The sequence below is a fragment of the Carassius carassius genome, chromosome 2 (genome assembly GCF_963082965.1).
Source record: "Carassius carassius chromosome 2, fCarCar2.1, whole genome shotgun sequence".
Lineage (NCBI taxonomy): Eukaryota > Metazoa > Chordata > Actinopteri > Cypriniformes > Cyprinidae > Carassius > Carassius carassius.
Window position 1 is genome coordinate 10,607,240 of NC_081756.1, and position 72,089 is coordinate 10,679,328.

General features: G+C 35.4%; 6 protein-coding genes and 1 pseudogene across 8 annotated transcripts; 3 read left to right on the top strand and 4 right to left on the bottom strand.

The window, feature by feature from the left end:
* The first annotated feature begins 1,173 nt into the window (after positions 1–1,173).
* On the top strand, positions 1,174–3,396 carry LOC132096662 (uncharacterized). Its single transcript, XM_059502165.1, has 6 exons — positions 1,174–1,228; positions 1,799–2,155; positions 2,273–2,314; positions 2,474–2,611; positions 2,769–2,818; positions 2,997–3,396. The coding sequence occupies exons 1-6, from the start codon at positions 1,186–1,188 to the stop codon at positions 3,111–3,113; spliced, it is 747 nt and encodes a 248-aa protein (XP_059358148.1). The 5' UTR covers positions 1,174–1,185; the 3' UTR covers positions 3,114–3,396.
* Positions 3,397–8,847: 5,451 nt separating this feature from the next.
* LOC132098447 (Ig kappa chain V region K29-213-like) lies at positions 8,848–10,495 on the bottom strand (annotated as a pseudogene).
* Positions 10,496–20,205: 9,710 nt separating this feature from the next.
* Positions 20,206–23,017, bottom strand: LOC132098457 (uncharacterized). Its single transcript, XM_059504571.1, has 6 exons — positions 23,008–23,017; positions 22,795–22,929; positions 22,573–22,698; positions 22,109–22,462; positions 21,920–21,999; positions 20,206–20,226 (listed from the first exon to the last, which is right to left on the bottom strand). Exons 1-6 carry the CDS (start codon positions 23,015–23,017, stop codon positions 20,206–20,208), a joined length of 726 nt encoding a protein of 241 aa, XP_059360554.1.
* Positions 23,018–30,742: 7,725 nt separating this feature from the next.
* On the bottom strand, positions 30,743–39,896 carry LOC132098468 (immunoglobulin kappa light chain-like). The gene is made up of 6 exons (XM_059504581.1): positions 39,839–39,896; positions 33,479–33,835; positions 33,030–33,383; positions 32,795–32,911; positions 32,638–32,672; positions 30,743–30,992 (listed from the first exon to the last, which is right to left on the bottom strand). Exons 1-6 carry the CDS (start codon positions 39,894–39,896, stop codon positions 30,786–30,788), a joined length of 1,128 nt encoding a protein of 375 aa, XP_059360564.1. The 3' UTR covers positions 30,743–30,785.
* A 2,387-nt stretch (positions 39,897–42,283) lies between these two features.
* Positions 42,284–45,980, bottom strand: LOC132098478 (immunoglobulin kappa light chain-like). Its single transcript, XM_059504587.1, has 6 exons — positions 45,977–45,980; positions 43,634–43,990; positions 43,185–43,538; positions 42,953–43,063; positions 42,799–42,833; positions 42,284–42,537 (listed from the first exon to the last, which is right to left on the bottom strand). Exons 1-6 carry the CDS (start codon positions 45,978–45,980, stop codon positions 42,469–42,471), a joined length of 930 nt encoding a protein of 309 aa, XP_059360570.1. The 3' UTR covers positions 42,284–42,468.
* Positions 45,981–49,522: 3,542 nt separating this feature from the next.
* LOC132102110 (uncharacterized) lies at positions 49,523–58,648 on the top strand. 3 transcript variants are annotated; one of them, XM_059507236.1, is made up of 7 exons: positions 49,523–49,574; positions 49,900–49,972; positions 50,102–50,449; positions 50,541–50,894; positions 57,472–57,579; positions 58,107–58,135; positions 58,233–58,648. In XM_059507236.1, exons 1-7 carry the CDS (start codon positions 49,566–49,568, stop codon positions 58,323–58,325), a joined length of 1,014 nt encoding a protein of 337 aa, XP_059363219.1. In that variant the 5' UTR covers positions 49,523–49,565; the 3' UTR covers positions 58,326–58,648. The 3 variants fall into 3 exon arrangements, with proteins under 3 accessions (XP_059363219.1, XP_059363217.1, XP_059363218.1); XM_059507234.1 differs by lacking the exons at positions 57,472–57,579; positions 58,107–58,135; positions 58,233–58,648 and adding exons at positions 50,983–51,090; positions 51,191–51,225; positions 51,387–51,548; XM_059507235.1 differs by lacking the exons at positions 58,107–58,135; positions 58,233–58,648 and having other exon boundaries at positions 57,472–57,766.
* A 7,826-nt stretch (positions 58,649–66,474) lies between these two features.
* LOC132098490 (uncharacterized) lies at positions 66,475–68,047 on the top strand. The gene is made up of 5 exons (XM_059504590.1): positions 66,475–66,536; positions 66,648–66,998; positions 67,093–67,434; positions 67,562–67,843; positions 68,043–68,047. Exons 1-5 carry the CDS (start codon positions 66,494–66,496, stop codon positions 68,045–68,047), a joined length of 1,023 nt encoding a protein of 340 aa, XP_059360573.1. The 5' UTR covers positions 66,475–66,493.
* The last annotated feature ends 4,042 nt before the right edge of the window (positions 68,048–72,089 follow it).

The following is a 72,089-nucleotide window of genomic DNA, read 5'->3' on the forward strand; positions in this document are numbered from 1 at the left end:
AAAACTAATGAAAACCTAAAACTGAACTAAAGCTCAATCTTTGTGTGTTGGTCTGCTGAAGTTCACCTCACCAGGACTCGTTCTGCACTGAAATGTTATTTCCTGTCACTCCCTACAGGAAATGAGGATTCTTTGTTTGCCACTTTATTAGATGAGAGGCTGCTTTTGTTTAAACACAGCCACGCGGTTTGTGGTGTGGTTGGTCTACAATCTAAATGCTCTCTCTAAAAAAAAAAAAAAAAAAAAAAAAAAAACAACCTATACATGCAACTTATCTAATGATGTATGTACATGCAGCTTCGCAATGTTGTTATTTAGCTACATATATATTTTACTTACAGCTATTGCACTACTCATTATGGCCTTCATAATTTATGTTGAATAAATATTATATTAATAATAATAATAATAAAACCTTTTTTATCTTTTTGATCTTTTTGTGCTGTTTATATAGAACTACCAGCTTGCCAAATCTGATGGCCCACAACATTTCAAACATACAAAAAAAAAAAAAAAGATTCTATGACAGCAATGTCTCCACCTATTGGTTGACCTTTACCTTTAGTTTTGTGAATGTTGTAAGACTTTCACAAGATTTGGCAATGTAACCGATGCATCAGAGTCTGCCATTAAGTTTCTACATCTGGATGTAATGTGATATTTTAAACTGAATGCCAACTAACTAGTGTTTTGTTTGTTTGTTTGTATGTTTACAAGTAAATTATGTTATTTTGACATTTTAACTGATTTTAGAAGATAATACATAATGTACTGTAATGTAATAATAACTAGGTCTATATACATACATCAGAAGTTTTATATATGTACTGTATATATACATATATATATATATATATATATATAGAGAGAGAGAGAGAGAGAGAGAGAGAGAGAGAAAGAGAAATAATCTATGACAAAGGAATAAATAGAGAATTCAAGATCTATATGATCTGAACTTATTAGCATTATTATTATTATTATTATTATTATTATTATTATTATTATTATTATTATTATTACTAAATTTACTAAAATTTTAGATGACCCTCTTGTTCTATACAATGCATATTATAGTCTGCTTTAATACAGATGGGCACATGTACAGTGTAAAAGCCACACCCCCTTCAAATAAATAAAGCTGATATTGGTTCTTCTCAGTTGAGCTGATTTGACTGGAATGTAAACATGAATTTGTCTGCAACACATCCTCTGATGCTCTTTTTGATAGGTAAATAAACTTTTGTGATGTTTGCTATAGAATGCGGGATAGTGACAGAATGACAATGTTTGCCATGAATTGAATAAATATGAATAAATATGCAGTAATATATATAACAATGTATAGCTACTGTACTATACTGTTCCATGTGTTACATACAATATAATATAGTAAATTCTCTACAAAATATGTTCTTATCATTTAATTTGCCATTGCTTTGTCATTTAATTTTTAATCTTATGATTATCCATCACTTTCATGTAGTTCCTTCTCAGTTTTAATGGGACAGTTCATTCAAATATATGATTATGTGAGTTTTTTTTTCTCCATAAAATCTTTCAAAGATCTCTAATGTTGTTTGGACACCAACAGTCTTCATAATATATTGTTTTGAGTTCCACAGAAGATGGTGTAATAAATCATAGAAATTACTTTGTAACAATATGCCGTGCACAGTTATTTCGGACATGGTGCAACACAATGCATTTTATACAATTAAAATGCAAAGTGCAGCTTACTTCTGAATCTGAATTGATGTGTTTCACTTTTTTTCCTCATAACATTATTTATTTTTTTCAGGTGTCATCTTTGTAAAACAAGCATCTTTAACTTTTGTGAAAACTGTCAACATTGGGACGACTGTCACTCTTTTGTGTTCAAACATCTTGAAAGAGCCCAGCTACATAGCCTGGTTCAAGAAGACAAATGATTCTCTCCCGCTTTGCCTTGCTACTCAATATGTGAGTGAAAAACCAGCAGACTCCATATATTTGAATGGCTTTAAGAAGAATCACGTAGAGATGTCAGTGAACAGAACATTTTCTTCCTTGAAGATTGTAAATGTGGACATCTCTGACTCTGGAATATTTTACTGTGGAAGCTTTTTGACAAACCACATGATGTTTCACAACGAAACACAGTTAGTGGTAGTAAATGGTAATTTTTAAAACTTCATTCCCTCAGTATCTTTTATAATTCCAAATTTTATACATATTCAGTGTAATTACTATTCAGTTACTATTAATTACTTTGTATTCTCTTTTATCTTTAAAGAGACTAATCATTCTGAAGAGTATATTGCAACCGTGGATTGTGGTATGTGTCACATTTTAAACTATTTGCCACTCATTCATTGCATTTTTTATTTCTAGCTTACAATGATCTTGTTCTCTTTGTTTTTCCCCTGTGTTGTTTTCTTCTTCTTCTTCTTCTTCTTCTTCTTCTTCTTCTTCTTCTTTTGAATGGTTTTAACAGGGGTGGCTGAAGAAAGTTTGAGATCCTGCCATGTCTATTATACCCTGACACTGATCTTAAGTGGCTTGGTTTTGCTTTCCACTGTTTTAGCGATTGTAATTTTCATCAGGTTGAAGAAAAGAAACAAGCAGAAAGGAGGCATGTGAACAATCCACTAGCACCTTTAACTATTAGATTAATTTATTAAATTTTTCTGTAATTCTGGTATTAATAATGATATTACAATATTTCTATAAACTGATAACTTCTGCCTTAGGAGAGCAAATAATAATGATGACTGTCTTGTTTTGTTTAGATGCCCAGCGCCATGAAAACAGTGTCGAGATGAACCAACAGTTGGAGCAGGTACAGTATATTATATCAAAATATTTTTTAACTTACAGGTTATAAATTTGATCTGTTCTGAGATTCACAAATGGTAAATGACGGGCCCATATAAATATAAATATATAAAAAATGCCTGAGCAGAGCACATAGAATGTTTGCATTTTTTTTATTGGTATATATACTGTATTATATACAGGCACAAGATGCAGACGTGAACTATGCAGCTCTAAGTTTAAACAAAAAGAAGAACAGAAGACCAGTAAGAAGATTGCAAGATGTGGAGCCTAATGTAGTTTATGCTGCCACACGGTGATCCACAGATCATCAGACCCTATGTAACAAAACACAAGTGAAACACTGCTTATGCTAAACCACACATCACTGTTAATTGCATTGTATTGCGCTGGTGTTAGATCCAGTCTTACTAGACTTTTCTCCGTCCTGATAAATTCAGTTGATTTTTGAAATGGATACATTTTTATTCATGAATTCGTGTTTTCATAATTCTAACATATTTAAAACATTAATTTAATCAAGTATTTCAACAATTGTAAATCCTGTTTAAATGCATTTATGGCACCTCTACAACATTAAACAGTCTGTGTAAATGTAGCTATTGCTGCTTCAGATGCATCCTCTGTGTCACCTTTCCAGTATTAAGTTGGCATTAGGTACTCATTGCAGAATGATCTGAACTGTCTGTGTGGAAAAACTTCAGATCTGTAGATGGTGATATGGTGTAATGCCATGAAGGTTACAAATACTGATAACAAAGATAGATAACACGGAGCCATGGTATACATGAAATAGTCTTTATTATATCCGAGACACAGGGTAAATCCAACTCAGGAATAAGGAGCGAAACACGAACACAACTTAGTAGACCCGACAAAGAAACATGAGGCAGACTATTCATTATACACTAGACTTGACGAAGGATATACAGGTGCGGGAATCAACTAATAATCAAACTAAACGAGGAAAGGAACATGACCAAATAAGGACAAACAGGAAAAGAAATGGGGCAAAACACCAAACAGTATCTCGTGTTACCATGACTGACAGGCATGCTGGATTCAGATACATTTTGTGGTTTATAATAGCAGGATCTAAACTGCTGTTTCGGTTGTGAGAGCTGACAAGGTAAGTTATATATATAATTATTTTATTATTATTATCATTATTATTATTATTATTATTATATACAGTCAATTAAGCTATTTTAATAATAATAATAATAATAATAATAATAAAAGCTGATCTTTATTTTACCTGATTTACTCAAACACAGAGAAAGAAAGCTATTGCCTTCCATAAGCAATCACAACTAATGCAATAAGTCGACCCACTAACTATGTTCCATAAACCACATATCATTCATAGGCTATTATACTCACTCTAGGCTCTTCATAGGCTATTATACAAACTCTAGACTTAAATGACACTTTGGTTTAACACAGTTAAGCGCAAAGCATTAGGGTCATTCTTACTATTCTTTTCTATTTCAGCTTGGCAACTTTCTATCAAAAAAGTTTACATTTCCACGATTGAAACATTATATCTGAAGGAGAGCTAGTTAAACTACAAGAGAAATATATTCATCCAGCTCAGATTATTAATTAATCCAGTCAATAATTTATTTACTTTATTTACAAAATTCTTCACACATGCAAGGGTCAAATTCCCACCCTGTTACAGGACATCTCAATTCATAAGTGTTTTGAGTGCACAGTTATTGTAATATTTAAATGTTCTAGCTAACCCAGTTGTTGATGAGAAGCATAGCAGATTGTCATCACTCAATGGCTGGATGTCTAAGTGGTGCCCACAGAATAACGTAGTTTTCATAGACAATCAAGCTTTTGGGGCAGACCTGACCTGTTGAAAAGAGATGGTCTTCATCCCTCCTGGGGTGGCGCCGCTCTTCTCTCTAGAAATATGGCACATAGTCTTAGAGTTTGTACTTGACTAACTGGGGCCCAGGTCAGGAAGCAGACAGACTGGCTAAACCGACCATCTACTAGCTGCCTCACGTCACAGAGGTCAGTTAGTTATCAGCACACAGAGACTCTTTCACCTAGATATCACACCATATAGACTGTGTCTGTTCCTCAAACTAGAAAATACAAAAATCGTCCAATTTAAGAGTAACAATTTAGATGCAATACGGATAAACAAACGATAAAGCTTGGCTTACTGAATATCAGGTTCCTTTCCACGAAAGCACTTTTTGTAAATAATATGATCAATGATCATAATCTAGATTTGCTCTGTTTGACAGAAACCTGGCTAAAACCTGATGATTACATTATTTTAAATGAGTCTACCCCCTAACAGAATTACTGGTATAAACATGAGCCGCATACAAAAGGTAAAGGGGGGAGGTGTAGCTTCAATTTATAACAATGTTTTCAGGATTTCTAAAAGGGCAGGCTTCAAGTATAAGCATTTATAGACATTCTGAACTCTATTGGGCTTAGACAACACGTCTCAGGACCTACTCATTGTCGAAATCATGCTCTAGATTTAATACTGTCACTTGGAATTGATGTTGATGGTGTTGAAATTATGCAGCCAAGTGATGATATTTCAGATCATTATTTAGTTTTCTGCAAACTTCATATAGCTAAGACTGTAAATTCTACTTCTTGTTACAAGTATGGTAGAACCATCACTTCTCACTTCAATCTTCCTGATGTATCCCAATTCCTTAGCATATCCAAAACCTCAGAACAACTTGATGATGTAACAGAAACTATGGACTTTCATTTTTCTAGCATTTTAAATACTGTTGCTTCTTTACACTTAAGGAATGTTAAGGAAAACAGTCTGACACCGTGGTATACTGAGCATACTCGCACCCTAAAGAGAGCAGCCCGGAAAATGGAGCGCAACTGGAGGAAAACAAAACTAAAGGCATTCCGTATTGCTTGGCAGGAAAGTAACCTATCCTACAGAAAAGCATTAAAAACTGCTAGATCTGATTACTTTTTGTCTCTTTTAGAAGAAAACAAACATTAACCCAGGTATTTATTCAATACTGTGGCTAAATTAACGAAAAAATTGCATAAACAAGTGTTGACATTTCCCAACATCACAACAGTAATGACTTTAACAACTACTTTACTTCTAAGATCAATACTATTAGAGATAAAATTGTAACCATTCAGCCGTCAGCTACAGTATCGCATCAGACAGTGCACTATAGACCCCCTGAGGAACAGTTCCACTCATTCTCTACCATAGGAGAGGAAGAATTGTATAAACTTGTTAAATCAACTAAACCAACAACACATACTGTGTGTTAGACCCTATTCCATCTAAGCTCCTAAAAGAGGTGCTTCCAGAAGTCATAGATCCCCTTCTGACTATTATCAATTACAAACTGTCATTTGGATATGTCTCCAAAACCTTCCAACTGGCTGTTATTAAGCCTCTCATAAAAAAAAACACAACTTGACCCCAAAGAACTAGTTAATTATAGACCGATCTTGAATCTTCCTTTTTTGTCCAAGATACTAGAAAAGGCATTATCCTCACAATTATGTTTCTTCTTAGAGAAAACTAGTATCTGTGAGGATTTCCAGTCAGGATTTATACCATATCATACCATATACTGAGACTGCTCTCCTTAGAGATACAAATGATCTGCTCTTATCATCTGATCGTGGTTGTATCTTTCTATTAGTGCTATTGGATCTTAGTGCTGCATTCGACCACACCATTCTTTTGCATAGACTAGAAAACTTTGTTGGCATTAATGGAAGTGCATTAGCATGGTTAAAATCTACTTATATGACGGCCATAAATTCGTAGCAGAATAAACGTCCCAAGGTCAAAATGTAATAGTATTACTATACTTGTGGGGACATTTGGATAACGTGGGGAAAACCAGTACACACACACCACACACATTGCAATGGTGCATTGTGTGTAGACCAACCGTCTCATGTGTTCTTGGCTTCGTTTGGTGCATCAGTTTATCACAGATGAGGAGCTCTGGTGAACACAACACTTGTTTACTGAACATTCAGAGGTGAATATAATATAATATTGCCATGGCAGATTAAAGTGCGTGCATCTCCTCTCCCCCCTCTGCTACCACATACATTCTCTCATATGACCTCAATCACGGGGCACTGTTCTCGATATTATAAGCACTATACAATGTAATTAGAACATTATTTATTTTTCTTTAAAATTTCAATCCCTACATAATACTCCCTTACCCATCAAGAAAATCATATCTACAACAAAATCCTTGAAATGAGGCACAATACAAAAAATATGTATCATGAACAAGACAAAACACATCTTTAAGAACAGGGGGCTAAAAAAAAACATTTTCTTTTAGCAATATTGAAACCTATACATCAGCAGATCCTTAAGGCATGAATATGTCAGCAAAACAATTCCAAATGTTACATATCAACCTTACTTAAACCAAAGAAACTGGGAAGCACATCCCGAAAGGACAATGTAGAGGTAGGTAACTCAGAAGTTACTCAGACTGCTACCACACCACGTGTGTTCTCTCGCACAATCACAGGGCAATGTTCTTACGATATTATAACCACAGTTCTATACAATGTATTAGAACATTATTTATACTTTTACATTTAAATCCCTACAAATGGCAAACTCAAAACAATTTAAATACATTTTCTAATCAACAGAGCATTCAATAATAAACTATCTTTGAACCTTGTGGGCCCTGGTTATGGCTCATTTCTCTGCTCTGGGTAAAGATTTGATAATGCTTATCTTATCGATAATTTGTGCTAAGAAACTAAAACTAAAATGTAAGCACTCAGAGTCTCCTTTTAACACCTCACACATATTTGCGGAAGCTAGTAAGTTTAACAAATACTCTGCAACAAAATCAACCACAAACACACACATTAAGTTTCCAAGTTTTATGGTGATATTCCATAGACATTGGGATATGTTTGTTTATATTTGTACAAACAGATTGTTTAATTGTTTATACTGTACAAACAGTATTTTCTATCCCCCTCACATAAATCTTGCACAAAAATTAATTTAGCATGATTTACAAGCTGATTTCCTCATGAAAACCAAAAAATGTACAAGGATTTTGGATCTTTGTCTGAACATTTTGTCTCCATTATGTAGGACAGGGGTGTCCAATCCTTCTCCTGGAGGGCCACATTCCTGCAGAGTTTACCTACAGTACAACCAGAAATAAATGCAGCTGAACCAGCTAATAAAGGTCTAATACTAGGCATACTACTTCCAGGAAGGTGTGTTGAGGCAAGTTGCAGCTTAACTCTGCAGGACAGTGGCCCACAGGAGCAGGATTGGACACCCCTGATGCAGGGTATACCTGAACCACACACACACACACACACACACACACAACAGCAAAGACAGAAATAATGCAACTTAACTTGTTAAATAATGCAATTTTATATGCCACAAAAATAACATATCATAATTGCAAATGTTAACAAATACTTAAAAAGCAGGAGAATAATAACAGAATTTAACCAGTGAAACTGCATTTTCATTAATTTATTTAGCAAAGGCTGTTATCCAAAGCGACGTAAGAATGTGAACTGGCATTTTAGCACATTATTTCTGAATGTAGCGTAATAATAAAATGAGACGTGAGCCTATAGCGACTTTTTCTCTCACAAAATGCAATTTCATATGAATAGCATTTTTTTTAACAATGCAGCAAGCATTTTTAAGATAGATTTAACAGATCTCTTCCTTTCCTCTCTCTCTCTCTCTGTTTTGAGAAGAAAGTGCTGTACTTTGTTATTAGTATAAGGCTTTGGTTATTATTATTATTATTATTATTACTACAGGCAAAGAAAAAGTTGTAAAGTTAAAATAACATTATTTTAACCAGTATTTTTCTAGGCAAACTGGTGATGATTATACAGGGGAATGCAGAAACGTTAAAATATGGATTCTGCTCGGAATTTTTTTCTTTCTTTTTTTTTTTTTTAAGCCCTGCTATCAACTAGTACTTGATGAACTGGTTATAAATTATTCTTGTCTCTTCTTGGTTTAAGGCATCAGTATCCACAATCTGCCAAGAGAAAAATAGAAAATAAAATCATAATTTAGTTTTTTACTACAAATTTGCTGTATAATCTACTATAAAAAGTCACAGTTTTGTGTAAAGTTAATTCAGTCACTACAAGCAATATAACTGACAGTAACAAAACTGAATTTTATATTTGAATGTTTTACTTTGGTACTTTGTTCAATACATCACCAACCTGGAAGCTGAAGTAATTTAGTATTGCATAGTTCAAAATTTAAACCTAACCTCATTTACAGTAGATGCAGTTTTATCATTTTTGTATTTTAATCACATTCTGTTTTTAAATTCTGAGAATAGAAAAGACAGTTACCTGCTTCCATTGATTACTGGGATGATTCAAAGTATCTTAATAAATACAAATCAAAATTTATGGTTAAAAATATGATGATGTATGTGGCTCTGTGAAAAGATGAAGCTAGTTATAAGATATAAAGATATTATATTATACTAGATATAAAGTATACATAGAGACAAAGAAGTACAACTACTGTATACCTCCAATGTGGATATTTTGAATCACTATCAGCAGAATTGTAATCACAACCATGGTCATGATGTTCAGTGTTGCCAGAATTACAGTAATTGGGTTCCACGTGAACTGTAATAATACATCTGAAATAGTCACATAGATGTGAGATTTAATGTGCTACAATAAATACATAAAATATGTCACATTCAACTTATGACCAAAGACATTGCAGTACTAAATTTTTTTTCTAGCAAATCAAAAATTACCTTCAACAATTAAATTAGTTCCATTTCCAAAGTGTATCTTCCCACATGTGGCAACAGCGCAGTAATAAATCCCAGCATCAGATGATCTGAGTTCAGTCTGAGACAGACTGTAGACACAGCTCCAGGTAGAAGAGCCGTTCTCTGATCTCTCCGTACACTGATCACTCCTGTTATCACGGGTGTAAATGAGTCCTGTATGAGAATGTTCTGATGAATGTCTGAACCAGTAGACGCTGTATTCTCCTGCACAGATCTGACTCATGACTGAACACTGCAGAGTCACTGAATCTCCTGGATGAAGTCTGTCAGATACAGGCTGCTAGAAAACTGTGGCCCCACTGGCAGAATCCTTACCTTTGAAAGAAATCCATCAAGATGATGTAATTTTTTTACTAATACAATTTTAGTTTATTAATACAGGAGTGACATGAAAGTTCTCACAAAACAGCTAGTTTAAAAGAAGTCTCACCTTTGTGTAGCAAAATCGTCCCTTCTCCAAACTCAATTGTGCTGATGAAGGTCACAGCACAATAGTAGTTTATATTGAAAAAGTTATTTCCAACTTCAAAAGAATACCGTTCTACCTTGTCAAAGCCATTTTGATATATAAAACCTCCTGAGAGATGATTTGAATATGCAATAAGAAGAGGTTTTTTGCCAACAGTCTGTTTAAACCATGAAACAGTGTGTATCATGTCAAATGAATAAGAGCAAGGTAAAATCACACCGCTCCCAAGTTCAGCAACTACAAAAGGATACTGGTGAATGACACCCTTTATCTGACATGTGCCACCTAAAAATAAAAGTAATATGATAAGGAAATCTTATATGAAAATAAATGTTCAACAATCAAGATACTAGTCAAACTTACATGCAAACATGGAGAGAGAAACGAAAAACAATACTCTAAACTTCATTCTGCAGAACTTGCCAATTTAATCTAAAAGAGAAATATAAACAGCAGTCTTGAAATTTTTTGGAATGATTAAGAGAACGTCTCGGTTACGTACATAACCCTCGTTCCCTGATGGAGGGAACGGAGACGTTATGTCGAACCACATATGGGGTCTCACTTGGGAGGCCAATCATCTCTGAATTTAAGAGAAAACGCCAATGAAAATTGGCTAGTGGATTAACATACCTGAGCCACTCCCCGTGCCAACGGGTATAAATAGGGCAACAGGTGCATCCACTCATTAGGTTTTACGCTGAGGAGCCGAGAACGTGTCCCGGCAACAGCGAACGGTTCAAGGTTGTGGCATGGGGACATAACGTCTCCGTTCCCTCCATCAGGGAACGAGGGTTACGTACGTAACCGAGACGTTCCCTATCTGTCGGTCACTACGAGTTATGTCGAACGACATATGGGGTCCTATGGAAAACGCCACAACCTGAACATCGTCACAACCCTGTGGCGCTGCAATTGTTGACAAGCCCTGGCGTGTCACAAAAGCTACGCTTAAGGTCATAACCTTCCCAAATCCCCAGCGCAAATACACTGACCTTGGTACCGAAGGGGCCAAAGGGTGAGTACATCGCTGCTGGAGAAGGCCACGCTGCTGTTCCGCCCACATAAAGTTAATGGAAGGGATTTCAACCTTCAGAGAAAGATTGCTTCAAATCTTCCCTATTAGTTCTTTCAGCTGGCAAGACAATGGGGAAGCGAGCCTAGGAAAAGGTCGCTACGGAGACCACATCCTACCCGTAGGGAGGTGACATGTGGATATACCGATATGGACTGACCCAGGGGGCAGTACTACATATGGAAGGGGTCTCTGAGGCAGGTCCTACCTTGGAGTAGGGATGGAACTGCTGCCAGAAGAGACTGACAGAACGGGTCTGTCAAGGGAAGACACGGGTTTGCCAAGAGGGAAACCTTACCATGGAAGAATACACATATGGGATTACCCGTAGGGAACCAAGCCATATGAACACCTAGCCCAGAACAGGGGCTGACCGGAACTCCGGGCATGCTAACGCCAGTACTGGGCCTGGCGACAGACTGCTCCGCCAAGTCTGACTGCCGAGAGTGCTGAAGGATGCTCGACCAGGGTACGCCAACCGGGGAACTCTACTGGGAGAAGAAAGGCGCTCACATCCCCGTGTTAGGGGGAATGGCGCAGCAAGCGTGACACCCAGCCAGCCCTTCCCGCCAATTACCTGTTACCCAACACACGGGAAGAAACTGGCTCCACACGGAGGTTGTAAAACCTCGCAAAGGTGTTAGGTGTCGCCCAGCCCGCAGCTCGACAGATGTCTGCCAGAGAGGCGCCGTGCACCAGAGCATAGGAGGAGGCCACACTCCGTGTGGAGTGGGCCCTCACCCCCAGGGGGCACGGCTCGCCTTGGGAATGTTAAGCCAAGGCGATGGCATCCACTATCCAGTGGCCCAACCTCTGCTTAGAGACAGCCTTCCCCTTCTGCGGACCTCCAAAGCAGACCAGGAGCTGCTCAGAGCTTCTAAAGCTCTGGGTGCGGTCCACGTATATGCGAAGCGCTCTTACGGGACACAGCGACGCCAAGGCTGGATCTGACTCCTCCAGGGGCAGCGCTTGCAGGTTCACCACCTGGTCTCGGAAGGTAGTGGTGGGAACCTTGGGCACGTATCCAGGCCGGGGTCTCAGGACAACGTGAGAGTAGGCCGGCCCGAACACAAGGCACTCTTCACTTACCGAAAATGCTGGGAAGGTCCCCGACCCTCTTGATGGAAGTGAGCGCGATCAGGAGCGCTGTCTTAAGAGACAGGAACTCAAGCTCGACTGAATCCAGCAGCTCAAAGGGACCCCTCTGAAGTCCCGCCAGGACAATAGAGAGGTCCCAGGAGGGAATCAGGGGTGTCCTAGGAGGATGTAACCTTCTGGCACCCCTCAGGAACCTAACGATCAGGTCATGCCTCCCCAGGGACCGGCCGTCCACTGCATCGTGATGGGCTGCAATGGCTGCAAATGCAACGGCCGACAGCTTACAGGCCTTGGGTGAGAGGCGCGGACTATTCCTCCCAGTGGCGGCGTTTTGCGGACACAAGTGCACCGCAATCGCACTCTCCTGCTGGGGAATGTCAACGCACCCCTAGCTGCCCCGCCATCGAGGGTAGTGAGGACGGAGGAACGAAATGAGCTGCTTCCGGCCGTAAAAAGGAGCCATCCACGACTACATCACTTCCCCATGCACATCCGGGAAGAAAGGAACCAGAGCAAAACGCGGTTGTGAGCCGCGCTCTACAACGAGAACCAATCAAACAGCCGTGAGCACTCAGGGCTGGGTGGCCACCTCCATCCTGATGCTCACAGCTGCCCGGGCAAGCACGGCTGTCAACTCTGGGTCCAATTCGGCAGTGGCGACAACACCCGAGGGGGGCAGCCCCGCCGAATCTTCATCCACAGAGGTCAACAGCCCATCCCCGATGCTGCAATCGACATCTGATCCCCAGCGGCAAACTGAATGACCCGTTGGGACTGCCATAAGACAGCCCAGCAAAATCACCCAGCAGCCGCACAGGACAAACACTGCGGAAGGGGTAAGAGGTCCGTGGGGCGTGGCCCGGCGGAGAAGCTCTCACTGTCTCCTTCAAATCTCCCAGAGCACTAGCCGGCGGTCCTCTGCTCGTGACAGAGAAACCCGAACGGGTAGTGACAGAGGGGTCTGCTCCTTTCCCTTTAAGAAAGGAGAGACGCGATCGCAGCGTTGCCATGGTCACACACGCAGTGCGTGCATGAACCATCCACGAACGCGCCTTCAGCGTGCTGAATGCCCAGACACGGAAGACAACGAACGTGGCCGTTGTCAGAGAACAGGAAATGACCGCATCCAGAAGGACGCGGACGAAACGGCGTCTTTAAAAAGACGCGAATCGTCCGCGATTTGCTCTTTTAGGAAATCTGCTCTCTTAGTTGAAGCGCCCAGGGGAATCGCTGAAAGGGACACCGCTGTTTGCGCCGTACCGCCAACCAGAACAGCTTCCCGACACAACAGATGAATGGCTTTGTGGAGTATAACAGCTTTCATACAACCACTCGGCTCCGAAGCAAAAATCTAATGAGTGGATGCACCTGTCGCCCTATTTATACCCGTTGGCACGGGGAGTGGATCAGGTATGTTAATCCACTAGCCAATTTTCATTGGCGTTTTCTCTTAAATTCAGAGATGATTGGCCTCCCAAGTGAGACCCCATATGTCGTTCGACATAACTCGTAGTGACCGACAGATAGGGAACTTAAAATTATTAATATAAATTGACGAAGCTCATACTTACTTTCCAAGAAAGATAATTAGCTAATATAATCCTCTAAAAAGAAATTTGGCTCATGGAAGTAAAAAAGAGAGATCAGATTACAACTGCACAATAAGTTCTAAATATTTTCATTTCACAGTTTAAAATAAACTGGTTATGTGATGGACAATGTCCGTTGTGTTCAGAATGCTTCCTCTTTTATACACCACTGTGTTCAGAGATCAAACACTTTGACACTTTGATTTTTGACTGGTTGTTTTAGAGAAAGGGGCAGAACTATATTATACTGCCATGAGTCATTTTCATGATTGTGTCTTCACACACACCAGTATGGGGATGGTAGTAAGAATTGGCAAAAAAATTAAAATAAATAACAACAACAAAAGAAACACACTCAATAAAATTCCATTTAGCTGTATGAGTGACTCAATACAGCATAATTTATGTTGGCTTATTGATAAAAAAAAATTATATACACAGATGCAAACTGTCAAATGCAAACAATGAAACATATTTTTCATAAATAATTATTAAAAAATATCCCAACAGAAGGGAAACCCCATGCTTCCTTGGAGTTGGTTGTACTTGTTTACTGTACCTGACCACAGTAGTCAGTCAGCCATACGTTGAAAACATATGCACAGTATGCGAGATGATAAAATGTTTTTATATGAATATTTTGTTCCTAAACATGATAATTATCTGTAAAAGAGAGAGTAAGTCCAATAAGTTAAGGTGAGGATGTCATGGTCAATTGTACAGGTTGATTAAAGTTAAAATAGTGTATCATTTAGATCTGCCTTCAGTTAGCATGAAAGAATGAAAGCACTGACAAGGGGAAAAATAACATTACCCAATCGGTTTTAAGAGTTATTAGTTTGTCAAATGTGTTTAAAGCATTACTGTATGTAAGGCTTGGGTTTTATGGCAATATATATTGTGGCGATGACGTAAAGTGTGAATCAAACTTTTTTCTAAATCATTTATATAGACAGGCCTGATGGAGTAAGCAAATACAGGTGAATCTCAATAAATTAGAATGTTGTGGAAAAGTTAATTTATTTCAGTATTTAAACTCAAATTGTGAAACTCGTGTATTTAATAAATTCAATGCACACAGACTGATGTTGTTTAATTCTTTGGTCCTTTTAATTGTGAGGATTTTGGCTCACATTTAATACAAAATCACTATCACAACAAATTAGAATATGGTGACATGCCAATCAGCTAATCAACTCAAAACACCTGCAAAAGTTTTTGGAGCCTTCAAAATGTTCTCTCAGTTTGGTTCACTAGGCTACACAATCATGGGGAAGACTGCTGATCAGACAGTTGTCCAGAAGAAAATCACTGACACCCTTCACAAGGAGGGTAAGCCACAAACGTTAATTGCCAAAGAAGCTGGCTGATCACAGAGTGCTGTATCCAAGCGTGTTAACAGAAAGTTGAGTGGAAGGAAAAAGTGTGGAAGAAAAAGATGCACAATCTACCGAGAGAACCCTTATGAGGATTGTCAAGTGAAATTGATTAAAGAATTTGAGTTAACTTCACAAGGAATGGAATGAGGCTGGGGTCAAGAAGTCCTAGAGTCTGGAGGAAGGGTGGATAATCTATGGGGTATTGTCAAGAGGAAAATGAGAAACAAAAGAGACCAAAAAATGCAGATGAGCTGAAGGCCACTGTCAAAGAAACCTGGGCAGTAATTAAAGCAAAAGAAGCCCCTACCAAGTACAACCCGAATTCCGGAAAAGTTGGGACGTTTTTTAAATTTTAATAAAATGAAAACTAAAGGAATTTCAAATCACATGAGCCAATATTTTATTCACAATAGAACATAGATAACGTAGCAAATGTTTAAACTGAGAAATTTTACACTTTTATCCACTTAATTAGCTCATTTAAAATTTAATGCCTGCTACAGGTCTCAAAAAAGTTGGCACGGGGGCAACAAATGGCTAAAAAAGCAACCAGTTTTGAAAAGATTCAGCTGGGAGAACATCTAGTGATTAATTAAGTTAATTGATATCAGGTCTGTAACATGATTAGCTATAAAAGCTTTGTCTTAGCGAAGCAGAGTCTCTCAGAAGTAAAGATGGGCAGAGGCTCTCCAATCTGTGAAAGACTGCGTAAAAAAATTGTGGAAAACTTTAAAAACAATGTTCCTCAATGTCAAATTGCAAAGGCTTTGCAAATCTCATCATCTACAGTGCATAACATCATCAAAAGATTCAGAGAAACTGGAGAAATCTCTGTGCATAAGGGACAAGGCCGGAGACCTTTATTGGATGCCTGTGGTCTTCGGGCTCTCAGACGACACTGCATCACTCATCGGCATGATTGTGTCAATGACATTAATAAATGGGCCCAGGAATACTTTCAGAAACCACTGTCGGTAAACACAATCCGCCGTGCCATCAGCAGATGCCAACTAAAGCTCTATCATGCAAAAAGGAAGCCATATGTGAACATGGTCCAGAAGCGCCGTCGTGTCCTGTGGGCCAAGGCTCATTTAAAATGGACTATTTCAAAGTGGAATAGTGTTTTATGGTCAGACGAGTCCAAATTTGACATTCTTGTTGGAAATCACGGACGCCGTGTCCTCCGGGCTAAAGAGGAGGGAGACCTTCCAGCATGTTATCAGCGTTCAGTTCAAAAGCCAGCATCTCTGATGGTATGGGGGTGCATAAGTGCATACGGTATGGGCAGCTTGCATGTTTTGGAAGGCTCTGTGAATGCTGAAAGGTATATAAAGGTTTTAGAGCAACATATGCTTCCCTCCAAACAACGTCTATTTCAGGGAAGGCCTTGTTTATTTCAGAAGGACAATGCAAAACCACATACTGCAGCTATAACAACAGCATGGCTTTGTCGTAGAAGAGTCCGGGTGCTAACCTGGCCTGCCTGCAGTCCAGATCTTTCACCTATAGAGAACATTTGGCGCATCATTAAACGAAAAATACGTCAAAGATGACCACGAACTCTTTAGCAGCTGGAAATCTATATAAGGCAAGAATGGGACCAAATTCCAACAGCAAAACTCCAGCAACTCATAGCCTCAATGCCCAGACGTCTTCAAACTGTTTTGAAAAGAAAAGGAGATGCTACACCATGGTAAACATGCCCCGTCCCAACTATTTTGAGACCTGTAGCAGAAATCAAAATTGAAATGAGCTCATTTTGTGCATAAAATTGTAAACTTTCTCAGTTTAAACATTTGCTATGTTATCTATGTTCTATTGTGAATAAAATATTGGCTCATGTGATTTGAAAGTCTTTTAGTTTTCATTTTATTAATATTTTAAAAACGTCCCAACTTTTCCGGAATTCGGGTTGTATTGAGTGCATGTACAGTAAATGAACATACTTTCCAAAAGGCCAGCAATTCACTAAAACTCATTTTTATTGGTCTTATGAAGTATTCAAATTTGTTGAGAGAGTGAATTGGTGTTTTTGTTTTTATGTAAAATAATTAAAAGAACAAAGGCGTAAACTACCTCAGTCTGTGTGCATTGAATTTATTTAGTACACAAGTTTCACAGTTTGAGTTGAATTACTGAAATAATTGAAGTTTTTCACGACATTACAATGTATTGAGATGCACCTGTATATCCATGCAGCTTTTAGTGGGCAGGAACTATTAAAATGGTGGAGTGGAAAAGGAAGCATGGCTGAATGAGTATTAGAATTTGATGCGCTTGGCACAATTGCACTTATTATAAGTATATATGTGTCCTCTATACTTCTAAGGCTTTCAATATATTCAGTGGTTGGAATTGGGTTAATAATCTTTGACAAGTTCTGTTGCTACTGTCTGATTACGTTTCTGGCTACATTTAAAATCAAAATATATTGATCATTTAATATTGGTTGTAATGCTAAAATGTTTGTTTTCAACTTCCAAATGCTGTAGGTGTCCAATGACTGAGAAATAAATATTTAATTGCTGAAAATTGAACCTTATTTAAAGAAGCTGTTTAGTAGGATCATGATTTTGCATACAATTGCATAAATGACTGCCTGACACATAATATATTATTATATTATATTATATATATTATATATTGCTGATGCAAAGTAGTTACCAAACACTAAGTAACTAAATTAGGATACAATAATGAGTCATTCTCAAACTGTTAAACATTAAACTGTTGATTACTTTAAAACTTACCTTCATCTGGGAGATGACGGCAATGTTTGAATATGTCATCTCTTAACTGGTTGCATATGTCAGATTTATTGCATGACTCAGGCAGAGAAAGCTGCTGCTATTAAACACTGTTTACTTAACTGAATTAGTTTAATGGTGAAGGGATAGATCAAACAGGCCAACTGATGGAAGGTTTGCAAAGAAATTCGATGTGCCCTTGTAAAAGTACTTTTTAGTTTTTTTAAAATACAAAAATACATTGGTTTAACTCTTAGTAAAGCAGATTATAACATTTATAAGATCAACCCACAAGCTCAGTGACAGAATTCAGTAAAGTGGGAGAAGGATTTTTTTCATGTACATCTTTTCTTGCACTCCTGGATACTCTTTCTTACAGTAGGTGTGACCTGTTTCTTACATAATCTGCTTTAATACAAATGGGCTCATGTATAGTGTAAAAGCCAGACCCCTTTCAAATAAATAAATCTGAATTTGATTCTTCTCAGTTAGGCTGAACTGATTGGAACATAACATTAACTTTTCTGCAACCCACCCACCTTTGCTCTTTTCAGGTAAATAAACTTCTGTGATATTTGCTATAGAATGTAGGACAATAACAGAATGACAATGTTTGCCATGAACTGAATAAATAAATAACAGCAACAGTAATATATAACAATGTATAGCTACTACAGTATACTATACTGTACCACATGTTATATACAATATAGCATGATATAGTAAATATTCTACAAAATCAGTTTATATCAATTAATTTGCCATTGCTTTGTCATTAAATTTTTTTAATCTTATGATTATACATGACATTTATTTAGTTCCTTCTCAGTTTTAATGTGAAAGTTCATCCAAAAAGTAATTCTATAATTCTGTTTTAGAAGAAGAAGAAGAAGAAGAACAGAAGACCAGTAAGACGACTGAAGGAGGTGGAGCCTAATGTAGTTTATGCTGCCACATGGTGATCCACTGATCAAAACCTCTGTAACAAAACACAAGTGAAACTCTGCTTATGCTAAGCCACACATCACTGTTAATTGCATTGTAGTTAACTAGTGTTAGATCCAGTCTTACTGGACTTTTCTCCGTCCTGATAAATAATCTATTTTCATTCATGAATTCATATTTTCATAGATATAACATCATATTTAAAACATTAATTTCATCAAATATTTCAACAATTGTTTAAAAAAGTTTACATTTCCATGATTTAAACATTTTATCTGAAGAAGGGCTTTTTAAAATACAAGAAGCACATATTGGTCCAGCTGAGGTTAATATTCTTTAATAATTTTTCATGAAATTCTTAACACATCCCAGAGTCAAATGTCTTCTGTGTTACAGGACATTCTCAACTCAATAAATGTTTTGAATGCACAGTTATTGTAAAATGTACATTTTATAAGAGCTAAATGTACCTTCCTTTTACCTTGGAAATGTATTTTAACAGAGTGTTTATTATCTTGAAAAAAAGTTGTCAAATTTTGAAGCACAATGTAATTTCAACATTAACTAAAATTTTAATGGAATTTTAAATGTGAGGCACATTTATTATGAGCGGCTTCCGTGTATGACAGATAACGGAAGTTAGAGAAAAGACTTTATTGCATTTGAAAATTAATATTTTTTCTTGCAAAAACGCATGGATTCACTACAGGAGGCCTTTATTCAAAGCCACCCCTGACCCCCAGAACTGTGTGAGGCACATTTAATATGAATGCGCGCACTTTATTTGATGACTTCTGGACTGTTCGACTGCAACACCCCAAACACAAGCTAATTTTCATTTTTGGGTGAACTAACCCTTTAAACACAGTTTCTAATCAACAGAGCATTCAATCATAAACTTTCTTTGAACCTTGAGGGCACTGAGGGACATTTATTTGCTCTTTATAACATTTATGCAACTCTTTCTTTTAAATGCATTCTAAATTAATTATAAGCACCAATACATGCTGTAAACACTTATTTATCTAGCTTTTACATCCACTGTTACAATATGTCCACCCTACTGTGCAAAACAGTAACAGGAGGGACATTTTATGCTAAAGTCAGACAATTCTACTCACGTGATGAGCAACAAGCTAGTGTGTAATGATCACTCAGAAAGACTGTCGACCTGTTTATTAACCTTATTTTCAGAATTACAAAAGAATATCAGTTTCCTCTATAAACAAGCATAACAGAATAGACATGCTTTAGCACATCACTGAATCATTCTAAAACACAGAAAAATGGGTGAAAATTAAGAAGTGATACTTACTCTCTTTCTTGTAGATAGTTTGCAACCAGAAATTATTCTACGTCCTGAGAATCATGTGATTAGGGAAAATTCAAGGGGTGGGTTCAGAGGGGCTTTCTATCAGAGTAACGGGGGGACATTCAATTCAGGCACACAACATGTTCCGAAGACTTGAAGCATAAAAAATGTATAAATAACAAAAAAATATATGTTGAATAAGAATATTGTAAATAAGAATACACAACAATATTGAAAAAAATTTGAATACTTGAATTTGTTTGTTTATTACTTACATTTGTGGCTGAAGTTATGCAAGCTTCCTTGGGGACATGGTAGTTTAGACTACTTGCACTAAAATCATAGTTATTATTTTTAATTAATTAATTTTGGCTACATATTTATTGTGTTCTATGGTAGAGGGGCAGTAACTGTGTAAGATGAGCATTTAAAAAAAACTAATATTGGCCCATTTTTACACAAAATATAACACCTCATCTGGACTCAAATGGCACTGAATGACCATTGTGTCATCGCGTTCATGATAGTTCATACTGTTGTATCAATGCTATTTGCATCAATATTTTTAATTTGGATAATAAATCAATCAATAAATAAATGAATACAAAAATAAAAAATAAAAATAAACAATCAATCAATCAAGCAAGCAAGCAAGCATGCGTTTTGGAACTGTTGGCAGTTACAGGATTTCATGTTTCATCTAGCACAGCAATTGAAATCAACCGCAAGGCATTTCCTCTCATCTTTAATGTGAACACTCGGTTAGCGCAACAGATTTTCCTCCAAATTATGGAAGGGAAGGAAAGTGCACGAACAGCCACAGACAAAAAGGACAGGTGGTGAAAAAAAAGAAAGAAAGTTGTGGACAGTATTTTTATTTGTATAAATCCTGTTCATATACTGTACATAAATGTTAGATGTATCTCTGAGGATAAGCACTAAATGTTGTTGCTCAATGACAATGAAGTAGTATTCTATTCTATTCTATTCTATAATTTTTTTTCTACAAAATCTATGCAAACAACAACAATTTCTTTGCATTAGCAATCAACTGAACTATTGATTTGTGATCTGTGAATAAACACTTTGTTCTTGGCTGGTTTTCCCTGAAGATCTTTTTGAGGTTGTAAGCCTTTTGGAAAAACTCAGGGATACATAATTTAAGGCATCGGTTTCTGTCTGCAAAGGAAAAAATACAAAAAGAAGAAAAAACATCAAACTACATCACTGAAAAAACAGACATTTTATGAACTGGTATAAATGTACTGTAGCCTACAGAAACCACACATGTACATTGGAAATAGTTTAGGACAAAATGTTGAGAAAAAAGCTTTAATCTAGTTGCTACATTTTGACATTGATACAAATATACTTATTTTCCTCAAGTCAAAATGTATCATGCTATAATAGCATTTATGTAATGTGCTATTATAAAACATCTGAATAGCTTTTTCTATATACAGGGCAAATAAAAACAGATTACCTGATTCCTTTGATTTCTGGGTTGTTTTGAAGCTTCTTAGGATAATAATAAAAAATACTTCAAAAATAGCAATTTACTGTTTAATATTAGTAAATTATAGAATTTTACCATAATCCTACAGTATATTATTATATTTACCTTTTCTGTGATTCTTGTGAATTAGTCTCACCAGAAATATGTTCCCAATAATGGAAATGATGCTTATTGTGAACAAGGTTAAAACAACAGGATTCCAAAAAGTCAAAGATGCTGAAATAGTAACAGTTTTCATGTACCACCATATATACAAATAAATATGTCAAATTGTCAACTGAAGGTATTGTGGTATTTTCTGTATCAAAGTAAAATATATCTGTACCTTCAACAATTAAATTAGTTCCATTTCCAAAGTGTATCTTCCCACATGTGGCAACAGCACAGTAATAAATCCCAGCATCAGATGATCTGAGTTCAGTCTGAGAGAGACTATAGACACAGCTCTGGGTAGAAAAGCCGTTCTCTGATCTCTCCGTACACTGATCACTCCTGTTATCACGGGTGTAAATGAGTCCTGTATGAGAATGTTCTGATGAATGTCTGAACCAGTAGACGCTGTATTCTCCTGCACAGATCTGACTGATGACCGAACACTGCAGAGTCACTGAATCTCCTGGATGAAGTCTGTCAGATACTGGCTGCTGGAGAACTGTGGCCCCACTGGCAGAATCTTTACCTTTGAAAGAAATCCATCAAGATGATGCCATTTTTACTAATACAATTTTAGTTTATTAATACAGGAGTGACATGAAAGTTCTTACAAAACAGCTCATTTTAAAGTCTCACCTTTGTGTAGCAAAATCGTCCCTTCTCCAAACTCAATTGTGCTCATGAAGGTCACAGCACAATAGTAGTTTACAAAATCAATTTCCTTTAGGCTAATGATGCTCATATTGAAAAAGTTAGTTCCAACTTCAAAAGAATACCGTTCTACCTTGTCAAAGCCATTTTGATATATAAAACCTCCTGAGAGATGATTTGAATATGCAATAAGAAGAGGTTTTTTGCCAACAGTCTGTTTAAACCATGAAACAGTGTGTATCATGTCAAATGAATAAGAGCAAGGTAAAATCACACCGCTCCCAAGTTCAGCAACTACAAAAGGATACTGGTGAATGACACCCTTTATCTGACATGTGCCACCTAAAAATAAAAGTAATATGATAAGGAAATCTTATATGAAATTAAGTGTTCAACAATCAAGATATTAGTCAAACTTACAGGCAAACATGGAGAGAGAAACGCAAAACAATACTCTGAACTTCATTCTGCAGAACTTGTCAATTTAATCTAAAAGAGAAATATAAAGAGCTGTCTTGAGAATTTTTGGAATGATTAAGAGAACTTAAAATTATGAATATAAATTGACGAAGCTCAGAGGAAATACTTACTGTACTTTCCAAGAAAGATGATTTGCTAATATAATCCTCTAAAAATAAATTGGGCTCATTGAAGTAAAAAAATAAATAAATAAAAAATAAAAACAAAAACAGTATATTCGGGTCAGATTACAATTGCACAAAAAAATTTTATATTTTAATTTCACAGTTTAAAATAAACTGGTTATGTGGTGGACAATGTCTGTTGTGTTCAGAATGCTTCCTCTTTTATACACCACAGTTTTCAAAGATCAAACACTTTGACACTTTGATGTTTGACTGGTTGTTTCAGAGAAAGGGGCAGAACTATATTATTATGCCATGAGTCATTTTCATGATTGTGTCTTTACACACACCAGTATGGGGATAGCAGTAAAAATTGGCACAAGCAAAAAAACAACAACAAAAGCAACAACAACAAAAGAAACACACTAAATCATTTCCAGTTTAGCTGTATGAGTGACTCAATACAGCATAATTTATGTTGGTTTCATTTGATTAATATTTTTTAATATAGCTACACAGATGCAAACTGTCAAATCAAACAATGAAACATATTTTTGATAAATAATTATTTAAAAATATCCCAACAGAAGGGACACCACTATGCTTTCTTGGAGTTGGTTGTACTTGTTTACTGTACCTGACCACAGTAGTCAGTCAGCTATACGTTGAAAACATATAGAAGATAAAATGTTTTATATGAATATGTTGTTCCTAAATATGCTTATTATCTGTAAGAAAAAAAAAATATAGAGTAAGGCAAGGTATGGGCAGTATTTCAGATACATATGTTTAAAATAGGTATCTGAAATAAAAAAAAACACTAATTTGTATTTAAAGCATTTGGAAAAAAAATAATATAATAATATTAATAATAATGAATGCAATATGCATTTAAAAACATTTAAGATTATTATTTTGTTTTTTTTTAAATACTGGGGTGTTGATTTAGTTCAGACACACCCCTTCCCCCAACCCCAACATTCATCACATGAGTGAGACTTTTCTGGAATAAGTTAAGCTGAGGATGTCATGGTCAATTCTACCTGTTGATTAAAGTTAAAATAGTGCATCATTTAGATTTGCCTTCAGTGAACATGAAAGAGTAAAAGAGCACTGACAAGGGGAAATATAAAATTAGCCAATCAGTTTTAAGAGTTATTTGTTGTTTTTTTTATCATCTAGCTTTTCAAAAGTGTTTAAAGAATTACTGCATGTTGGGCCTGGGTTATATGACAATACATAATGTGAGGATGATATAAAGTGAGAATCGACTGAAATTTTTCAAAATCTTTTATATAGATAGACCTGATGGTGTAAGCAAATATATCCGTGCAGCTTTTAGGAATAATTAGAACAGTAGAGTGGAAAAGGAAGCATGGATGAATGAGTAATAGAATGTGATGTGCTTGGTGTAATTGCACTTATTATAAGTATATACATTTAGACCTGGGCAGAGAAATGCTGTTGCTATCAAACATTGTTTAACTTAATCAACTGAGTCAGTGTAATGGTGAAGGGGTAGATCAAACATGCCAGTTGATGGAAGGTTTGCGATGAAATTTCATGCACCCTTATACAAAAATATAGTTTATTTTGATACTGGGTGTGTATTTTGTAGTTTATTTTGATACACTTAAATTTAAGGTATTGTATATTTTATCTTAAAATACATTTTGGTGCATCTTTACCCAACCCTGAGTTAAGCATTCGTATAGGTCCCTCAGTATTATCAGCCGTTTTCTCATTGCTTAATAGCTCATTAAAAGGTGAATTTAGCAGGCAAAACACGTCATCACTTGGAATTTAGCAAGTGGAATTTGTTTACCTAATGGACTCACCTCCGATTAATTCAAGTTCGTTAACTTGAACACTTAAATTCATGGCATTGATCATAAGCTGCCTGATCAAACATTACTTCATGCATCTCTACATTATTGAAATGGACTCAGCGAGTTATGTGACTGACTCAAGAACAAGTTCAGATCGAAATTCATCCCCAAGAAGGATCAAGAGATCTCTCTACAATGTCTTCACAAGATAAGTTCCTTTTTATGCTCTCAGGTTTGCCAACATGTGTGTTGCTAAGGCTATCTGTGTTGCTTGGGCTCATTTAGTTGTTTTCAGTTAAATGCTTGTGTTGTGCTAGTTTAGGCAACCTGTTAGCAGTGCCATTTCTAGACAGGCGAGCCAGGCAGTCTCCTAGGGCACCACCAGCTGAAGGGGCGCCAATGAGTGCATGTACTGGCACTACATTTTAGCAGGGTTGTTATAAAGAGTGGCACGATCACCCTGAAATATGATTGCCACATTGGACTGGATCCCCCAACTGGATTTTTTTGGCCATTCAATAAAGCTTACGTCAAAGGCCAATTAAAAATATTTGTACAAAAAATAAATTGCAAAAAAATCTGTATTTTATTTAGGTAGTATTTGTGGCAGTTGATAAATCATGTTTCGAGATTTGTCCAAAAGGTGTGCATTTTTGCAGCAATGCATTATTAAAGGATCAACATGTCATGTAATAAAAAATTTTAACATTTAAACTTTAACAGCCAATTAAAAAATATTGGTATAGTAAAATTTGCTAATTCACGAAATCAGTACATCCTTTATTAAACTCTTTGTCAAGTTTTATGCATCCTTATGGAGGAGTTGAAATGCTGAATCAATTCATTCACTTCTAACAGCACTTAATGGGAGCAGCATCATACACATAGTTATTTAAAGGGGAAGTTCATGTGTTAATGAGTAGCAAAGTATTAAGTAGCTACATACATTGATTACTTTTATGCCACTGATCAGGCTTTTAAATGTAGTTTGGGGTAACAAAGGTTTTTATAGGTTTGACTGAAATAATAATGCACTAATATAATAATAACTGACACTTAAAATCAATGTTTCAAACAACAACAACAACACAATTGAAAAAAAAAAGATAAAGACAAAAAGTAGCCATTGATAATATCTAAACAAGTATCCAAATCCAAATGTAATAAAATTTATTTATGTGTGATTTATATGTAAATTATGTGCAATGTCTTAGCTTCTAGGGGTTGTTAAATAGGGCTATACAGGCATCTAGTGGCAACACAATATTACAGACAATATATTGTGTCTTAACAGTTTTAACAGTCAATTTACAAAAAAATGCATTCAGATTTGTGGAACTCAAATTGTGCTTAATCTCCACAAATTAATGTCTTTACTACGACAACCAATTTGAATGTGACAAGAAACTGGTGTCTGAAAATAATATATATATATAAAGTTTGGACACACCTTCTCATTCAAAGAGTTTTCTTTATTTTCATGACTATGAAAATTGTAGAGTCACACTGAAGGCATCAAGGGCTATTTGACCAAGAAGGAGAGTGATGGGGTGCTGCGCCAGATGACCTGGCCTCCACAGTCACCGGACCTGAACCCAATCGAGATGGTTTAGGGGTGAGCTGGACCGCAGACAGAAGGCAAAAGGGCCAACAAGTGCTAAGCATCTCTTGGGGAACTCCTTCAAGACTGTTGGAAGACCATTTCAGGTGACTACCTCTTGAAGCTCATCAAGAGAATGCCAAGAGTGTGCAAAGCAGTAATCAAAGCAAAAGGTGGCTACTTTGAAGAACCTAGAATATGACATATTTTCAGTTGTTTCACACTTTTTTGTTATGTATATAATTCCATATATAATTCCACATGTGTTAATTCATAGTTTTGATGCCTTCAGTGTGAATCTACAATTTTCATAGTCATGAAAATAAAGAAAACTCTTTGAATGAGAAGGTGTGTCCAAACTTTTGGTCTGTACTGTATATATAGGGATTTTGCCTAAGGAGTCAAATTGGCTAGAAACGGCCCTGCTTGTTGGCAATGTGTGGTACTTATCTTTTGTTACTGGCAACATGCTTTTCGCTGCAATATGCTGTGTTTAAAGGGGGGTCTAATTCCGTTTCATGTATTCTGAGTTGTTTACAGTGTTAAGAGTTGGATTCTTATGCGACCCGAGAAACAGCACGCCACTAAACACTTTTTGTTCATGGTTATGGAGTCATTGGCAGTGCTGAGAAGACTGTCTATAAAGATGAGAGTTTTTGGATGTGAGGAAAATATAACTTTATTCAGTGTTATGTGAACACTGAATCACTTAGAACAAGGGATGCAATTAGTTTTTCTGGGGCAGCAACAGAGTTTCATAAGCATGTTTGGTGTTCCCATCATTTTGGTGATGAATGTTTTATAACAAGGTACATTCTGATAATGGATTTGCACATCGTTTGATACTGAAAGACTGAGCAGTCCCAGTGATAAAAAATCCTGGTCATGACTAGGAACTGCTGTAAAACTGCATCAAATGTCTGTGTTTTGTTGCCAATCAGCCCATAAGTGATCACGACTCTTAAGTTCCAACCACGGCTTGACTCCAGGAGCTCGGCTATTTTGGGAGAGAATCATCAGCTGTATCTTTCTTTGATAAATCTAATAAAACTGAAGACTCTTCAGAGATGTGAATGATGTAATACTATGCTATAGGTACTCAAGATTAACATGAAATTCGCCGAAACTGTGTTTTTTATGTTCCCTCTAATCTCAAATCGCCTTAATTTTTATAACACTACATCACAGATTTAAACAGAATATAACGACCATGGTGCAAACGGAATCATTTCTGCTGTGGTGCAGCTCCAAATAGAAAATCGTTTCAGTATTTGTTAATGAATATAACTCATGAAACTGATATCAGTCATGCTTCTGAGGCAACTTAGCTGTTCAGTGAACTACAACAAAATAGAACGAGCTTTGGTGATAACTAAGCAAATATTTAATTACTTAATACTGATTTCTCACTAGAAATAACTTATCACGCCATCTTCATCTTGCTCAACCATCACTGGATATGACACACAGGATTGTGAGTATCTTGGCAGTGAAGGATGCATCTATTCTGCCTTTAAATATCGACCAGATGAAGGTATCTCAGGAGGAGGAAGACATGACTTGATGACATCCAACCTTGAAATGTGTCATCCAAAGGCAGCATTTTCCAGTTTCAGATGCAGTCGTCAGTTCAGCATTGATTCTGCTTTGGTATCAGACATGCTGTTTTGCTTAGTCATATTGGAAACATGCTTGCTCTTAAAAATCTTGGTGGTTATTGGGGATATGTTTGTTCTTAAGCTACCTGGTCATTATTGGGAACATGCTTGTTCCAGAGCAATCTCGACATTATTCGAAACCTGCTTGTTCTTAAAGCTGTAGCTGAATTGGAAACATGTTTTTCTTAAGTCTATCTGGTCTTATTGAGACAAGTTGCTTAAACGTTTAAGGTTTTGGCAACACATTTATTAGGTCATCTTTTAAAACCAACAAAATTGTTGCTACAGTTTATGCAGGGTTTGGCAACATATTTGTTTTGGTCATTGGTTAAGGGCAACATGCTTGTTGCTCAAGGCTTTGAGATTTTTCTATCAGTTTGTGTTGGGAGATATCAGCAAATAGTTTTGTTTTGGGGGGTTATCGCTGCTCTCCCTGCTCTTATTCATGCTACGCAATCCAAACTGTACACTACTTGTCATTCATGTTTGACCATAGTGGTCCTGACACAAATAAAAAAATTCTTTCATCAATTTCTCACCCTCATGTCGTTCCAAACCAGTAAGACTTCCATTCATCTTCGGAACACAAATTAAGATATTTTTGATTAAATCCGAGAGATTTCTGACCCTGTATAGACAGCAATGCAACTGGCACGTTCAAGGTCCAGAAAGGTTGTGCGACATCGTGTTAGTAATTAATGACCAAATTTTTGTTTTGGGGTAAACTATCACTTTAACTAGCCTACATTTAGCACTTTGTGTGTGTTTGTGTATGTGTTTTGCCAGTTAGAAAATAAAAGCCCAATAATAAACTCACAGTTGACCACCACAAAACACTCAAAAAATCTAGGAGTGAAAGATGCATACATTACCTGTCCACATGTAGTGTGTATATTGTGTGAGTCTCCTGGCTATAAAACTCCAGAGAGAAACACAGAACTGTGTGGGGTTTGCTCTTGTTAAATAATCCCAATAACTTTTTGACCCAGCTTCTCTTAAAGTGCCTCTGTTATCCTATTTGAATTTTTTTTTTTTTTTTTGATTTTGGGAGTCCCTAACAACAGGTTCACATGCATGCAAATTCAAACAAACACTTTCATTTTCTTATAATATGCATTTAATTTCATGTTATTTCTCAATGACTCTCAAACAATTAGTTTGAAGATTCATCTTTCCAAACCCCTCCTTTGCATAATGCTACTAAGCTCTGATTTGTCTGATGTTCCAGTCTGTTGTGGCTGGTCTACTGCATAACAGTGCATGTCTGGAAAGGGAATGTCCATCACAAGTACTGGAATACGGCTTATCAATTATATATATTTTTGTAATAATAATAGTGCACTACCCTGATCTAAAAAGAAAGAATCAGAGGGGAAAATGTTGTTTTACACTAATGTTAGAGAACCAGACCCACAGCTTGGTAGTAAAGACCCAAAAATAATGATATGTGTGTTAGCCGAACACAGACAAAGAGTACTAATAAAGCACTGCAGTTTGTAAATCAATGCATTGCTCCATCCTTTATCATGACTCCAAGTACAATAGGCATTCTACAACCCCAATTTCAGAAGAGAACTTTATTTATGATGCACTTTCAGCTTTACAACTTTGCAGACTGTTTACATTCACACTAAGCTGCATTACACACTTCATGAAATGCAACTTCAAAAATCAATAATGGGGCACTTTAAGTACCCAGACAAAGAGAACAATTAAAGGAATAGTTCAAGACGTTAATGGATGGACTGGAGTCAAGTGAATTACTAATTGTGTAGATTACTGTAATATATTTATCAGCTGTTTGAACTCTCATTCTGTCAGCACCTATTCAACGCACAGGATCAATTGGTGATCAAGTGATGCAATGCTAAATTTCTCCAAATCTGTATAGATGAGATCTACATCTTGTATGCAGATGTAAATATTAAGCCAATTTTCACTTTGATTTATAAATTCTTGATTCAATTTGATTTATTTCAAATCGAGTAATTTCAGTTAATGTTTAATATCACATTTGTTTACATATAAAATAAATTGCCTCTGATAAATCATACAAGCAATGTTACAGACAGTACTATATTTATTTATTTATCCATGGATTAAAAATAGGCTCAAAAGAGTAATTTGTTCATGAACCTAACTACACAGATCCTACTGAAAGTTTGCTTTTCCAAGTGGATATCATTCAGTGGGCCTTCTGTCTCTTGATCAATGTAAAGAATCGAATGACCCAAGAATCTTCTCCGTTACTCTTTATACCATCACAATTCAGATTCTACATTAAGGGAATAACAAAATAGCTCACCAAAAAATAATTATGCCTTAGTATTATTATTATTATTATTTCTTTTAATGTTTTTAATGATATACAACAAATGCATATCCTCACAAATGCAGTGTTGAGTTTGATGACCTTTTAAGAAAAGGCCCTTGACTGAAGGTTCATAATGAAAAAGGTGTCAGTTCAAAATATTTACATTAAACAGAAGTTATAAAATTATATTAAAAACAGTACAACAGCATTATATTATATTAACAGTATACAGATACAGATAATACCCAGTTCAGTGGAGAAATAAATCAACAATTTCTCAGCATTAACAATTTTCTCATTGCTTTGTAACTGTGAATAAAACGTTTCTTCTTGGTTGGTTATCTTTGAAGATCTTTTTGAGCTGGTAGGCTTTTTGGAAAAACTCAGGGCTACATAATTTAAGGCATCTGTTTCCGCAATCTGCAGAAGAAAAATATAACAACCATCAAACTATGTAACTGAAAAAACAATCATTTTATAGATTACCATTCATATATAGAAAACACACATAAAACAGGAAAATAAATAAATACCTACAAACAATCAGGTTATCTTAGCCTCAGGGCTCTGAAACGGTTCAAAGAACGAAAACGAAAATGGAAATAAACTAAATTTTGAAAGTAAGAGAACCAGAAACAGAAACAAAATCAAATTTTATAGTTCCAAACAGAATCGAAATTTTGAAATGGCCATTAACCGGTTAATAACGTGATTTATCATTCCATTTAATATTGGAAATTTGCTGTCAACCAATCACGAATTCCAGTGGCCTATGCAAATGAAGCCTACAAGTGAAATGTCAGTTCAGCTGTGAACTCAGATAGGTAAGTCGCAATAGCAATGCCTTAGCGTTTATCTGAGGATATGTAAGATGAATTCAACAGATCACACGCACCTGCAGCGCTTCTGTGAATGGAGAAAACGAAAAACTATAGGCTTACATAAAAAGGAATATATACACTATATCACTTAAATCATATTGACAGATTAACAAAACGAAAGAAAATATGTGCTGAATTACGTTTCGTTGTGACACAAGTGTTCCAAAGTTTTTGAAAAGGAAAGCTTTACAGTTTTAATTATTTAGCAAAACTGTCAGCATTGGTATGACCATCGCACCAATGCCTTACGCCTGAGACACAAAATAATTTTGCTATATTGAATCCTGTTCATTATCAAAATAAAATACAGTTAAATAAATAATAAATAAAAAAGAAACAAATAAAAGGTTACATTGCTCCGTTGTACAAAATTTGTTGAGTTCAGCTGACCGCACCTCACTGTGTCGATGAAAGTACAAACACTATATAATAAATAATATTGTAGCATCCAGATATATATATATATATATATATATTTAAAACAGTGTTATTAAATGGTATTTCTCCCACCCGAACCGGTTTTGGAACGGAAATAATATCAGAAGAGCGCAGGAAACGTAAAAAAATCTATATCGGTTTCAACCCCTGCTAGCCTACCCACTCATTTCCCTCGAGCATTAAATTAAAGATTCATCTCTTCGACAGTAGTGTGATGCATGTTGCTTTTAATAAAAATAATCTGCACTACAAATTACCATTTTGAGAAAAGATGTAGGCCTATCACTTTAAACTTTTACCACTTTATTTATCATACACACCACTATTAAATAGTGTGGGTTCATTAAGATTTTTTTTAGAAAATAATTTTATCCAGCAATAATGCAATAAATTGATCAAAATGAAAATAAATAATTTTACATTGTTATAAATAAATAAATAAAAAATTCTTAAACTTAAATGATTTCTGAAGGATCTTATGACACTGAAGACTGGAGAGAATTATGCTGAAAATTCAGTTTTGCCATCACAGTAATTTTTTTTTTAAACATAATATACTTCTTTTTAAAAACATTACAATTCCTCCTGACTTCAAACTTTTGAACTGTAGTGTAGGGCAGATTGTTTGTTGATTGATATAAAGAAAAAATGTGTGTAAAATAGTTTTGCAGACTAAAACATTTAATAAAAAAAAACATCTGAAATGTTTTGCATTCTCTATAACTTAAAGAGAAAAAATTGATTACCTGATTCCTTTGATTTCTAGGTTGTTTTGAAGCTTCTTTGGATAATAATAAAATATACTTTGTTAATTTCAATCATATGCATTTCATAAATAGCAATTTACTGTTGAATATTAGTATCTTATTTCATTTTGCCATATTCTTATTTTAATATATTTACCTTTATTTTGATTCTTGTGAATCAGTCTCATCAGAAATATGTTCACAATAATGGATATTATACTGATTGTGAACAGGGTTAAAACAACTGGATTCAAAAAGGTCAAAGCAGAAGAAGCTGAAATGATTAAATAGATTTAAGAGTTCCTGTAGCAACATAATTATAAAGAAATATTCCATCAACTGGCAGACTGAATATAGTGTGGTACTACAGTATAATATAAATATATATGTACCTTCAATAATCAACTTAGTTCCATTTCCAAAGTGTATCTTCCCACATGTAGCAACAGCGCAGTAATAAATCCCAGCATCAGATGATCGGAGTTCAGTCTGAGAGAGACTATAGACACAGCTCTGGGTAGAAAAGCCGTTCTCTGATCTCTCTGTACACTGATCACTCCTGTTATCACGGGTGTAAATGAGTCCTGTATGAGAATGTTCTGATGAATGTCTGAACCAGTAGACGCTGTATTCTCCTGCACAGATCTGACTGATGACCGAACACTGCAGAGTCACTGAATCTCCTGGATGAAGTCTGTCAGATACTGGCTGCTGGAGAACTGTGGTACTTCTTATTCCATCACTCTCTGAAAGAAATGTAACATATTGTAAATACATTAAAACAACACACATATGTGAAGTCAGATTGTGGGTGAAGCTCAGAATATTGTCATAAACTCACCTTTATGTAGAAGAATCGTCCCTTCTCCAAATTTAACAATGTTTAAAAATCTCACAGCACAATAGTAGGTTGCAAAATCATATTCTTCCAAGTGTCTGATGGTCAAATTAAAAGAGCCATTTCCAGTTCTGATACGATATTTATTTGAATTGTCAAAGTCATTTTGATATTTAACACTTCCAGAGCCGTGTTCTGAATATGCTACGAGAAGTGGTTTCTTGCCAAAAGAATGTTTATACCATGAAACAGAGTTTATAAAGTCATCTGAGTGAGAGCAGGGTAAAATCACACTGCTTCCAAATTCAGCAACTAGCAACGGGTGTTGATGAATAAAATCATCACTTTCACATGTAACATCTAAAAACAAAAAGTGGAAATGGTAACAAATGGTAACATACTTACAAACATAAATATGAAATAAAATGCACAATTAAAATACAATTTTAAACATACTTGCAAGTGTGAGGAGAAAAAGGGTAGACAAAACTCTAAACTTCATTTTGCAGCACCTGTACTTAATCTAAAAGACAAATAAGCACACATGAATAGAGATGTCTGGGACATACAACTATGTTTAAATAGACAAAATTAATAACCTTTAGATCACTAACAATTTAACATATATGCATTTGCAAGACGCTTTTATCCAAAGCAACTCACAGTGCATTCAGATTATACATTTTTATTTTATTATTATTTATGTTTCTCTGGGAAATGAACCCACAACCTTTTGCGCTGCTCTACCACTGAGCCACAGGAACATTTAAACCTTTAAAAAAACTGACTGTGTTAACATCCAAATCTAAGAACTTTACCGAGAAAAAAGAACTGATTAGCAAAATTTTGTTAATCAAATAATACAATACAGTAGGCTAAGACGTTTTGCTATTATTAACGTTTTGCTATTATTAATTTGGTAAAGTTCTTAAATTTTTAAAGGAATTACTTACAATCGCACGAGAAAGATGTTAATATGATATTACAGTCCTTTAATAACGATTGAAGTAAAACAGATCCAGTATATAGGTTTAGCTTAGGTTGCCATCATGGAATAAAATAAAAACGTATTTAAAAGAACTAAAGGGCCCTGTTATGAGGATGAAAGTGTCAATCGGGTAGCATGTCTTATTTCAGGCTGTTTCCTCTTTATATATAGGGCAGTGTTCAAAGATCAAACAGTGACACTTTGAAATTTGATTGGTTGTTTCTGAAAAAGGGGCAGAACGAAATTTCCTTTAGAGATGTGGATATTCACAAGCAGAGCTGGTGACCAAACACAATCATATTATCAACAACATAATAATTTCATTTACAATAAAATGTTTCTGTAGCTTACAGACATTGAACAAAAGTGAAAATCTAATGAATAGGTTTACCTAAAACAAAACAAAAAAAGCCAACTTAAAGTAACTGTGAGTGTTTTAACTTGATATCAGTTTTTAAATTCATATCACTGACTTCAAGATACACTGACTTCTAATATGGAGAATGGCTTCTGTTTCTTTCCCACACTCCCCTCATACATCTGTTCTGTATAGGCTAAGCATACACTGTGCGATTACAGCAACATCTTGTTACCAACTCTCACTGTTTAAGTAAATCATATGCAATTTCAAGCCAAAGCTCAGGATTTATGTGTGGTCCATTTATCGAGCTGCAATTGACTGAGTGAAATAAACTCGTGGGACCCTCCCGAACCTGGAACTGTGTAGCCTCCATCACTTCTGTCTGTAGCACACACCATGTCACCATGGTTTAATCTGCACGATGTGGCCACACATCAGGGAGTGGTAACATACATGCACATACACACACACAAGCAGGCAAGCATTATTTAAATATTTTCTGTCAATCGTTTGATTAATTTATTTTATGAATTTTGTATATTTTTCATATATTTATTAATAAGACAGACTTGGTTTGCTTTTCTTTCATAATACTTAATACATAATACATAAAACTCAGTTCAGTTTGTTTGTCATGGCTTTAGTTATCTGAGTTCAGTTTTGTTCTGTTGACCTCTTTTATTAGGCCTAAGTTAGTTTATTTTGATTTCCTTTGTGCATTATGATTTTTCTCTAATTTGGCAAATGCTTTCTTTGATTTATGAAAATTTTTTGGGGGGAAACTTGTTTTTTTTAATGCGCTATTATTTTTGACTGCTGGGTCCCTGACATTGAGGGAAAAAACACAGAGTTTAGGGCAGTAGGTCCGTAGTTCTGCTTCAACTATACCCTCACGAAGGGCGGCAAAAATTTCAGACATATCAGAAATTAATTCGAACATCTGACTGCCAGTCAGGAGAGGCTAGTCACCTCTCGTTACCCCCTGTACACTGCACGTCAAAAGACGCATGACAAACCTGAAATTCGGCCCAACTCAAAAGAGTCACACAATCAGAATTTGGCTCAAAATCTGACAAAAATTGCAGAGTGTATATCTGGCCTTACGGGAGTAAGTTTCATGGGCAAGTACAAAATCCTGTGAAAAAGGCCAATTAGTTAATGGCAGTAACATGCAGGCATACAACAACATTTTATTTATGACAATTACGATAGGGATATATTTATGACAATAAATTCCACTCCCTTAACTGTAGGAGTTTCTAAGCTAATGAACACAAAACTACATACAGTTGCTTTAATGACCATTTTACAATGGAACTTACATTTAATCATTTACCCGGAAATAGTAAAAAAATTAATAAATAAATAAAATATATATTTATATTTTTTAACATTTTATTTGTATTTATTTTTAGTGGGGGAGGGTGTAATGACCTAAAATAAATATTTAATTGGTTTCATTTCTTTGTTTTTTGTAGATCATTTGCATTAATTATATGTCAGAAAAAAGATGTATACTGTTGGGGGCGCTGGGTGAAGAAAGACATGTAGGTAAAAAGGTTAGAGAATAAGGGCAGTATAGACATTGTTCGTGCAACTCAAATCTGTTGCAGAAAACACAAAGAAAAAAACAACCGGGCAAATAAATCTACAGAAAAGCAAATGATGTCGTCGTTATTGTCCAAGGGAGCAACACATATAATATATATTAATAATCAAATTGGTCAATTAATAATCAAGACGTAGTCATAGGCCATTTATTTGCTTTTCAGTAAAGATAAGCTCCAGGGTTACTTTTTTCTGTAAATCAGCTTTGCTATTACTATTTCTTTTATTTCTTTGGGGTGTAAGAACCCTGCATTGAAGCATGTAATGTCTTTTAGGAGACAGGTTTACATGTTTTTGGAATAACCAGATCGTACACTTAATGTTTCTTTTCATATAAAACATGAAGGGGGATCATATATGATTTATGCAACTACCGGAAGTTTACGCTGCTTTGTATGCGGCGATGTTGACCACAAACGGCAGATGTGTTCGCATAAAGATTGCGAACAGGAAAACGTTGGCCCAGTGAATGTGATAGAGACTGATGATCAGGTTTCATCTATACAAACGGGTCAGGAGGACCTTAATAGACCTTTTAGATATGTGGTGGATCAAACACCCACAAGTGAGACAATATACTTGGATTAAAATGACAGATAATATACCCAGCAAACACGTGACGTAACCGCGACCAAAAGTGACGTCAGTATTGGTCGTGGGTTCGTCACGTCACCAAAAGACTATGCCACGACGTTGGCAACATCATCAGAAGGTAGTCTCGTGACCACAGCTCTTGGTCGCTTCCTTACCTCCCCACAACGTTGTCTAAAGACCAGCTGACGACCTATTATTTTGGTCATTTTCTAACCTCCTCACCACGTCTTAGCCACGTCATTTCTTGACTTTAAGCAGATGTAGAAGAATTTACTCAAGTCAGTGCTGTTCCATTGGATAGGATATATATGTCTAATCATCTTAGTAGTCAGAGTATTGATTGTTTTATTACTTCAGTAGGGTACACAGATCATCATTTGGTTTCTCTAATTATAAATATGTCCAAGTGTATAAAGTGTATCGTCTTATTGGCATTTTAACACTAAATTACTTAAGGATCTTAAATTTTGTAAACATTTTGAGATTTTTTGGCAACAGTGGAGATCGTGTAAAGGCACTTTTGGAAATTTAAAACAGTGGTGGGAAATAGGGGAAACAAACATTAAAATGTTTTGTTTGCAACATACTGCTAATTCCACTATTAAATTAAGAGAAATTATTCAGTCAATTGAAAAGGACATAGCAAATATGGAGGTGGATCTAATTAATAGATGTGATTCTAATCTGTTTAACCATCTGCAAGAAAAAAAGAGAGAACTATGTTTGTTTTTGAATGAAAGGGTGGAGGGAGCTCTTGTGAGGTCTCGGTTTGTCTCTGTTAATGACATGGATGCTCCTAGTGCTTATTTTTTTTTAATTTGGAGCACAAAGTGGCACAACAGAAACAGATGTCATGTCTTTGCCTTCCTGATGGGAGGGTGACCAGTAATATTACAGAGATGAGGCATCATGCAGTGGATTTTTATTCTAGTCTCTATGCTGCTGAACAATGTGATACTGACTGTTCCAAACAGCTAATTCAAGACTTGCCTAAAAAGTAGACTCAGACTCTAAGACTGATTTGGACACTGAACTTTCTCTTCAAGAGCTCACTACTGCAGTTGGTCAGCGTGGCATTGGACGATCTCCCGGTATTGATGGGTTACCCTCCAAATTTTACAAGCATTTTTGGAACTTTATTGGATAAGACTTATATGAGGTTTTCTGTGAATGTAGAAAAAATGGTTGTTTGCCTATATCTTGTCAATGTGCTGTGTTATCTTTATTACCAAAAAAGGGAGATTTATCTCTTTTAAAAAATTGGAGACCCATTGCATTACTGACCACTGATTACACAATTATGTCTAAGTGTCTTGCTAATAGTTTAAAAAAAGATCTAAACTTGGTTGTACAAAAAGATCAAACTTATTATATCCCAGAGAGAACAATAATGGATAATTTGTTTTTAATTTGGGATATTTAAGATATTTGTAAAAGTTTTGATTTGAAAGTTGGTTTATTTTCTTTAGATCAAGAGAAAGCCTTTGATCGGGTTGATCATGGCTGTCTTTTTAAAGTTTTAGAAGCTTTCGGTATTGGTGATTCTTTCCTAAATATGGTCAAATTGCTGTATTCTGGTGCTGCTTACATTGTTAAAATGGGAGGTGGGCTAAGCCGGCCAATCCCAGTTTCAAGGGGTATCAGACAAGGTTGTCCTGTATCAGGGCAACTTTATAGCATTGCCATTGAGTCTCTTGTTTTATTTTTCCTGGTTTATCTCAGAGTTCAAGTATTGCTGTAAGTGTGTATGCTAATAATGTGACTGTGTTTGTTAATCATGATGAGAATCAACATGAAGGCCCTGGTTAGTGCACTTAATGTAATGTGTATGAAAAGGCCTCATCGGCGAAAGTAAACTGGGATAAAAGTGAGGCCTTTTGGGCAGGGCAGTTTTCTAATGAGAATCTTCCACAGTTGCCAGGGGGTCTTGCATAGAAAAAAGAGGGGTTAAAGATTTTAGGTATTTATTTGGTGACCTTTTTCTGGTCAGGATAATACTGGATTCGAGCAGCCGCTTTGTATCTTCCAGTGCAAGAAGGCAGGCAGGGCTTGGTGGATATCAAGTCCAGGATAATTACTTTTCGGCTCCAAACAGCCAAAAGACTCTTGTTCAATAAAAACTCTGCCTGGATGGACACTGCAACAGCTCTTTTAAGGAGGGCAGGTGGAATGGGGTTTGATAAACATTTGTTTTTAATGCAATTGCAAGAGAAAGAAATGGTGGATCTTCCTCTCCTTTACAGATCTGTGCTAGAGGCCTGGAAGGTTTTTATAGTATCAAGATCACCTAATACACCTGCTGGTGACTGATTGTTAGAGAAACCATTTTTTTCAACTCCTTTTTATATTCTAGACAGTTATCATCTGAAAATGTGCAAGCACGACTGTTAGCGGCTGGGTGCAGTAAGCTGGGACATATCCTGAAAAGTGATTTGAAAGACTTGAGCCAAAGAAGCGATGTGAAGTCGATCCGGGTTTAACAACAGTGCACTGCAAAGATTTTCAAGGACTTGAGCACAGATCATCAAGTTTTCTTGAAAGACCCAGATGTCCCAAATGAATGTGTTAAGGGGTATTGTCATCTTTTTCCCTTAATCAATGTAAGCACGGCTGTGGACGACTGGGTAGAAGATGAAAGCTGTTTACTGACTTTGAAAACACCAGTTCTGGAAAGCTTTGATTCTGCTGGAAAGAAATCGCTCTATTTGATATGTGTTAAAGTCTCCAACATGCAATCTTTGAATGGAGTTTCTTCAACAAGATGGACACAGTTCTTAGGATCTGATTTTTCTCCTAAAGGCAGCTGGTGTACCCTGTACAAATGTCCGACTGACAAGCGGAGAGGTGACCTCCACTGGAGGATTGTACATGGGGCAATAGCTACAAACAGACATGTGGTACGCCTCAATCCTAGTGTTGGGGTGGGTTGCCAATTTTGTTCTGAGACTGAGTCAATTCTTCATCTTTTTGTGCATTGTTCACGATTGGTTAATCTTTTTTAATTTTTTTGCATTTGTTTTTTATCCCTGTTTCTAGATTTTTCTTTTCAATTGTTCATTTTTGGGCCAAAGTATTAAGTTCAAAAGAAAAATGTGACTGTTTTAATAAATTTTTTATCTGGCACTGCAAAATTGGCTATTTGGAAGACAAGAAAAACAGACTGCTGGGGCAAAGGTCAATAAACGTTGTGCCTATGTTTTTAGGTTTGGTAGCTTCTCGAATTAGGGTGGAGTGTGCATATTACAAGATGGTGGAATCTCTACCAACGTTTTGAGAAATATGGGGAATAAATGAAGTATTATGTACACTGCATGATAATGAATTGATCTTAAGGTTTTTTTAACCCAACACATGAACAAAATAACTGAGCAGTGAGTGGATTCTAATTAAAAAGCCTCTTGACTGTCTGTGTTCAAGAAATCAAAAGATATGTCTGTGATTGACTACAACGCTGTACAAACACATTAAATACAAACCGGTCTCCAGAGCACAAACCATAACACACTGGATAATTTGCCAAATTAGCATTAAAAAAAGTTATTATTACAGCTTTAACTAAGGGTACTATTGATTTTGTGTGAACACTCTCAAGTGCCCCCATTGAACTGGGCATGTACACTAGTGTTACATTTGTTAAAAAGACAGAATTTATCTTATACTAAACATCTTTCACTTATATAAGTCTTGAAATATGTGCTGTATATACAATGCTGCCTGGGCATTGAATATAAATATAAACTAGTTACCCTTGATATTCTATAAATGTTAAAGGTGCAATAGATCATTATATTCAAACATTTTTTGTTATACTGGTTGAAAATCTCTTCACATCCCGATAACAATCATTAAGTTAAGTGGTTAAAATGTATTTATCTCTATTTATATGTTCTGTGGAATGCTCAGGTCCAATCAAAATGCTCATTCAGAGCGTTTTAAATAGCTTTCCTACCTGTCTATCAATGTATGTATCTGCATAAATCTGCCCACCCTGTTCGCGCAGTCAGAATACGTCATCAGCGCATTCACGCAAGCTGTGCAGACAGAGCTAGAATGGCAGACAAACATCAACAACCTGGTCTTCCTTCCTGGTATTGTAGTACTTTTAAAGTTTTCTCGCTTGTTAATGACACATGATGTAGACCAGCGGTTCCTAATTCCAGTGCTACTGCACATATTTTGCATGTCTTGCATAGTTAACACACCAGATTCAGATGACCAACTCAAGCTATGTGAATGAACTGTGTTCCGATCGAAATGATCCCTACACCGTGTTCATTGCTCCCTACTCTCTGATCAGGGGTTTACTTTACTTCAGAAGATGGACTGGAATTGGGAACCGCTGATGTAGCCTATTGTAATGTTGTCTCTTGTATTCTGGTCTGTGAGCATAAATGCATTCGGGGGGTGGCTTTGGAGGGAGGGTGGGACATTCGCTTTCAGTGCTATCAGGCTAAAGTTAGCATTTTCCAAGAACTCCTATTGCACCTTTAAATACTCTTTAAATGACATAATTTTAGTAATATATTGGTAAAAGTTTAATGTTTCTCCTAAAATAAAATTGAAGACATCTTAAGACAAAGCTGATTATCTCATTGAGACATATAAGAGGATCAGCCCTTAGTATCCTGAGCAGAGTAACCTGTCAGAGTCATAGCCTTGTGGGCAGCACATCAATGTAAAAGCACACCTGCATCTCAGACAGTCCCAACTAAAGGTACTTTCCCGCTCCTGTTCCCTTCTCACCTGTCCAGTAGTCCTATCTCTTTTCCTACTTATTCAATACTATACTAAAAAATCCAATATAATCAAGAAAAAAAGAAGAAGCAAACTGTAAAACATTTTTTTTAATTGGGTCTTGAAAGAAATTACAGCAAAACAATAAAGAGATCTATATTTCTCACAGTCCATTCTCATTTTGGACAAATTTCTCTCAGATTTGTATAATTTCTCAGTTCTGTTTACGTTTATTTATCCTAAGTAATTTTAGGAGAAATATCTGAGACACCATTAATACTAAAATTAGAAAAACATGAGAATCACAACTAAATCTTCTGAGTTTAGAAAGAGCCAACTCTGAGCATTGAAATTTTCCTATTATGGAGTCTTGACAGAGATTGCAGAAAGACAATGAAGAAATATTCTGTTTCTTCTACCACATTCTTGGTTTTGACTCTTTTTTTCCCCCACAAGTATTTCTCAAGTCTCGTTTGTGTCCAAAAATGAAATAATTAAAAAGCAAGAGAACAATAACAGAACTTAACCAGTAATACAGCATTTTCATGATTATTTAACAGATGCTGTTATCCAAAGCAACATTAAAATGTGAACTTGTACACATACTATGAATATTACAGTCATTAGAAAAAAATCATGTTCGCCAACATAATCATCAGTCCTCAACAAATATGCTGTAATAATGTTTTCACCCATCATTACTGTTAACTAGTGCTTGATGGACTGGGTATAAAGGACTTGTGTCTCTTCTGGGTTTAAGGTATCAGTATCCACGATCTGCCAAGAGAAAAATTGGAAATAAAAACATAATTTGGAATTCTGATACAAATCTGGGTTTAAGGTATCAGTATCCACGATCTGCCAAGAGAAAAATTGGAAATAAAAACATAATTTGGAATTCTGATACAAATCTGCTATATAATCTACTATACAATGTCACAGTTTTGTGTAAAGTTAATTCAGCCAATAGTTTTATAATATGTATATATATATATATGCACGTTCTGTATTTAAACTATGAGAAAAGAAAGTAACTACCTGCTTCCATTGTTTTCTGGGATGATTCAAGGTATCTTGATAAATGCAAATCAAGATATATGGTTAAAATATGATGATGATATATGTGGCTCTTATAAAAACATGAAGCTAGTTGTTGTACAGTAAACATACAGACAAAGAAGCACAACTATACCTCTAATGTGGATCTTTTGAATCACTATCAGCAGAATTGTAATCACAATCAAGGTCATGATGTTCAGTGTTGCCAGAATTACAGTAATTGGGTTCCACGTGAACTGTAAATCTGAAATAGTCACATAGATGTGAGATTTCATGTGCTACAATAAATACATAAAATACATCACATTCAACTTATGACCAAAACATTGCTGTACTTAAATAATTTCTAGCAAATCAAATATTACCTTTAATAATCAACTTAGTTCCATTTCCAAAGTGTATCTTCCCACATGTAGCAACAGCGCAGTAATAAATCCCAGCATCAGATGATCTGAGTTCAGTCTGAGAGAGACTATAGACACAGCTCTGGGTAGAAAAGCCGTTCTCTGATCTCTCTGTACACTGATCACTCCTGTTATCACGAGTGTAAATGAGTCCTGTATGAGAATGTTCTGATGAATGTCTGAACCAGTAGACGCTGTATTCTCCTGCACAGATCTGACTGATGACCGAACACTGCAGAGTCACTGAATCTCCTGGATGAAGTCTGTCAGATACTGGCTGCTGGAGAACTGTGGTACTTCTTATTCCATCACTCTCTGAAAGAAATGTAACATATTGTAAATACATTAAAACAACACACATATGTGAAGTCAGATTGTGGGTGAAGCTCAGAATATTGTCATAAACTCACCTTTATGTAGAAGAATCGTCCCTTCTCCAAATTTAACAATGTTTAAAAATCTCACAGCACAATAGTAGGTTGCAAAATCATATTCTTCCAAGTGTCTGATGGTCAAATTAAAAGAGCCATTTCCAGTTCTGATACGATATTTATTTGAATTGTCAAAGTCATTTTGATATTTAACACTTCCAGAGCCGTGTTCTGAATATGCTACGAGAAGTGGTTTCTTGCCAAAAGAATGTTTATACCATGAAACAGAGTTTATAAAGTCATCTGAGTGAGAGCAGGGTAAAATCACACTGCTTCCAAATTCAGCAACTAGCAACGGGTGTTGATGAATAAAATCATCACTTTCACATGTAACATCTAAAAACAAAAAGTGGAAATGTTAACAAATGGTAACATGGTAACAAACATAAATGTGAAATAAAATGCACAATTAAAATACAATTTTAAACATACTTACAAATCTGAGGAGAAAAAGGGTAGACAAAACTCTAAACTTCATTTTGCAGCACCTGTACTTAATCTTAAAGAGAAATAAGCACACATGAATAGAGAAGTCTGGAACATGCAAGTGTGTTTAAATGGACAAAATTAATAACCTTTAGATCACTAACAATTTAAACATACTGACTCTGTTAATATTCAAATCTAAGATAAAAGAGCTCATTAATTTTGTTAATAAAAGTACACACACACACACACACACACACATTTATATATATATATAAAGTCACAAAAAGTCTTGCTATCCTTAATATGGTAAAGATCTTAAATGTTTAAAGGGATTACTTACAACCTTAATTAAAAGATGTGAATTTTATATTACAGTCCTCTAATAACGATTGAGGTAAAACAGATCCAGTATGTTCAGCTTAGATTACTATCACGCAGTACAATTAAAATATGTATTTAAAAGATATAAAAGTCCCTGGTTATTTGGCTGAAACTGTATGTCTTATTTCAGGCTGTTTCCTCTTTATATATACGGCAGTGTTTAAAGATCAAACGCTGACACTTTGAAATTTGACTGGTTGTTTTAGAAAAGGGGCAGAACTAAATTCCCTTAATAAAATCTTATTACAGACTAGTATAGCGAAGACATGAGAAACAGAATTGCAAATTATGTCAGCTGCCAATTAGATCTACTGTACTTAGTGTGTTCAGTGTGACTTATTTTAGCTTAATTTCATTTTGAATGGTTTCATTTTGCAATTTTTGTTAAATTTAACCCCAGTGAAAGTATCAACAATAGTCTGTCCTTAAAGCTGACCATCTTCCTTAAAGCTGACCTGGTCTTTGGAGAACAGTTCAAGGATTTGATGCAAAATGTAACTTTTGGGCTTCAATGCAGAGATACTATTTTACTTTATTATCCAAACACAATAGTCTCTCAAAACACACTGCAAGTAACATAGGAATGGAGCCAGGCTGGTGGAGTTAATGAGAATGTGTGACACCTGCCCCACTCACTGGTCTCGAGTCCCACAGAGGTGTTTTGGAAGGATAAAAGGAGGAGTGTCAACAGTGCTGGACGGGAGAGGACCCGGCCTGGATTTTATTTTGTGTTTTGTTTCTGTTTGTGCACGACAGTCATTCGCGAGGGGCTGTCACGCTGTTTTGTGTTTATTTTATTATTAAAGTTTTATTTAAATGTTCGCCAGTTCCCACCTCCTTCTTCCTGTGACTACGAACGTTACAGTGTTACAGCCAAGAATCTTAAAATGGGCATATCATTTGAGTAGAAGAAGTGCATGGCCTATCACAGTGTGAATTGGCTCATGTAATTCCTAGGAAATGATGATACAAAAAATTAACAGTAAAATGCTAATTTAACAACTACAACATAGTCACAGAAATTCAGTCCGGCACACAATGTAAAGCCAAACCAAAACTCACATTAACAATTAGCTAATGAACGGAGAGAGAGAGAGAGAGAGAGACAGAGAGAGACAGAGAGAGAGAGAGAGAGAGAGAGAGAGAGAGAGAGAGAGAGAGAGAGAGAGAGAGAGAGAGAGAGAGAGAGAGAAATGTCCTCATGTTTCCGAAAACATTCATTTACATTTAACAGATGCATTTATCCAAAGCAACTTTTTGTACTGGTAAAGCAACGCTCTACAACTGAGCCACAGGAACCACAATATTTGGCCCCACAACAAAACTCATGCAATTGCATTTATCCAAAAAGACTTACAGTGCAGTCAAGCTATGATTAGCTTTTTACTAGAGTGCTCCATGAGAGTTGAACCCACAACCTTTCGCACTACTAAAACAATGCTCTACCACTGACCCGCAGGAACCCCAAATTTTGGCCCAACATCAAGGTTTAATTTGCAAATGCATTTGCACCCATTTGTGCGCCCATGGGTGTGCTGGTCTAAAAAAGAGGTGTGTTCAGGCGCATTGCTGGCGCATTGCTATTTTAAGGAGCTGAAAATAGACTGCGCTATAGACCAGCGCAGAACCTGATTTAACCAAGTGAGACGTTCCTGGGACAGCATCTTTATTGTCTCTGGAACAACATTGTGATTAACCAATCACTACCTATAGTAGGCTACCTATTTGCTATTCAGCCTATTACTACGTATAATGAATGAAATTGGCTAATTAATTGAACAATCGTGCCAAAACACACGTATATATTAACTGACTCATCACGCAGAGCTTTGGTGGATTTCTGCTTGTCCCGTGGATGATCTGCTCGCGCACTTTAACTTCGCGCACGAGCAGATTGGTTTTTTTAGTCGTTAAAATAGCAAAAGTGGATTTGGACACGTCCTGAGTGCACCTGCGCCATGCGCTTTACAATTTGCTTTTAGATCATTAAAATAGGGCCCTATGGCTGTACCATTTTGGTCACGTAGGGGGTCAGGAGGGTCCCTCAGTCACCTGTTCGTCTCTGTCTCTCTTTCTTTTTTTCATGAGTTTATCTGTGTGCTGGTAGCATCAAGCTTATACTTAATTGCTTAATAATAATTTATTGCTTACTTTTGTTTGCTAAATTAATATATACGCCCATTGCTATGAGATAAATAAAGCTTTTTATTCAAATTAAATTACTTTGCAAACTGATTCCAAATACACACACTGAGGACATCTGTTGATCACCTGCATGTTATTGCAAATGTAAAAGATCAATGCACCGAATCTTACTGCCATACAAATTTGTATAAAAGGGCAATCTACAATATCCTTAAATACTCATTTCTAAATCTTTGAATATGTAACATATATTAATGTGATTAAAATTATTTTATAAATTTTTGTTTCAAATAAAGTTAAAGTAAATCATATAATTTCATATTTGTTTCTTTTAAATACTTCTAGTCCATTTATATTTCCTTAGCATAGTTTTTATGGAATTTATTTACTAAAAAGGATAGATCATTGACTGTCACTGGGTGACTTTTTGCTCAGGGGCATTCAGTTTATTTTGAGCCAATCTCTTGAACCTAAACGGTATGGAAAGATTCACGGAATTCACGTTTTCAGACATATGTAATGGATTGGAATGTAGTATGGTCTTAGTAAATATATCTCTAAATTAAATAAGCTTTTGTCAGTCTTGGCAAGGTCTATTTTGTGTGTCTGAAGGATGGTTGCAGTATAAGAGCCACACATATTCTCAAGTGCATAAGCAGGCCCGGCCCCAGCTCTAAGGTGTCAAGTGGGCTCTGAACATGTAAAAGCTGAGCCTGATAATTGTTGTGGTTGTAGTTGTTTATACTAATTATTACAGTATATACAATCATGAGTTAGAGAACCCTTTTTAATACAGGTCACTTTTGTGAATCATTCAAAAAAAATTGCTGCCTGTTTCCACTAGACTTAAAACCAGGGAGTAGGTTGTGATAAATATGTTCACATGGAAGGGTTATTTTTGACTTCCATAATGGAGGCAACTTTTTTTTTAAAACAATGGTACGTGTGTGGTTTTGATTCAGAGAAGGGTGTGAAAACACACCAGTGGGTCAGTACTGTGGTTGGAAAATGATCAAACAGTGATGAATGCAGATCATGCTTGCAAAAGTATGCACAGAGGTGCAAACAAACATTATCTGTACTTATTTATGTGTGTATATATATATATATATATATATATGTGTGTGTGTGTGTGTGTGTGTGTGTGTAAGTGTGTGTGTGTGTGTGTGTGTGTGTGTGTGTGTGTGTGTGTGTGTGTGTGTGTCTGTATAGTGGTGTGTGTGTATACTACAGGTAGATTGGGTAAATATGCACTGTATATGTATATGTTTTTTGGAAAATTAATTATTCTATAGATGAAACATCTTATGTTCATCAAAATTAATATTTCCAGTATTTCTAATATTTAATTACAAGTATATATACTGTTCATAAAGGTTTTATTTTTTTTTACTATTATGTCAGTGCTAAAGATAAAATGTTTCTCCGCTGATGTTCACCACAGCAGTTCTCAGTCTGTACTGAGCAGCTTCTTCCTGTCAGTCACTCTACAGGAAATGATGTCATAAACTGTGGCCTCTAACTGGAACACTTGTTTAGTATCAGATCTTCTTCTTATATGGACAAATGATGGTTCTGTTTAAACATGATTTTGTGATTTGTGGTTGTACGTGCCACCACAGTCTTTATCAATCAAGGCAAGCTTTTTTGCATTTTATTATAGTGATTCTTTTATCACTTTGACGTTTATGTCGCAGGCACTTGTGGACGTTTGTGGTGAACGCAGCTCAAATGACCTCTTGATTTCAGATTGAAAGTCAGTCAGATAGCAGAGACTTCTGATGTGGTACAATGGTTTTAAACTCTAATATTTTGTTTGTCTTCAATTTCTCGGGTTCAAATGCTTTACGTGTGCAAATAATAATGGCAGTTCAGAAACTCACAAACCTATTGGACAGATATTATTAACTTTAATGTTGTATCACAAAGTCTGACAGTTATTCAATATAGTAGCATACAGCATCTAATTATGCATAATTCCCTATAGTACACAAAAAACATTGTACATGTAGGTCAGATATGTTTTGAAAACTATATTTATTATAACAGGGCATCAGTGATCAAACTAAGCATGCTCAGCATCCTGCCACTGGTACCTTTTAAACTTGTTGATGTGAATTTCCCACAACAACATTGTGTTTTTAAAAATACTTTGCACCAATAAGCAGTCTTTCCGACCACAACATTGATCTCCCTTCCAACTCTTTGATCATACTTTACACCCAAGACCTATTTTCAAGAGACTATATTCATAGCTCTTTCCGTCATTTATGAGCTTTTTTTTTCTTTCTGCTAGCAGTGCTACACAGAATGCTTCCATCCAAAGTGACCTTATATATTTTTTTTTTTCTGAAGGGACAATGTGTTCCACATACTTAAAATTGATGGTTAATGTAAAACAGAGCTGTCAGTCAATTAATTGCATAACAGTATTTCCAGAGAAATCTCCCAAATTAAGGTAATTCAAAATCATTAATGTGGCAGATGATTAAAACATTGAATAGACATTAAAAATAGAATTAAAGATCTAACAATAAATGTTGAACTGGTATACAATTATAATTTCATCATTTATTTAGCATTACAATTAAAGGAAAATCTCCTCAGTGCATTGTAACATTTTAAAGACAAATGCATTTCTTCTTTTTTTTTGTGCGTTTTGTGAATTCAGTGCAAAAATTCAATAAATTTAGGGCCATGAACTCCGTACTTTCTTTATTTTATATGCGCTTATATATGTAAGTACTTTTTTATATAAGTGCTTGTGTACACACACACACACACACACACACACACACACACATGTATATAATTATGTAAAGTTGTTGTTCTTTAGCATAGGGAAGTGTAAGACTATATAAAGGCAAACCTCTTTGTGTTCTCTCTTTCAGTCTCACTATCAAGGAGGAACATAAAACCGTCTGATGGTTTGTATGGCCAAACCCCATGATCTTTAATGATGCCTGTAAGTATACAGTTTTGAAACAGAGTTTTGTTTGTTAGAGAATAGTAGTAGTTTGCCAGAGTAACTTTTTAGTATGTCAAGCTTATTAACAGTAATGGACGTAATGGATATTTTGAAGTTTGGTAACAGTGCCCTGTAAAGTACTGCCTTGAGATTAATTTAGTATTTCTGATGTTGTTGTTATTATTATTAGAATTCTTTCTCTGCATTTGGCATAATGAAGGAAAATAAAAGATCAGTTATTATTATTATTATTATTATTATTATTATTATTATTATTATTATACATTTGAATGTGTTCTCTCCCTTCTCTTTCTCATGATAGAGATTTTCATTTGTTTGTAGCCAGCTCTACAAGACGCTTCATTTTTTCATCCTAGTAATTAACATTTCAAAGTGTAAGTAACTATATTTTCATACAATTAGACTAAATTCATACTTGTTTTTACTTTGCTAAATGATTGTTCTTAAAAGCAAACAAAACTAAGTATCCTCTCACCTATTACTATCTTATTGATTTCATTCAGGCAGCTCAGGTAATGCAGACACTGTGACTAAGAATCATCTGAAGATCGTTCAAGTTGGAGACAGTGTTAACTTAGCATGCAATTTTCCGAAAGATCAAAGAACCAGCACTGTTTGGGTCAAACAAAGAGTTGGAGAGAAACCCCTTCCAATCGCTTCATCATATCAAGGTTTACCTGAGACATTTGAAAATGAATTTGACCAACATAATCGCTATTTTATTGTAAAAGATGAAATCAGTTTTAATTTGAGCATCACAGACATAGAAGAATCAGACACTGCAACATACTATTGCATTCAACTTTTTTTTACGTTTACAATCGGGGACGGAACTGACCTTATTGTAAAAGGTAAGATGAACAATCACAAGCTTAATTACATGTTATATATTATTTTTAATCAAATAAATAACTAAATATTATTTATCCACTTTCTTTTTAGGCAGACACCTGAACATGCAGTCTGATCATGAGAGAGCTGTGCTAGATCCAGTGCATCCAGAAGACTCTGCAGTGGCTCTTCAGTGCACTGTCCTCACTCAGAGCTGTGCAGGAGAACACAACGTCTACTGGTTTAGACGTGAATCTGCAGAATCTCCTCCAGGAATGATATTCACTCAGGAGCGCAGGAACGCTCAATGTGAGAGGAGCTCTGATGTGAACTCTACTGCACACAAATGTATCTACAGCCTGCCCAAGAGAAACCTCAATCACTCTGATGCTGGGATTTACTACTGCGCTGTGGCTGCATGTGGACAGATACTGTTTGGAGATGCAAGAAAACCTGACATGCCAGGTGACCATTTAAGTCTCCATGAAAATAAATTCCTGAGATGGCATTAATATATTTAAAAATACATTTTTGTTTATTTGCATTACTACAGACAAATGCTTTCAGACACACTGGATTACAGCTGCATTGATTGTATTAACTTTATCTGTGATTGTGATTATCATTATGAGTGCACAGTTGTACAAGCACCAGCAAAAAGGTATGAATTATTTCATGTTAACAGGCCAATTTTAAATTTTAATACAGTGTTCAATATCAGTGAAACTGTAATATGTGCAAATTTACATTGTTTCTTCAAGATGGGATGCACAACATTCAAAACAGTCAACTTGCGGTAAGCTAAATGTTTTTTTTCTTCTATGAAATTAATATTTGTATAATATTTAATATTTTCAGTTAATTTAATCACTGCTACCAATCTAAATATTACACTTAACTGTATGTTTTTATGCAATCTATATGACTGAATGTTTCATGACTACTGTTCTATGTCAGGCTGACGACGCAAATGCCTTGAATTATGCAGCTTTGAGCATTCAACAAAAGCCCTCCACCTCTAGAAGACCCAGAGAAAGAAAATCGCAAGACAATTCATTATATGCACATGTGATATATCAATAAATTTGACTTTAATTGAAAAGTTCTAAAATTCAGAAGTCTATTGAGTTGAGTTGAGTTGAACTTTATTGTCCAGTCTGTTTTCACCGAGAGGAAATTTTTCTTTGACACTGTAACATACATTCACTGCTTAAAAATCACATCACACATCAACAGCACAGATACAAAAGAAATTCTATAGTTAAACAAAAAATAAAAAATATTGACAACGGTTCTGTTGTTTCAATTTAAAACACTGTACGATTTAAGATAATCACTGCCATTGGAAGAAAAAATCTTTTATAGATATTTTTCCTAGCCAAGGGAATTTTTAGTCTACGTCCAGATGGGAGCAATTCAAAAGCAGAGTGAAGAGGGTGTGTGTTATCTTTAAAAATCGCAATTGCCATTTTACCCATAAAATGATCAAACAAGCTCTGAAGTGGCTGTTGTTTTTGTCCAGTAATCTTATTTGCTTGATTAATTATTTGTGAGAGTTTGTTCTTTTGTTTTAATGTTAGATTACCGTACCATGAAACAACATTATATGTGAGAATACTCTCAATCATTGATCGATATAACATAGTTAGGGTCTGCTGACTAATATTGAAGCTTCTGAGTTTCCTGAGGAGACCCAGGCGTTGTCGTGCTTTTTTATGAATGTACTCCACATTACTTTCAAAATTAAGTTTCTCATCTATAATTGTACCCAAGTATTTAAAATTTGAGACCTGCTCTACAGTTTCTTCCTTTATGACCACTGGTTTATATTCAGATGCGGTATCTACTCTTCTCGACTGATTTCTCAAGCATAGCTCTTTTGTCTTTTCAATATTAAGATGTAAAAAACTACTCTCAAACCAACAGATAATACTGTCAATGTACTCAAAATATGAGGTGCAGTTCATTTCTTTCTGACATGAGACCAATGCCATATCATCGGCATATTTTATAAGGGTAAGGTTATCGTCATTGCACTTCAGTTCATTTATGTAAATGGAGAAAAGTATTGGAGACAGTGCACATCCCTGCAGTACCCCAGTATCTAAAACCAAGCAATCCAACATAACATTATTAACACAAACTCATTGAGGGCGACCTTTTAAAAACTCCTTAATCCATAAAATCATCCAACTACTAGCACCTAACTCATAAAGGCGCTTTAAAAGAAGATGAGGTTGGACAGTATTAAAAGCAGATGAGAAATCCATGAAGAGTATTCGAACATAGGAATTTGGGTTATCTAGATGATTTTGAACCTTGTTTAAGAGAGTGAGAGAGGCATCCACAGTGCTCCTATTTGCCTGATAGGCAAATTGCATGGGGTCTATGCATGTCTCGATTTGGGATAACAGTTCCTTACATACTATGCGTTCCATACATTTGCACAGAATAGATGTGAGTATTTTTGTAAGCTCTGAAATTAGGAAGTTAAAATAGTTCCTAATCATTATCGTTTATTGATTAATTTAAAATCAATAAAGTTGCATCAAATAAAGCATTTAATTAAAATCTTTGCTTAAGGGTAATTTGTTTTTAACTCAACATGTAGAACTGAATTTTTATTTATTAGGATATAATAGAATTTCAACCCTATGATAAATTCCATAAACCCATGCTTTAAGTTACGGCATCAGTGTTTGCTTTAAACACCATTGGATGTTTGCCATTACCTTAATTGTTGCATAATTATGTAAAGATAAATATACATCTGTACACACACTCATGTGTAATATATTGATGCATACATTTCTGTCTTACTGTAAAAGTCTTAAGTTTAGAAGTGATCGTGCAAGTGACATAATATATTAACAAAATGTGCTGAAATTGTGTTAAATACCTGTCCGTGGTACTGAAGTAATATTCTTGAGGCATACTGCTTTTTTTTATGTAGTAGCATGACTTCATTAGATACTATATCTATCCAGAAATAGACATGCTTGTTCACAGATATGACTAAGGACATTAATAAACTGTTCATGAATATAGAGTGTGACACAATGTATGTATTGATTCAGTAATAGATTGTTCTAATAACTCATCCTGACCTTTGACCCATGTCCTTGTAGATCATGATTCAAAATAACCTTTATATATGTAGAGTTCAGATGCAAAAGCCTCTAAGTGCCATCTGAAATTTTCATCTAAAATTAGGATTTTTATCAAGCTCCTATGCTTAGGTTGAGTCATTTTACTTTAATGACAATGTGCAGGTCCTTTTCCAGGCTATTAAGGTGAAATAACTGAACATAAATATAGGAGCCTGATAAAAATCCTAATTTTAGATGAAAATTTCACATGGCATTTAGAGGCTTTTGCATCTGAACTCTTCATATATATATATATATATATATATATATATATATATATATATATATATATATATATATATATATGTAGTACAGACCAAAAGTTTGGACACACCTTCTCACCCCATCGAGATGGTTTAGGGGTGAGCTGGACCGCAGACAGAAGGCAAAAGGGCCAACAAGTGCTAAGCATCTCTCGGGGAACTCCTTCAAGACTGTTGGAAGACCATTTCATGTGACTACCTCTTGAAGCTCATCAAGAGAATGCCAAGAGTGTGCAAAGCAGTAATCAAAGCAAAAGGTGGCTACTTTGAAGAACCTAGAATATGACATATTTTCAGTTGTTTCACACTTTTTTGTTATGTATATAATTCCATATATAATTCCACATGTGTTAATTCATTCGTTTTGATGCATTCAGTGTGAATCTACAATTTTCATAGTCATGAAAATAAAGAAAACTCTTTGAATGAGAAGGTGTGTCCAAACTTTTGGTCTGTACTTTATATATAAATATAATATATATATATATATATATATATATATATATATATATATAAACTAAGCAAGCCATAGGCGACAGCGGCAAGGAACCGAAACTCCATCGGTGACAGAATGGAGAAAAAACCTTGGGAGAAGCCAGGCTCAGTTGGGGGGTCAGTTCTCCTCTGACCAGACGAAACCAGTAGTTCAATTCCAGGCTGCAGCAAAGTCAGATTGTGCAGAAGAATCATCTGCTTCCTGTGGTCTTGTCCCGGTGGTCGTGTGAGACACACACACACACACACACACACACACACACACATATACATATATATATATATATATATATACACACACACATAGTTAAATTAAGCCCGTTTTTAAATATGGAACTTGTCTTCTGCCATTTTAAAAATAATATTGTCAGTCTTTTTGCAAATAAAAAAAGATGAGGACTGTGATTATTGTCTATGTGCAGGTTAATGTTGTTTTTTAATGTGCATTTTACTCTTGCATTAAATAATGTTAAAAAGCATTTTTTTCTAATTGGTCTAAATTGGACCTCTTCTTTAAATAGCAATAATTTTGCCTTATGTATTTTGGTGTATTTGCCTGTTGACAAGTGTATAATACAAGAGAACATAGAAATATTATATGATGGACAAAGTTTGCAGATGAACTCCCTCTGGTGGAAAAAAAATGTGTTAAAACTATCCTGAGGGCATTAAAATGTAAGCCCTGTTGTACATTTGGCAGCAGCAAGAAACAGGTTAATAAGTGTGAACTACTAACAATTGAATTGCTTACAAACGGCAGAGGATTGCTGAATTACATAAGTAAGGTTGTCCATAAATGAATGAATAAATTCATTTAATTTATTTGTCAGGAAACTCATGTAACCTTCAATATATATATTTTAGTACTTTTAGCCACCCTGCTCGATTTTTACCTCCCACACTCATTCACAGCCCACAAACACCATTCTGAGCGGAAATGATTTTCACTGCTCTTTTCCATTACATGCAATGTTTTTTTTTCCTGACACTTATTATACAGTATGTTCAACAATTACTACAAAAAATTGCAAATTTTAAAAAGCACATTTTACATGTCATTATTTAGAAGAAGCTTCAGTAAATAAACAGACAAGCAGTGAGTCATAATAAGTACCTGATATGTTATAACTAACAGATATGAGTAATATTTAATAATAATGAACTGAAAGGCAGAATAATAATGCCAAAATATGAATAACAGAGAATTTATTCTTTCAATTTTGATTATCTTTTTATTTGCTTCATAATTAAGTGGCCACATGGTCCAAATACTCAATTTAGTTTGATTAAATATAATTCTGTGCATAACATTTTGATGCTAAACATTGGCAAGCGCAGACAAACCACTTATACGGTTCCAAGGTCAATGTATTACACTGATACCGGGCTCAGTTCTTGTCATAATTTTCTGTTGTTGTATAAAAAATAGTGCAGGATCCTCTAGCTGTGGTCAAAAAGTGAAGGCAGGAAGGAAGAAAAAAAAAGTTTCCACATAACACCTTACATAATTACTGTATCTGATACAGATACAGCCTCTTCTGCTGAAACAAACATCTCTTTCCATTATCATGGGGGGATAACAGACGCCATTCACATGTTTAAATCAACATACGGTAACTACTTTGATGTGTTAATAAATTATTTTGTAGCAGTAAATATTTGTACTATTAGTAAATGTTTCATTTATATTGAATTCAGGTGCAAATTTGTCAGTCTACTAGATTTGCTGTTACTATGACCCTGAATATGACATTAAAATGAACATTATGGTGAATCAGCCAATAGAATCATGTAAAGCTGCTTTTCTTTCAAAGGGTGGTACAGTACATAAAGGTCGCTGTGTGTCTTGTCTCTCAGACTGTGTTGAGAAGGAAGGGAAACCTGTGATATATTCAATGTCAAAACGAACCTTGATCTTTAATAAAGTCTGTAAGTACAGATTTTAAACAAAGCCTGTTTTTTTATATTAACTTGGATATGAGCTATGAATCAAGTGTTTTATGTTTCATGTGTTTATACATTTCTTCTTCATTTAAATAATTTTTTACCACTCTACCACCTTTTTCTAGATGTTTTACCCTAAAGGTTCTGAATCAACCAGTTCCGAATTATCTCCTAAAAATGATTAATCATTATTTCATCCTTTTGATTTACCTTTCTAAATGTAAGTACTTATGTTTACGTACTGCAAAATAAAGCAATTCTACTGCAAGCTAACATTTTCTCATCCATGACATTGAATTTTTCTAGGCAGCTCAGATAATGCAAACATCGTGACTCAGAATCATCTGAAGATTGTTCAAGCTGGAGATAGTGTTAACTTCGCGTGTATTTTTTCAAAAGAGTCAAGAACTACTGTTGCTTGGGTCAGACAAAGAGCTGGAGAGAAACCCTTTTTAATCACTTCATCATATCAAGCTTTACCTGCCGTGTTTGAAAATGACTTTGACAAACATAATCGCTTTTTTGTAACAAAAGATGCTGGCAGTTTTAATCTAAGCATCACAAATGTAGAAGAATCAGACACTGCAACGTACTATTATGTTAAATATGTATACAAGTTCACATTTGGGCAAGGCACAGATCTCATTGTTAAAGGTAAACATAATGTTTTCTTAAATTTTACTGTGGTACATGTATTGTAGCACATTGTTTCTGGTCAAATTACAATCATGTCGTTGTTGTTTATTGTGTTTTTAGGCAGACACCTGAATCAGTCTGATCATGAGAGAGCTGTGCTAGATCCAGTGCATCCAAAAGACTCTGCAGTGGCTCTTCAGTGCACTGTCCTCACTCAGAGCTGTGCAGGAGAACACAACGTTTACTGGTTCAGACGTGAATTTGCAGAATCTCCTCCAGGAATTATATTCACTCAGGAGCGCAGGAACGCTCAATGTGAGAGGAGCTCTGATGTGAACTCTACTGCACACAAATGTATCTACAGCCTGCCCAAGAGAAACCTCAATCACTCTGATGCTGGGATTTACTACTGCGCTGTGGCTGCATGTGGACAGATACTGTTTGGAGATACAAGAAAACCTGACATGCCAGGTGCCTATTTAAGTTGCATAATTTTCTCTGACTACTCACTGATTTATTGTATAATTTATTGAATTACTTTAATTTTAAATTAAGGTTTTCCGACACCTTGGATAACTGCCCTGGTTTTAGGAACTTTAAACTGTTTATCATTGATTGTGATCATCTTTCTGGGTACACAGTTGTACAAGCAGCGAAAAAAAGGTAGGAATTACTGCATACAATTTTTCCAATATGTGACCCTGGACCACAAATCCAGTATAAAGTCAACGGAGTATATTTGTAGCAATAGACAAAAATACTGTAAAATTGTATGGATCAAAATTACTGATTTTTCATTTCATTATCATTAAATCATTAGGACATTAGATAAAGATCATGAGCCATGAAGATATTTTGTAAATGTCCTACTGTAAATTTATCAAAACTTATTTTTTGATTGCTAAGAACTTAATTTGGACAACGTTAAAAGCAATTTTCTCAGTATCTTTTTTTTTTTTTTTTTTTTTGCACCCTCAGATTTTCAAATAGTTGTATCTCGGACAAATAATGTACTATCATAATAAGCAATACATCAGTGGAAAGCTTTTTTATTCAGATGATGTATAAATCTCAATTGCGAAAAATTGAATATTATGACTGGTTTTGTTGTCCATGGTCACATATGTGAGCAAATAAACATTCTTCAATGACAATGTAGTTATATAACCCATTTCTGATTGTTTTTCAAGATGGGGCTCTTCAAACTGGTCACTTAATGGTAAGCATTTTAATATTTCATGTGCTTTTATACCATATGTAATTCAATATAAATGCTTAGTCTTTATAGTCAATATATGTCTAAATGTCTAATCTAGGATGAAGACAGAGATGCTTTGAATTATGCTGCTTTGAGCTTTCAACAAAAGTCCAGCACCCCTAGAAGACCCAGAGAAAAATATACAAGATAATTCAATGTATGCACATGAAAAACTTATACATTTTACTAAAAAAAAATGTATCTTATATTAACATTTTAAGAGTTTTTTAATTGATAAAATCTAAATTTATTTTAATATTTTAACTGCACTCAACTGATTGATTTGCACTGTAAAAAAATACTGTAACGTGAATTACTGTTCCGGTTTTCTACTTCAAAAATTTCAATTTAATTCAGTGTGTTACTTGATGTTAATTGTGAAATTTACTAGCAATTTCTGAATGAAAATTGTATCTAGTCAAAAAAAAAAATGTTAGTGTAAGTTTATTTATTGTTTCAAATAAACTGAACTGATTGACATTTAATTTTAAGCAACTTTCATGGACTCTTGTTTGTTGGATGTCTGCATCAATACAGCATATCATTTTAAGATTGACTGATTGTTGAAAAAGTCTGAGATTAAGAAGAGCTAGAGAAGTTGAAACCCTTGTCCATGGTACTGAAATGTGAAAATTATGTTTGCATTATTTTCTAGTTATGCCAACTACTGCATAATAACAATAAGAATAATACGGTATAATGAGAATAAGGTAGTTAAACTACATACATTCAACACATACTGATGACATTTAATCGTGACAACTATATTGATAAATAAGTCAATATGTCCTTTTCTTACATCTAGAATGTAGTGTAAGCAATATTTTCACATGAACATTAAAGAGAATGTTGCAGAAATGTGTTTAATGACCTATAGGGTGATACTAGGGGTGTAACAGTACATGTATTCGTATCAAAAATTTTCAGTACAGGTCTTTCAGTTCAGTGCGCATGTGTACCGGACAAATACATAACTTCTTTGGAAAGGTATTCCAGTTATATTGTAACTTTTGTTAAGAAACACAGTTTAATCCTTCAAATTATGTCAAATAGGAATCGCCAGGCCATTATGAGGGGTGCTTTAGCCCACTAAAAATGGTATTCAAATGACACACAGTACTCAGATGTTATAATCACTGAGTAAATGATTAAATTTTAACAAAAAATTAAATTGTTATAACTTAAAAGTTAATTTCAAAAACCTACAATCTACATGTTTTGCATATTTTTTTTTTAATTTGAGTGTTGATTATTATATTTAAAAATAAATAGTGATCAAATTTAGGCTTGAGCTCTGTTGTTAATTGTAACCTTAAATAAATAATGTGAAAGGACTTCCTACAGTTTAGAGCCTAATCTGATGTAGATTTTTATCCCTAAGAACATTAATTATAATGAAATTTATTTAAAGAAAGATACTTTTTCAGTAAACCACAGTTTAATTATATATATATATATATATATATATATATATATGTGTGTGTGTGTGTGTGTGTGTGTGTGTGTGTTTCATCCATTCAATCATATCTGGGACAGCACTAGTCCACATCATTTTTAAAGAGAGTTGCAAAAAGTTATGCTGCCTAATATTATTGATAAATGTCTCATGAGGCCCCTCTTGTGGACACCTGTGGCAAAAAAAGACCAGAATATGATGCTATGAGGCCTGTACTAAAAACTAAAGGTATTCGAAAATCCCACATTAATGCTAAAATGTTAAATCCCAGTCTTAAAATCCTAACTTCATGCTAAAGTTACATACTGTCAGGTTTAAGAGAGTGTTTTTAAGGTATGTCAAACTGTTGCCTTCTGGTCAACTACAAAGCACCATCCACCAGAACAGACAGGCACAAGAACAGTTTGTTCCTGAAAAATGTTCATAACCATAGACTGTCCATCATAACTGACACATTTATACATAGCATCTGAAACTGTACATATGCAAATAACTGTAATAACATCTGTACATTCTTTTAAACAATTATTATGTTTTTTGTCTATATTTCTACCTCTATATATAGTGCATTATTTAATTTTCAGATTTTCTTATATAAGTGTTATATTTCATCTCTACTGTGTAATTACTATATACACTCACCTAAAGGATTATTAGGAACACCATACTAATACTGTGTTTGACCCTCTTTCACCAATTCAACATGGCATTGATTCAACAAGGTGCTGAAAGCATTCTTTAGAAATGTTGGCCCATATTGATAGGATAGCATCTTGCAGTTGATGGAGATTTGTGGGATGCACAGCCAGGGTACGAAGCTCCAGTTCCATCACATCCCAAAGATGCTCTATTGGGTTGAGATCTGGTGACTGTGGGTGCCATTTTAGTACAGTGAACTCATTGTCATGTTCAAGAAACCAATTTGAAATGATTCAAGCTTTGTGGCATGGTGCATTATCCTGCTGGAAGCTTTGCTGCATACCTCGGTTGTAACTGCCGCATACTGGATGTTTTTCCCTTTTCACATCATTCTTTGTAAACCCTTAGAAGTGGTTGTGCGTGAAAATCCCAGTAACTGAGCATATTGTGAAATACTCAGACCAGCCCGTCTGGCACCAACAACCATGCCAAGCTCAAAATTGCTTAAATCACCTTTCTTTCCCATTCTGACATTCAGTTTGGAGTTCAGGAGATTATCTTGACCAGGACCACACCCCTAAATGCATTGAAGCAACTGCCATGTGATTGGTTGATTAGATAATTGCATTAATGAGAAATTGAACAGGTGTTCCTCATAATCCTTTAGGTGAGTGTATGTCTGCACAATCGTTTATGTTTGTACTTTCTTTTGCTCTAGAAGCTCCTGCTATCACCAAGTCAAACTCATTGTCAAGTCAAACTAAACATCTCAATGAAGTGGGTTATTTAAATTAGCAAATTATTGCAAGTAAAATACTTAAAATAGTTTAGACCCTAATATAAAAGATTTTCACTTTATATACAAGTGCTGGTCATATAATTAAAATATCATCAAAAAGTTGATTTATTTCACTAATTCCATTCAAAAAGTGAAACTTGTATATTATATTAATTCATTACACTCAGACTGATATATTTCAAATGTTTATTTCTTTTTTTGATGTTTATAACTGACAACTAAGGAAAATCCCAAATTAAGTTTCTCAGAAAATTTGAATATTGTGAAAAGGTTCAATATTGAAGACACCTGGTAAATGGTCTCTCAGTCTAGATCTGTAGGCTACACAAACATGGGGAAGACTGCTGACTTGACCGTTGTCCAAAAGACGACCACTGACACCTTGCACAAGGAGGACAAGACAAAAGGTCATTGCAAAAGAGGCTGGCTGTTTACAGAGCTCTGTGTCCAAGCACATTAATAGAGAGGAGAAGGGAAGGAAAAGATTTGGTAGAAAAAAGTGTATAAGCAATAGGGATAACCGCACCCTGGAGAGGATTGTGAAACAAAACCCATTGAAAAAGATGGGGGAGATTCACAAAGAGTGGACTGAGAGGTCCAAAGTTATGTTCTCTGATAAAAGTAAATTTTACATTTCCTTTGAAAATAAGGGTCCAGGAGTCTGGAGGAAGAGAGGAGAGGCACACAATCCACATTGCTTGAGGTCCAGTGTAAAGTTTCCACAGTCAGTGATGGTTTAGGGTGCCATGTCATCTGCTGGTGTTGGTCCATTGTGTTTTCTGAGGTCCAAGGTCAACACAGCCATATACCAGGAAGTTTTAGAGCACTTCATGCTTCCTGCTGCTGACCAACTTTATGGAGATGCAGATTTAATTTTCCAACAGGATTTGGCACCTGCACACACTGACAAAGCTACCAGTACCTGGTTTAAGGACCATGGTATCCCTGTTCTTAATTGGCCAGCAAACTCTAAAAAATCTATGGGGTATTGTGAAGAGGAAGATGCGATATGCCAGACCCAACAATGCAGAAGAGCTGAAGGCCACTATCAGAGCAACCTGGGCTCTCATAACACCTGAGCCGTGCCACAGACTGATCAACTCCATGGCATGCCGCATTGCTGCAGTAATTCAGGCAAAAGGAGCCCCAACTATTTAAGTATCTAAGTATTGAGTGCTGTACGTGCTCATACTTTTTATTTTCATACTTTTTAGTTTGCCAAGATTTCTAAAAATACTTTCTTTGTATTCAAATTTTCTGAAGTTCTGAATCTGGGATTTTCCTCATATACTCATCAAATTAAAAGAAATAAACATTTGAAATATATCAGTCTGTGTGTAAGGAATGAATATAATATACAAGTTTCACTTTTTGAATGGAATTAGTGAAATAAATGAACTTTTTGATGATATTCTAATTATATGACCAGCACCTGTATATCTAGTAATTTTAAGTTTAGAATTTAGAATGCTTCAGATTTTCAATGTATTCAGGGCTGAAAGTCATGTCTAGAGTTAAATGTTTCTCTGTTGATGTTCACCACAGCTGTCTCAGTCTGTTCTGAGCAGCTTCTTCCTGCCAGTCAATCTACAGGAAAATATTTACTCTGTCTTTACACTTCTGACTGACACTCTAGTTGGCGTCACATGTTCTTATCATGGACATATGCTGACTTTGAGGAGGAGTCTGTGCTTTGTGGTATCAATAGCTTAAAGCCTAAAACATTTTGGTGCATACAGTACCTATGGTTGTTTGGGCCGCGGTGCAAAAACGCTTGAAGGGGCCTCCACCACTGCAACCAACTGCCAGCTTAAAAACAGGATGTGGATTTTTTAACAAGTTTGTGCTTACTCAAATGAGTTGGTGATCTCAAGGCATCTTTCCACAAACTAGATGTTATATGTATTTTTGTCTCCTTATAAAATGTCATAGCAAATATTATGTAGCATTTCTTTTTGTTTAAACAACAAAAGAAAAATAATTATTAATTTTATTTTTGTTAATATTAACAAGGAAATCCACAATAACAGAGTAAAGGTGATGACATGTTAAGATGTTTAATTGATAAATATTTTTGTTTGCAAGTGTTGTTGTTTTGTTTTTTGCTACTCAGCTGCAAGCATTAAGATCTCATTTTTTCTGCCAAAGCAAAAAAAAAAAAAAACACTGACAGAGGTCAGTCTTGTGGGTAGGAAACTGCTTCAGCAATGATGTGCTGAAGTATATGTGCATGCAAACAGACCATTTTAATTACATATATATAATTAAGGTTTCCTTGTTACAGTATAATTATATATTATATTACATTATATTATATATTATTATATATTATTATATTCTAATATATATATTAAGTACTGCGTAATATTAAGTAACTGCATGTACTTACTATATCGTCAGGGTTTGGCTTAGGGTTAACAAAGACACCATAAAATAAAGTTTTACCATATGTATATACAGTACATACACATACATAATATATATAATGCTTAAAACTTTTGAGCCCTAAATCCAGCTGCTTTAGATTAAAATATTTTGTCATTTTGCTTCAAAGACTGAAAATGTATCCGCTGATATTCACTCTAACACCTTTCACTCTATAATGAGCAGTTTCTTCCTGTCTCTCATTCAAAAGGAAATAATGAAACTCGTCTCTGCCTTCTGACTTCAGTGGCAGCAACAGTCACATCCTCTCCTCATATAGAGAGAGTCTGAGTCTGTGCTTTAAGCTTTGATAGTGGCATAAACAAGGCTAAAAGTCATCATCTGTTTTATGATTAAAATGAAACAGTAAGTCTGTTAGTGTGTAAGAAAAACATTATGTCTGTAGCCTGTCCTCCAACAAAAAACGACCATATAGGTTGTTTGTGCAAGCACCTTATTACGACCTATATTTACGTTTTAAAGTTAAGCAGCCTCTAGCGGGCGTAAAAATAATGACAGTGTCTGTCATCATGAAATGACGTATAACGTCATTACCAATTAAAACGCACGTTTATTTAAATGCAATGTGTGGACTTTTGATCTCACAGTAATTCGTACATATTTTATTACGTGGCTTATTCATTCGAATGACCACACCTAACCCTAACCACACCACACTTAACTAAATCATGCTAAATTATGATTTATTGAGCATATACATTTTACGTGCTCGTCCGTTCTCTGGGATCAAACCCATGATAGCATGATTACATATCAAGGCATAATGCAATAATCTACCAACTGAGCTACACGAAACACAAATCAGAGTGCAAATAAAAGAGTACAAAACATTAAAATGAAAACGACCTTTTGCCGATAGGGGCGCAATGGTAGAATACGCTCTGATGGGTCATATTTCAGGGATTTGGACAAACGACCTACTTTATACGAGCGTATTGGTTGGAGGACAGGTTGGAGCCAACACAATATAGCGAAAGTGTTATTTTTTCATATCTGGGTTGTGTGTCTCTAATATTGTGATGGCTTATGTACTTTTGTGGTAACTCAAACATTTCTTCATATTAGATCATTAAGAAAGCAAAGACTTACTGATCAATACATTAATAACACTCATCAAAACATTACCTTTGCAACTAAATTGTAAGCAACATCTGAACATGTTATATTTTTAAATAAATGTTTCAAATGTGGCATATAAAATGTCTGTGAAACATTAAATATGTGTTTCATAGCTACCCTAGTTCACTGCTTTGAGGAAGAGTTGACAAATGATGTTTAGTTTGCATGTATTTTTATTAAGGGCTGCATTTCTGAACCAAAATTTAGTTCTCTTATGTTTGTACAGAAACGTTGTGTCTGCCTGTGTTTTCTGCATGAATATGAATAATTAAAAGATTTTGTAAGGTCATGTCGTATTGCAGTGTAAAATTATTAATTATGTCTCTGTCCTTGGTGCTGAAATTACAAATCCTGGTCCCACAAACTTCTGACTTTAATGACTTTAAGGCCTTAACTGTTACAAACACGCCAGGTTCCACCTCCACTCATTCACAACGCACTCCCTCACCTGAGTACTGAGCACTTCCACCTGACCCTCATCATTACCCAATCACCTCGGCACCATAAATACCACACACACGCACTCAATCAGCGTCCGGTCTCATTCGCGACAAGGTCTTACCTGTATGCTAACTTAAAGGACTAACTCTTCCTCTACTTACCTCTCTCCAGCGATTCTCCGAAGATCAAGATCCCCAGTGTGTTTGGTTCACCTCCCTCCTCTGACCTCTTCACCCAGCTCTCACGGATCCATTCATCACTCTACCCAACACTACCTGCTCCTCTGCTTGTGTCTATTAATAAACCCTTCTGTCTGTTACTCCTCAGCCTCCCGAGTGATCTGTAACATTAACAAAAGCGCACAGTATTCTCATGGATAATGAATTTAATGTATGGAATGTATGAGTATAAGAGAGATATGTATTTTCAATAATATTTTTAAAATGAATAAAAATGTATCATGTACTAATACCCACAGAAATTATCATCTGGCCCATGAGAGCCACTTTCCTACAGAGTTTAGCTCCAACCCTAATCAAACACACCTGAGAATACTAATTAATGCCTTAATGATCATTAGAAAAATAGTTTGAGCAGGGTTGGAGCTAAACTCTGCAGCGCATAGACCATTTAGGGCAAGATTTGAGGAACCCTGTGCTACATCATGACAGTATAATTGTATTTTGTTGTTATTACATAGAACAGAGAAAAGGCTCATTTGATGTTTTTGTTCTTATGATCTAACCTAATAATCAAACATTAACCACATACATATTTACAAATGCCAAACTTTGTTATGTATACCAGTAGTTTTAATATATGTCATTTATCAGATGACAGGGAGCAGAGAGAATTAACTGCTGTCATTCAATAGTAAATAACTTTTTTTTTTGTGATGAAATGATAGCTGGGTTTTTTAACATGTTGTGGTTGTGATGCAGCAACCAGGTGTGAAAACAAAAAAATGGAAACTACACAATAGCATACTCACTAACACTGATCCATTCTGCCAACGTCAATATGTAACTACAGTACAACAGCAAAATCATATTCCTTTAACTTTAAAAAGCAGACTTTGTAAAAAGATAATCTACTGATATAGACTTTTTAAACTTTGTTTTTTTTTTTTAAATTGTATCATTGCAAACTCCACCATGACATGAGCTGATTGGCTGCTGTCACAGAGTGGTTTTAGCTCAGTGCAAACCCTTTCTCAAGTGACCAATCAACTTTTAGAGCACTGAATAAATAAGATAGAAGTGTGTGTGTGTCTCATTTGTCTGAAGTAGAGATTGAAGTAAACATTTTATAGACAGTTTATTGATCCACTTCTATTACTTAAAAAAAAAATTTGGGGCTAATTTTTTTCTTTTCTTTTTTTTCAGTGAATTTAAATATGAGAATAATTTTTGGAACGTCAATGATCATGAGATATTTAATTATTTTGTTCATCTCAACAATAGGTAAACATATTTGAATATATATTATTATTATTATTATTATTATTATTATTCAACAGAACTTTGTCTGTTGATCACTATATAAGACAAAATGTACTTTCTTTTTGTTTTCAGTCTGCTCCTCTAATGCAGAAGTTGTTCAGGAGGATAATTTAAAAATAGTTCAAGCCGGAGAAGATGTTAACCTCACTTGCACCTTTTCAAAGCTTCTGCAAGTGACAACAGCATGGTTTAAACAGACAGCTGATAGAAAAAACTTACAGATTGTATCTTTATATTTAAAACAACAACCCAGTTGGAATTTGGACTTTGATAAAACAAATCGTTTTAATGTTATTAAAGGAGATGATCATTTTAATCTAACTATTTTAAAGACAAAACCTTCAGACTCCACAACATATTACTGTGTAGTCTCATCATATTACACCGTTGAAATGGGTGCAGGAACCAGATTACTTGTCAAAGGTATGTTTCCCTGCTTATTTTAGCTTTGTTTGGTTGGAGGTAACTGAATTTTTTTGTCCTGACCATTACTTTCCCACTTATGTCGCCTGTCAAGATGCAGCTGTGGACAGACACCTAACTCTTCAGCAGTCTTCAATAGACACACTTCATCCTGGGGATTCTGTGAGTTTGCAGTGCAGCATCTTCACTGAGAGCTGTGCAGGAGAACACAGTGTCTACTGGTTCACGCAAAGCTTGGGAGAATCTCAAGGAGTCCTTTACACAGAAGGAGAGAGAAATGGTCTGTGTGAGAACAGCACTGGGTCTCAAACACAGAGCTGTGTCTACAATCTCTTCAAGAGCAACGTCAGTCACTCTGATGCTGGGATTTACTATTGTGCGGTGGCCGCGTGTGGAGAGATACTGTTTGGAAAAGGAACTGAACTAAATTTTAGAGGTAAGGTTTTTAGATAGATATTTGATGTTTTCACTCAGGCCTGGTTCAAATATCAGGTGAAATAATACCAAGGAACTGATCTACTATTCGCACCCTGAATTATGTCTAAAACTTTTGGTCATTTCAGAGAGTGTCGATGTGAACCCAACCCTGCTTGTTCTTGGAGTTTTAAACATCATATTTTTGACTTTAGCTGTTTTTCTTGGCATAAAAATATGTCAGGATCCAAATAAAAGTAAGATTTCATTTTGGCACACATACTGTGAAATAATAATATATTTATTTTGTCACACAAAAATGTGTGTTTTTACAAAAATGCAACAATTGCCACTAAATATATTATATTTTCTTTCTTTTCTTTTTAACATTTTATTATTTGCCCACAATCCACAAATTTCAAGAGTGTCAAGTAAGTTATTTTATGTTTTATGTTTTAGGATTTATGATTATGTATTATGTTTTAGGATTTCAAAATGTTCAAATCATGTAATTATTAATTAGAATTATAAGGCCAGTTTTATTAAGTGCAAATGATTGTGCTGATGTGTCTTCTTAAGACCCAACTTTACATTTTATGTGACATTTTTTCCTCTGATCTTTGTTTGTAGGGTGAAGACATTCTGAGTTATGCAGCAAAAAGTTATTTCTTGACAAATGAACCCAAAGTAAAGATCACTGAAGAACAATCTCTTGTGACATACAGCATGTATAAAAAAACTTATAATTGCTAAAGGTCATAATAAATAGCAGTTTTCAGTTCAAAACTAAATGCTGCATAAGTTTATGGGGTAAAACATGCTTTAATTTTCAGTACTTCTTTGTAACAATGTACAATGTGCATACCAGATTTGCAGCTATAAATGTTACATTGTCTTTTTAATGTACTCTGTAATATGCAATTTCATGTTTAACATGTTATTTGAGTTTTACATATACTTGGCTGCATGTACACATGACCCTCTATCCAGAACAGAAATCCATCCACAGATGCTTGTTTGTATATTTAACTCTGTTTTCTTGCATTATATTGTGGTTTCAATAATTGATTGTATCTGAAATCAGATGATTTGTCTCAAAGAACTTGCCACACATTCCTTTTTATAATCTCAATAGAAATGTAAGACAAGATGTGTAATTTACAAAGTAATTTTCCATAAATTGTGTTATACAATAGTGCATGATCTGTGATATCTATACACCTGTTTTTTAATCTTCCGTGCCCCCCAAAAAGTTAACTATAATGTAGGGCTGGCTTTACATTTCTGTAAATAAGCAAACATGAAGTCTGCTTTATGCATTATTGTTTCTGTATCTTTTATTCATAACTGTTTGTCTTTTTCTTTTTACACTTAATGCACATTCAGTGTCAATGACAATTTAACACAGCCAAACAGACTTTTCATTCATCAGACGTACAATTTCACTTAAAATATTTCCGCTGCCACATTTATCAAAAACACACACCGACAGAACTACTGAAGTGTTCATAAAACATACTTTTTCAAACTCATCTTAGGCCGTTGCACCGATTGTCACGAAAATTGAACCAGATTATCTTCAGACCATGGTGGCAAAAATATATGGAATTCAAGTTGTTTCATCGAACCGTTGTTGAATAACATGCAAAAGAATTCTACAAATAGAATGCAAAAAAATGCATGTGAGGCTATATCTCCGCAACGGTTAGTATATTAGAAGGTATATAGAGACCAAGCTTGGTATTTGTTATAACAAGCATGACCTGAGACTACCTGCAGTGCTTTGGCACTATGCCACATAGCAGTCAGAAGATATGAAAAATGCATATTTTTACTTTTAACTTCTGAATAGTTGGGACAAAAAAGACAAAAACTGGGTCCGATTCCCCAAAACATTCTTATCACTAAGTAGTTCTTAACCTATTCCTTAACCTCTCTCTTAACGTTATGGCTCGATTCCAGACACGTTCGTACGCTAAGTATATCTTCTGTAAGTCACACTTTCGTAAGGTTGGTCTGGAACATTCATAAGCTCTCTCTTAGCGTTGTTTGAGCTCAAGACACTGTGCAGCAGTCTTTAGAAATCAGCACAGCGCAGTACAAGTCAAACTATGGTATGTTGACAATGTTGTGGCTCAACAATGATTTTATGCTATGGACATTTTAAGACTAATAATAAAATATGTTTGCAATGGATATAGGCCTATTTATGAAGCTGACTTTATGTGGTATCAGAACTAATATGTTGGTAATTAGACTAGGCCATTTCGTAATGTCATTAAAGCGTTTAAATTGGCAATCACTTTTGATAATTAGAAATCTGGCAAAAAATGTGGCTCTAAATGTCTAAGATCTATAAATGGGTAAGCATGGTGGAGTCCAGTAAGCGACCAACTATGGCAGCGATCCAACGTGTCTTTGTATTGAATCAAAGATGGCTGCGGAGCCGTTTAGTCCATGTCAATTTTTTGACATTTTGCCTGACGTGGCTATATTAAAACAATTTGCTGGCATCCCCAGAGTCTTAGGCCTGGTTGATGGCACACTCATCCCTATCGCCAATCCATCTGTGATTGATCAGGCGTACATATCGCGAAAGGGATACGCGGCCATGAATGTGCAGGTTATAGTGGACCATAGGGTTGTGGTCTCAACCTGGTGGCAAGGTCCAGCAAAACTTCAAGTTCCTCTGACGAGAAGCTTGGTGCCCTTTTTTTACGTTGCTTCCCCACTATATTCTTTATCTAACTCTCTCTCTCTCTGTTCATTGTAGATAGGTTGTTTTTTATTGAAAACATTAATCAATGGCAATCAATATCGCATTAAACAGAAGTAACTGCAGCTGCTTGCCAATCAATTCTGATTGTAAAGTACCTTATCATTAATATAAAAGTGTATTAAATAATCTTTAGAAGTCGTTAAACCCAGGTCAAGAAGCGGCACAAGTGGCACAACGGGATAAGGAGGGTGGATGATTATTGAGGGATAACCGGTTCGTTTAACCTTCACAACATATCGTGTGAATATATTACTGACCATTTGATAATTTAATTTATAGTCTGTATTTTACTGATAACTTAAACTATGTTAAAAAAAATGTTACTGGAATAATTTGAGGAATGTTTCATTTGCATAGAACGTGTTGTCTTTCTTAACGCTGTAATGCACCTTCGAGTGAAGTGGAAAATCGATTCCTGAGCAATCGATGCCAACTAATTCAGCACCTTCACTTGGGACAGCGCCTTTGTAACGTTGGACGTAAGAGGCAGCATGTTAAGAAGCTTCCTAAAGGAAACTTCGGGGAACACACTTAGGAACATAAACAACTTTGGTAAGATATATCTTTCGAGTCTACTTAGCATGCTAAGAGTGAGCGTTATCGGGGAACCAGGCCCTGGTCTCTTTAGATTCATTGCATCTTTAATGCCAAGTCAAATGATATCCAATTTTCCCCATGTCAGTCATTCTGGTTTACACATGCTTTAATTTACACATTGACATATCATTACGAAACACTGCAAGCATCTTTGACACCATGCCCTGATGGTACTCAAAAAGTTTGGTTTCATATAAAAGTTATAATTAAATGGTAATAACTTTTGCTTACATTAGCCTATTGTAATGGGACTGATGTTGATAGATTCCATGGATCATGTCGAGAACATCAATACAAATTTTTGCCATAATTGACTGAACTTCCTGTCCACCATTTTGATTTGATTTATTGCTTCATTTGCCCATCACTACTGCAGAGATATTGAAGCACATGGCAGGCAACGATTCGAAATACTCGCCATTTTTTATATTGTGAAACTCTCATGGTGAGGAAAGCCACCTGCTGGCTTAACAGGAGTCATATAAATAAATAACTTTTTTTCCCATTCTTATTTATTTACTTATCTCTTGATACTATGCAGTCAGTGTATAAACAAATAACGCAGAAAAGTTCATCCAATCACAATTAATTTTTTTATGTTCTCAAGTAAAAGTGGGAGTCTGAGCTTCGCCCCTTATTAGAGTCTTCAGAGCTCTTGTTTCACACTGACAGATTTATCAGCAAATCAAATTGTTCACGTTGCACCTGCTGGTTTCAGTTTTAAACTAGGTAATTTTGTGTTTAGTTTGATCAACATAAATACAAGGTTCAGTATATAAAGTTTTTTAAACAGATGAAGCTTGATTTCTTTCGTCTCCAGAGACACCAGACAGCAAAATGTGATCATGTTTTTTTAAAACAAAAACAAATGTATTTTTTCTCAGTTTATTAATGTTTTAAACGAGCGCCAACCTCCCGCTCTCTCTCGTGAGGCCAATAAGGAAGTGACTAAAACTGCAATTCATCGACTGGCCGCTTGAGGCTGGCTGCAAAAGGGAGTCAGTCCCATAGACTCCCCATGTTAAAATGCCCAACTTTAGAGCAGAAAAAAACATGTTTACAGCCTGGTTCAAAAAATGATTTTGGTCTAAATAGCTAATTTTGCCCTTCATGACAACTGTGAGGGGGGTGGATTTTTTTATAACTCATCCGTTTAAATTATATTAAGACTTAAAGTTCTGCATAATTAAGGGCGTGGCCACTTGAGTGACAGGGAGATTGCCGCTGCTGACACTGCCGTCGCGCTAGGTGGGCGTGGCTACAGCAACTAGCTCCCACCTTTTTGCCCATTTTTGATTGTC

Excerpts from the sequence above, each read along its gene's own strand:
- LOC132098490 (XM_059504590.1), top strand. The coding sequence starts at position 66,494 with ATGATCATGAGATATTTAATTATTTTGTTCATCTCAACAATAG. Across the intron at positions 66,999-67,092 it reads AACCAGATTACTTGTCAAAG|ATGCAGCTGTGGACAGACAC; the intron begins GTATGTTTCCCT and ends TCGCCTGTCAAG. Across the intron at positions 67,435-67,561 it reads AACTGAACTAAATTTTAGAG|AGAGTGTCGATGTGAACCCA; the intron begins GTAAGGTTTTTA and ends TGGTCATTTCAG.
- LOC132098468 (XM_059504581.1), bottom strand. The coding sequence starts at position 39,896 with ATGTACAATCCTCCAGTGGAGGTCACCTCTCCGCTTGTCAGTCGGACA. Across the intron at positions 32,912-33,029 it reads AACTAAGTTGATTATTGAAG|CTTCTTCTGCTTTGACCTTT; the intron begins GTACATATATAT and ends TAATCATTTCAG. Across the intron at positions 32,673-32,794 it reads TCACAAGAATCAAAATAAAG|AAGCTTCAAAACAACCTAGA; the intron begins GTAAATATATTA and ends TATTATCCAAAG.
- LOC132102110 (XM_059507234.1), top strand. Across the intron at positions 50,895-50,982 it reads AAGAAAACCTGACATGCCAG|ACAAATGCTTTCAGACACAC; the intron begins GTGACCATTTAA and ends GCATTACTACAG. Across the intron at positions 51,226-51,386 it reads TTCAAAACAGTCAACTTGCG|GCTGACGACGCAAATGCCTT; the intron begins GTAAGCTAAATG and ends GTTCTATGTCAG.
- LOC132096662 (XM_059502165.1), top strand. The coding sequence starts at position 1,186 with ATGAATTTGTCTGCAACACATCCTCTGATGCTCTTTTTGATAG. Across the intron at positions 2,156-2,272 it reads ACAGTTAGTGGTAGTAAATG|AGACTAATCATTCTGAAGAG; the intron begins GTAATTTTTAAA and ends TTATCTTTAAAG. Across the intron at positions 2,612-2,768 it reads AAGAAACAAGCAGAAAGGAG|ATGCCCAGCGCCATGAAAAC; the intron begins GCATGTGAACAA and ends TGTTTTGTTTAG.
- LOC132098457 (XM_059504571.1), bottom strand. Across the intron at positions 22,699-22,794 it reads ATGGTTTAAACAGACTGTTG|TTGGAACTAACTTTTTCAAT; the intron begins GCAAAAAACCTC and ends ATTCTTTTGAAG. Across the intron at positions 22,000-22,108 it reads AACTAATTTAATTGTTGAAG|CATCTTTGACTTTTTGGAAT; the intron begins GTACAGATATAT and ends TTACTATTTCAG.
- LOC132098478 (XM_059504587.1), bottom strand. Across the intron at positions 43,539-43,633 it reads GACGATTCTTCTACATAAAG|AGAGTGATGGAATAAGAAGT; the intron begins GTGAGTTTATGA and ends CATTTCTTTCAG. Across the intron at positions 42,834-42,952 it reads TCAAAAGATCCACATTAGAG|ATACCTTGAATCATCCCAGA; the intron begins GTATAGTTGTGC and ends GCATTTATCAAG.